Source organism: Ambystoma mexicanum, chromosome 4q (genome assembly GCF_040938575.1).
Source record: "Ambystoma mexicanum isolate Mex_15411 chromosome 4q, UKY_AmexF1_1, whole genome shotgun sequence".
In the NCBI taxonomy this organism is placed as follows: domain Eukaryota; kingdom Metazoa; phylum Chordata; class Amphibia; order Caudata; family Ambystomatidae; genus Ambystoma; species Ambystoma mexicanum.
The window spans coordinates 648,103,914-648,176,002 of NC_090928.1; the positions used below are offsets into that span (position 1 = coordinate 648,103,914).

Here is a 72,089-nt window from a genome sequence, read left to right on the forward strand (position 1 = left end):
AATGTTGCAGGTTGGAATGTGAGTTATTCCTGATTTGTTCACCAAATGTAACAGTTATCAACACGAAATTTCCTATACAGAGATCTGATTTATTAGGCCCTCATCTCCCAAAATCTCTGCTTTGTGACATTGTCTGTGGTGCTAGAAACACATTGTAGGGTGTAACTCCTGTCCCCAAGGTCAGATATTTATGACATTTAAATCGACAGGTGGGCCTTCTTATAACCTTTACAGCGATATGTGTCCCATTACGATGTGATGTATTGTTCCTGAGAAAATGAACACACTATGAACCCCCCCAGCCCCATCTATGGAAAGCTCTAAACATATATGCATATTTTGAATTCAATTGCACATAAGGTTTCACCACTGAACATGAGATCTGAACATATGCTTGCTTTGTTGGTTTTGCCAGCAAATAATTCATCAACATTCTTTCTCTCCGGGCTAAAGCATCATCTGCAGCTTCAACAGATATTTTAGATTGGTAGAAGATGGGGTGAAGGTCACTGTTTGAGTGTTCTGAACAGAAACTGGAGCCAATTCTCCTGAACGTAAGCTGATGCAATTTCTCCTAAACAGAAACTGATGCCATTTCTCCTGAACAGGGTGACTCTGAATCTATATACACCCACTGGACTCCTCTTTGAGTGACTTAAATTCAATTTATTTCATATAATACATCTGTAGAGTAGTCAGTGTTCATGTTTCCAAAACATAAACATTGTAACACAGGTATACAAAGTGCAATACATTACATGGGTGGTAGTTTTGAACTAAAACAAGGAGTAATCATCCACATCTCTAACCCTTATCACTGGACTGGGGCTAGCTAAATTTGCATACACGATTTACTAGCGTATTGGAGTAGTGTCACTATTGCACTACTAATATTTTGGTTTGTCGACACATCAGTGTTTCAGCCTCTACAACAATTGGCAAATGCTCTAGTTGTAACGGCCTTCATCAGGACACAAAAGTGATTTTTCCCCCCTTGGACTTGGAAAGGGTTCCTGTGTTTATAATTGGTGATCTAAATATACAAGTAAAAATGATAATTAAAAAGGGAGTGTATGATCAGATTTATTTTTCTATCAGTAAATGTTGAACATTTCTTTTTAATCCCACAATGGGACATATACCGTGCAGGTTCTCTGGACCTCATGCACGTCTGATTAGGCAGCAAGGGATCGATGTCTGTGCACAGTTCAGTAGTTTCTGTGAAGATTACATATGCAGTATGGGTGGCTCCTACTAACCTAAACCAACAATGTTTAATATTAGTTGTGATTTTTTTTTAATTGTATTATTTGTAGCAGGAAAATTCTTTACCTGCTGTGGCTTCTGTTACTATGAAGTTCACACATCGCAGTCAACTTGCATAATCCAGCGAGCTATATCTGTTGATTAATGACAAAGGGTAGTGTAGAGGAGGTCCCAGACATGACCTGCATCCCAGCCCCCCATTTCGAGGTACCAGGGACAAACTTGCCGAGATATGTGACAGACAAGGAACAAATGAACCAAGAGAGAGCAATTCTAGGCCTTTGCCCAGTGCCCATCAGAAATGCAATGCCCGTCAAAGTGCCTATAACCAGACAACCATGGGCTGCTCAGTACCCACTGAGACAACCGTACCAGCAGCTGACTCGAAGTGAAGACTGGCCATCCCTGAAGAGACCCAAAGAGCCCTAATGGATGGTAAATGGTGACGACATAAGAGCCCAGACAGACGTACAGATGAATATAAACGACGAACGAAAGATGACACACAAGGGTGAAATACAAAGAATAACGATGTAATGGACGTGTAAGAAGAAACAATGTTGATACATAAAGAGACATAAGGAAACGTAGCTGTGAAACAAGATGGAAGTCGTCAACTAGCTAACGCTTGTAAATAAGCTTGGAACGCACGAAGCTAAGAAAACGGAACTGCTTGCAATGCTTAGTAGAACAATAGAGCGGCAGGCGCCAATCATATATCTACCTCAATGAAGCACAGTATACACGTGCGACTCCATTTTGTAAAGCAGAATTAAGACCATGTTACAAAGGACTAACAAGGCCAAGATTCATATTCCAGCCAAAGCCAAAGGGAAGAGCAGAATCAAAACTTAGTAAGAAGCAGCTCAATGCATGGGAATTCGAGGTCAACATAAGGAAGGGAAGAGAGCTGCAGCCTCAGAGAATCGAAACTTCAGAGCTTACCAGCCAGCTAGTGAAGGTTGAGATAAAGAGGACCCAGGCAGGTGGCGATGCTATGGAAGAATCAAATACGCGAATAACAGGAAAATGAAGCAGATTCACAGTGAACAGACACGTGACCAGCCCAGGGCAAGAGGTACCAACGTCTGATGTCACCCAGAACTCGAGGATGCCATAACTTTCCCTGATAAGAAGCCACAGTTTCGAGGCCATCCTCAGCCAACTAATTGACACATAGCCCTAAAGTACTGATTGATGGAAGGGAGGCAGGGTGAATGTTGGGGCACAAGGCACCCGGGTGTCTGTTCTGCATGCTGCTAATTAAAGTGGAGATTTATGTCTAGGGGTGTAACCCACCCAATCACAATGCACCAAATCATTTTGGGTCCTATAGCTAGTATAACCAACAAGGCGTTGTGCTTGTAGTGATGTCTATCACGAGTGATTTAGGGGGATGGGCATAGACGCCCACCCAATAAGAGTTATCCAATCCTTACGCCTTGTTACCATATACAGATATAGCACCTATACTTAAGTTACCTTTTCCAACCAATAGAATTGCATGATAAACTTATGAGTGTTACAAGTCAATGATGATGAATTTTGGGTATAACTATTGCTATCTGAATGAAGAATTTGGAAGTTCAAGCGAGACAGACGATCACGTCACTGTTGATTACCATTTGTTTCCCTGTTTTTTGTAATTGTCATTATACTGACTTCCCTTTGCCAAATCGTTGATTTGTCCTCATTGATTGGTGATGGAGTAAGTGAATTCTGCACCCCATCCTCTTCATGGTGTGGCTATCTTGTTTAAAAGTGCCGGGGGGCAAGCTCTGAATCTCATGGGCCCATTCAGAGATCGCTTTGTCCTCCAGTACAGTGTCATTCGGATAATCACTTGGGTTAGTTTCAATAAGAAGAGCCTATGATTGCTCTTTCTAAAAACTGTGATGCTTACCATGTATTTTCTTGGCCTAGGGTAAAGTACCTCAAACTCCTGGACTGGTAGCCTGGGCTGTAAAGACATAACAGATATGGCTACCTTTGCCCCAGTTGTGGCAAGTCTTTTTATGGTACATTATGAGAGTGGCCATATATACACAGAGGCCAGTCCATTCAAACAATATACACACGTCTGGCGATGATACTTTGATGACGTGATTCTGATCTGGAGAAGTGACGTATTTACACATCTGTTTTTTGAATGGTTGAACTTGCGGAGTTTAAATATCAAATTCACCATGGAATCGGACCCTAATTCAATCAACTATCTAGATTTACATATATACAGGGAGGCTCAGGAATTGAAAACTGAGTTATACAGAAAAAAGACAGACAGGAATAGCCTGCTGCATTATACAAGTTTATACCCAAAAGGGTTGAAGGCCAACCTACCATACGGCCAGTTCATGTGTGTCCATCGGAACTGCACTGACAAAGTTAGTTTTACAAAACATGCAGAGGATCTACAAAAGAGACTAATCCAAAGAGGCTACACAAAGAAAATTGTGAAAATGAATAAGAAAAGGGCTTCAAACACATAAAGAGAAATGTGTCTAACGTCTAGAGATAAGGAACCCACAAACAGACTTGTACGTGTAACAACTTTTAGCCCAGTCAGCGACAAGCTCAAGACAATCATTAATAAAAACTGGAACTTGATTAAAAAAACACACAGATACCTTATCAAAGAAGCTTCTCTTTGCTTTCAAAAAGAATCACAATCTGAGGGAGAAGCTGATACATACCTCTGAACAACCCACAATACAAGAATCCATTGAAAATACTTGGGGCCTTCTCCCAGTAAAAGGTAATTACAAATGCGGGCAAAATGTTGCATGTGAATTCACAGAGACCAAGCATTGTTTTAAATATGGTACCATGAAATGGGTCTTAAACGCACACACCAATTGCAACAGCAAGGGCATTATAACCATCATAGAATGCCCCTACAAACGCCTATACATTGGGAAGACTATACATCCCATCAAACAACGCATCTCGAAGAACAAGTCATGCATAAGAAATAAAGTTGCAGATAACCCTCTATTTGTACATTACTTGCAGAGAAACCACACAGATAGACTTCTCTGTTGGTTTGTGCTGCAGATGGTTATTCCCAACAGAAGGGAGGGTGGGGGCGACATAGACAAAACCCTATGCAGATTAGAACAGCACTGGATATACGCCATCGATTCATCCAACAGAGGGTTACATTTCTCGGTTGACTGGAACACTTTGATTAATAAATGAGTCTGGGACAGTGATCTCACATATATGACTCCCAGTGTGAAGGCAAGGTTATATACCACCCACTGTACAATTAAATATACCATGAGAGATGCACCCACAGAAAGTTTAAAAACCAACAAGATACTCCCATATATCACTGTTTAGGACTATACCAGATGTAACAAGGTCTACTGAAATGATTTATGTTGACAAGTAGATAGCCTGGACGGTGTGCTTACCATTTACACAGTATAAGTCACATCTATATATATGCCCTGTAGATGGAGACACATACATACATACATGGAAGATGTGAAACAGCAACACGAGATTGTAATATATCAGAGGTCTGAAATAATATATGTCGCCAAATTGACAGAATAGCACCAGTAACTTAGAATTTGTAAATGATATGTAATACATTGATTGCAGGTGGCACGTTGTAGTGTCCAGATGGCTGCTCCTAATACATTTTTGGACAATAGGTAGAGCCAATAGACTATAGGGCTTCGCAATTTCGCCAATCCGACATAACCGTGGATCTCTGCTGCCTCTGAACATCTGTGTAGGTAATCAATAGGACCCAGCCCCCCAGCATGAGCGAGTAGGACATTTGAGCTACATTACCAAATTATTGTTTGACAGAGGACCACGAGATAGGAAATAGTCTTGTTTTCGGTTTTTAACACTGCAATATATCACGTTTGGAGACACGGTCAGTTTCTGCCTCAGACCCTCCCTCATACCAGATCTGTAACTAGTTTTATATATATATATATACCACAATGTGACTGAAAAAAGTAAAATACTTCCAATGATTGATCAACACACTAGCATATATAACGAAAAGGTGCTTGGAATGACTTTGCAAGTCCACTAGTATAAGATGGCTGCCACAGCGTCTTGTATCCGCTCGGTTATGGCTGCTAAATAACCAGCATAAATAGCAAACGTACACGCGCGCCGGACCACAATGAGACTGGTCCAGTGGCGTGGCTTTTTTTTCACCAAGATGAGCACTGGGTGACTATATTGTTAGATGACAGACACAGATTAGCATGACTGTTAAACATAACTGAGAAGCGCATAGCAAAACCCTTTTACACTGCACAAGACCACAAGGTGTTTTTTTTCCTGTACCTCGCTCGGCTGCGGCAAATTAATAAATTCTTTCTTAACAAGAGAATGCTCACACACTTCACATAGTTACTGCCTCACTGGCCATGACTGATCAATGGGCCGACATGATTCTGTCATAAACATAAAACATAAACATTAAACGTCACGCATCTCCTGAGGATTTTTGTGGAACCAACCACCAAGCAAATAACAACTACTGCTGACAAAAAGATGGTTATTAGTTCCCCATACCTGTTATGTCTCTACAGCCCAGGTTACGAGTCCAGGAGTTTGAGCTTGTTTCCGATATGCCAAAATAATTTGATCATACACACCCTTTTTAATTATAGTTTTTAATTTTATATTTAGATCACAGATTATGAACACAGAAACCCTTGCCAAGGGAAAAGCAACACTTTTGCATCCTATGAGGGCCGTTACCAGAGCATGTGTCAATCGCTACAGAGGCTGAAACACTGATGTGTCGACAAACCAAAATATTAGAAGTGCAATAGTGACACTACTCCAATAGCCTAGTTAATCAGGCATACAAATTTAGCCAGCCCCAGTCCAATGACAAGGGGTAGAAATGTGGATGACTACTCCATCTTTTTAGTTAAAAACTACCACACATCTAATGTATTGCACTTTGTATACCTGTGTTACAATGTTTATGTTGTTGTGTGGATTGTATCACTTTGCAAACATGAACACTGACTTCTCTACAGATGTATTGTATGAAATAAATTGAATAAAAGTCACTCAAAGAGGAGTCCAGTGGGTGTATATAGAGTTGCCCTGTTCAATCACATATCTATATTGTATTGATACCTGGAGTGAACAGGGAAAAGCCATGTTCCCTTTAGCAAAAGACACATTTCTCCTGAACAGAAACTGATGCCTTTACATGTTACAATTTCTTTTAGACATGAGACTTTTTAATACTTGACCTCAAACCATATGCAGATTTCTCCTGCCCCATTCCATCAATGTTAATCTTTAAATTATACTTTATTTTAAACTGAAACAGGCACTGGAGTTTCAATGATAAACAGTTCCTTTTAATGCCAGATGCAAATGTCTTTATTTTTCCATGTTGCTCTCTTTTTGTGATCAGAGCCTTTCATTGTTCATACTGTAGTGAAGGATAAGCCTGTGATTTTAGCTCTTTGTCATTCACACATATGGCTCACTTACCTTTAGTGTTCCTCCTTGCAGTTTCTTTCAAAACAGTTGTGACAGCCCCCCATTCCCTTAATATATATATATATATATATATATATATATATATATATATATATATATATATATATGTATATATATATATATATATTTACTTCTGCAGTGTTGTTTCATTTTCAAAGATCCTCGTTTCAAGCTACAGAATGCACACAGTTTCCATGGTCTCTCTGTTTTATCAAATTAATCAGTTTTCTCCTGTTTTGCAGGTACAAATAAATTGCTGGCCTTTCAGTCTGCCAGCCAAATTTGTGTTTTCACATTTCTAAAACAGAGTGCCTGCAATTTTAGGCCCATTTAATTTTATTTCTCTGGAAACAGCATTTCGATGTGGCAGTTGCGAATGAAAGGCTGTGCTTTCAATTTGGCAATCATCTCTGTATGTTTTCAATGCTCTGCATTTTAGACTGGACGTAGCCAAATGCAGTTTCCTTTTTGTCTGGGTCTGCCTTTGAACCCCACAAGACCCCGCCATCCTTTTCTCTCACAACATAGCGGGTGTGAAAGGGCAGGGGAGAGTGGGAGTTTTCTCTCGAGTCAAATTATTTGATGGAGCATGTACCACTCGCTTTTCTTCTTAAGGGGTGGTCTATACTGCTCCCCCTTCTAATTACACTGTTCCTTCCAGGGTCCCTGAAGTTCTCCCAATGCTCCACATCTTCTGGTCCCCAGGTTGGAAGGCAGGATGTAAATAATTCTAAAGAGTGGAGTAAAAAGAGTTAAGTATTTTTGATTAGAAATTATTTCCCCAGACAATATTACATGTAAATTGCGACACATTGATTGGATTTCACATTTCCATAAACACTCTTCATTTTCTATCAAATTAATTGAAATAATATGCATATTTAAATGAATTACTCACATGTTATATATTTTTATTTTCCATCCGGGGTTCTGATCTTACCTTCATTTCTCAGATGGTTCCTCGGCTCTAACTTCAGTGGCTCAGCAATCACGCTTAAAGCTAGTCTGAGATGGCTGCTTTTCAAGTGATTGATATGTACCCATTTCTCTTCCGTCTGTTTATCCATTTGGGATTCGGATCATATAGGCAACAGGTGATATTTTGACCACTATTTCAAAACTACCATGTCAAGACGGAAGACATTTCCATTCCTTCGCCAGCAGATGCTTAGTTAACACCATTTTTTATCTGGTCATAAGCTAAAATGGAGATATTTTAGTTGCAGAAGATGGTGTTTACCTAATAGCCTTCAGGACAAGTGGTAATCAAATATTCCATCTGGGCCCAGAGTAAGCCACAAACTTCTTCAGTATGCTAACAATTGTTTTATTGTATCTCTCAACCCCTCTGCTCGCTGCCAGGGCGGTAGGTGATGTGGAGTTTTCAATTACCCCTAGAATCTCCCGCATCTTGGTCATCACTTTACTGGTAAAATGACTTCCTCGGTCTGACTCAATGTTATGTTATAGTTTTATTAAGCGCACAGTTGCCAAAAGGCATCATGGCGCTAAAGATCCCACGAGATACAGAAAGAACCAGCTAGAACAGATGGGTTTTCATACGTTTCTGGAATTTGAGATGATTTTCAGTAGCCCGAAGGGCAAACCGAAGTGTGTTCCAGGCTCTGGCTGCCACGGTGTCCAGTCATTTGGTCGAAAATAAAAGATCGAATGACCATTTGGTCCAATACCAATTGGTGGAAAAAAAAAGCTCGAATTTTTTTATTTATTTATTTATATATATTTTTTGTTTTGGCTGGTAAAAAAAAAAAGAAAGAAAAAGGGGGTTTGGTGGGGACCCCCCCCCCCCCCATTAAAAAAAAAATAAATTCGACCATTTTTTCGACCATTTGGCATTCGACCAAATGGCATTCGATCATTTGGTTTTCGACCAAATGACTGGTAACCGGCTGCCACCACAGAAAAAAAGCAACCACCCATGCGCGCAAGGCGAAAGCGAGGGATCACAAGCAGGCAGGCTTCACTGGATCAGAGAGAACAGATCGGAACATAGGGGTGACATTTCTCCTGTAGGTATTCAGCTCCCTGGCCATAAAATGCCTGGAGGACAATACACAGGGGCTTAAAAAGAATCAGTTTTTGAACCGGCAACCAGTGAAGAGTCTGCAGAACCAGAGTAATGTGGGCCCCATAATGAGTATTTGTGGCCAAACGAGCCACAGAGTTTTGCAAGAATTGAAGAAAGTGTAGGAGATAGATAGGTTGAGCCAGCAGAAGTGAGTTGCAGTAATATAGGTCACTTAGGATAAGCGTAGATACCACCAGCGGGCGGAGGTTCTGCGGGAGGAGGGGAAGAACCTTCCGGGGCACTCTCAGTTGAAAATAGCCTTCTTTACAGATGGCAGCGACCTGGAGTGAAGCTGATAGAGATTCAAAGAAGATACACCCCAAGTCCCTAGCCTAAGGCGCAGGTAATGGACAAGGACCCAATCCCACCGGCCACCAGGCCGTTGACCAGAAAAGGAGACCCAGTGGGGGACCAGACGTGCAGAAATAGGGGAGACCCACCACCAGGACCTTCATATTGTCTCTGTTTAATTTCAGCCAATTCTTGCCCATCCAACTACCCACAGTCGCTAAGCAACTCCTAAGCCATGCTGCAGAATCCGACTGGGTAAGATCCAGCCGGACAATGATTTGGGTATCTTCTGCGTAGGAGTAGCAGCGAACCCTGAAGGGGTGGATGAGCACCAAAAGAGGCTAAATGTAGATGTTAAAAGGGCCGGAGACGAGGCGGGGCCCTGTGGAACACTGTGAAGAAGAGAAGTAGCGCGAGAGAGAGAAAGGAGGAAAGGGACAGAATCTGAGATCTCAATCGTTTGCGGGAGGCCGAAACGAGAGAAGATGTGGTTGATCATTAGCATGGCAGCTGTCTCCACCTTGCAATTGGTGCAGGAAGACATTCTATCCACTTTGTAAACAAGCATGTTACAGTCAACATGTACTTGTTTCCTCTAAGGGAGTAAATTACTGTCCCAATAAAATTGACTTGTAGATCGGACCAATGCAGTGTCATTCCCCTTTTTTGTAGGGGAGCTCTGTGCGTAAGTGAATTTGGATGAAATTGTGCACACACAAGACACCCCTTTAGATATATGTTGAGGGCAGTATGCAACCTCATGCAAGATTTCCAATGTCATGTGAAAACCTCTATGACCGGCAGTGCCCGCATCATGGGGTGATTCAACATCAGGCTCCAGAAATGAGTTAGGGACCACCAACTGGTTGCATCCAGATAGGGATTTCTGTACAAACAAGTTGACTAGGATTCTAAAAAAAAAATGTAAAATGTCATCACCACCCAAAGATCCTCTTTACCGGCATAATATGATTCTGTTAGAGGAAAACTCACAGGGCCTCATTACGACCCTGGCGGAAGACCATGGTGCTATTAGAACCATGGTCGATGCCGGTAAGTTACCGACTCCGCCATGGAGAACGGGGGAATTACCACCCCATTACAAGGTTAGCGCGGCGGTAATTCCCCCTTCCTCCATGGCCCTTCCTCATTCCCATTTTTGCCCCATAGGGCTCAATTGGAATGGGGAAGGCGCTAAGTATGGTGCCGCAATTTGCGTAATTAGCACCAAGGTCCCTTTGCGGGTCCCTACTTTAACAGCTGCTCTACACCAGCCGTTAATGTCGGGTCCCGCAAAGGGACCTCGTAATTAGGCACTAATAGGTTAATGGCGCCGCAGCCTTTTGCGGCGCCGCTAATCCATTAGCGCCTGGGTCGTAATGAGGCCCACAGAGTCTTCAAAGTGTCGATAGAATTTTCAAATAATAGGATCCTCGTTTTGTGAAGTGACCAAATCTGCATTGGTAGGAATCTTTACTGCACTGAGCTGTTGAGGGTTCACTTTTGGCACGCGTTTGAGACCTGGTGACAGCTGTAACTTGGTTTCACCTAGCAGGGATTCTGTATCTATGATATTCCCCTGCAGAGCTCTGGTTTTAGCCAGCTCATCAGTCAGGTCATTTCCAGTCTTATCCGAACACTATATATTGGAATGACCTTGTATCTTTTCCCAATATATGATAATCCCTTTAAAGGCCACCAGACCATCAATTCCTGACATAAGCCTCTATCACAAGTCGGGCAGTATCCCAACGGTAAATCCATTACTGCAACTCAGTTTGTTGCTAATAGCGCCGGATCCCGAGTTGCGGGGGGGATAAGTCCCCATTTCCATTGGGTCCATTGCACCCAATGGGGCATTCTGGGTGCTATAATTGCTGCGGTAATAGCACCGATAATGGGTGGAAAGTGGAAAGATTTACCTCCCGTTAAAAGCTGTAGGTCGATCTCCAACTTTCCACCCAAACTTGGGATTGGGCAGAGCGGTAATGCGCCATGGATAGCATTACCGCTTTTTCACCACTCCGCCCAAACCCAGTTCTTTGACTTGGTGGTTTACTGCAGTGAGGATGGCTTGATGTACGGTCATCAACTTTGCCACCTGGCTTCTTTGGGGTTACATTTTGTCACCAGCAGAGGGCTCTGAGCATCATTCACCCAGACATTCCCAATGCCAGCCACTAGCTCTTTCCCTCATTATTGTCAATATGGTAGGAGCACCCATTCACATAAACTGTGGGTATTCCCTGACAAGTGTCTTATATATAAAGCTTGTGTGGGGATGTTAGGTACGCCTTCGTATTGTCTTCGGTCAGTAGACTTTCAGCTGCGAAACAGTTTTCTTGAGCACAATCATGCAAGTCAGCCAATCCTTGCGCTAGAGGACTCTTCTTATTTTACCTGACCTCCACCGGAAACCCTTGCATGGACAGAATCCAGGAAGGAATTACTCACCTTCCCCACCCGTATCCTGTCACTTTGTAATTACTGCAAGGTTTGGTGAGGAGTCTCTATGATGATGTGCTTCCCCTGAATAAACTTATTGTAGTTTTTCAATGCCCATATCGTTGCCAGGAGCACCTTTGCATAGTCATTGCATTTTTCTTCCACATAGGACAATGTTGTGCTAGCGTACAAGATAACTTTGTTAACCATGTCATGCTTTTGGTATAATACTGCTGTTAGGCAGGTATCTGAAATTAATAACTCCTTATCCTTGATGGGGGAAGCCAAACAACCAGCTTGGGAAAGGCTTCTTTTCAGTTAACTGCCTCGGATAGTACCAGACCCCACTCCCACTTGACTCTGGCCTTTAATAAATTGTCCAACGTTTGAGTGACCACCGCGTAGTCTTCAATGAACTTTCGACTATAGTTAGTGAGTCCATAAGGCTTCTCAATACTCATACAGTAGTAGGGTCTTTTCATTTCAATAAGGCTTCCACTTTCTTCGCCTGAGGGTTTACGCCCTCAGGGGTGATTTCGTGCCATAGGAAGTTCACTCGGGTCTTTCACCACTCTGCCTTATGAAAGGACAGTTTTGCTCAGGCTTTCTTCAACTGGGACATAACATAGCACATTTCTGCAATATATTCTTCCACCATTGAGCTCTTCATCAATACATCATCTACATAGGCCAGGTTTCTCCTTTCGCCCAAGTCGGGCATGGCCTTATGCAGGAAGATATTGAACTCATTTCTGGAGTTTATGTATCCAAAGGGTGTTTGGATCCATGTGCATTGCTGCCCCCCAAAGGTAAAGGCAAGCTTGTATTGGTCTTCCCTCGTGACGGGTACCATCCAGTAACCATTGGTCAAATCAATTGCTGTGTACACTTTTGAACCTTGGATCTGTGCCAGCCCTTGATCGATGTAGAAAAGTGGCCATCTTGACATGTGGACCCATTTGTTTAACTCACTTAGGTCTGCACAAAGTCTCCATTGATCATGTGGTTTTAGTATCCCCAGTTCCGGGTTGTTAAAGGTACGGTGGACTGGATGAATTATCCCACAGGACTCCAAATTCTTAATAATCTCAGTGGGTGACTCCATGGACGTGAGAGGTAACCGGTATTGTTTAACAAATACTGGATCCATCTCTAGGTTTGCGGGTACGGTGGTTAAATGGATAGATGTACGTTCAGAGTCATATGAGTCTACTGAAAAGATAACCTGGAAGTATAGGGATACCCGTTTCAGTTTGTGTCTTTGTTCCTCAGTCTCACAGGCATCAGCAAGATTTATACATTGCTCGACCACCTGCCTGAAACCTGGAAAGACTTCAGGTTTGGCAATTTCAGCAGTGCCCTCCAGTTGGATGGAGAGATCTCTTTTTATGGTGTTCACCTGGACATGAGTTTACATGGATTCGAGGTAGTTGCTGTTAACTCTAAATACCACCTTGTCCTTTGTGATGTCACAGGTTACCTCTTCCACCCCATAAGGGCATAAAGAGTACACCAAGAAATTCCCCCCATGACGGGTACAAAATATTCTCTGGAGGAATACCATTATTGACATTGAAAGAGTAGTGCGGAATCGGCCCAATTATCTCATTAGCTAAATCAACAGAATAGTGTTGGGCATCAACCACCATTCCGATAGAGGTGTCCGCGCCCAAAGTGATACTTTGAGGGTCACTGTTATCCACCACTATTCCAATGGTGTTGTCTTCTTGAACCATTAAAGGGGTTGGATGCAAATATAAACATTGTTGTTTGAGGTAAGACTTCAAATTGATGTATGCGTCCTTATATTTGAGGTTCTGTGCTCCCTTAATTTTGAGGGGAATGGTGAATTGCCGCCCTTGTCTTGGGATAGTAACCTCTTCCCCCAATTGAAATTCAACCGCATAAGGCAGCAATTGAGCTGACCGGAATGCTCTTTCAGCTTTGTCAAAGCCCAAAGGTGTTAACCCCCAGTCATGACCATACTTTGTTGTTGATTAAATCCAGACTTATTGTCACCTTCCAATGTGGAATGCCACTTGCAACTGGGAGGAAGGTTGATTTTCAAGAGTTCCCATCACCAGTTTGTTCTCCTACAGAGATGATGGTGATTTTTGGGAATTGATTGTTCTGAAAGTGAAATTCCAATTGATCTGTATGCCGGTCAATAATATGGCAGGTATCGTTCAGGCTCACATATTCTGTATTTTACTTTAGTTTGATGGGCCATTAAGCCTGGGTCTAGAAGACCTGGTTCATGCAAACGATTAGAGGTGATAACCTCCGAAGGAAATTGTTCCCCATTACACAAGGAGTGCCCTCTGGAGTCACGACTATCAATGGGTGTTTTAAACAATGTCACACAATTTTTATCTCTAGATCTGCAGTCCTTTCGGCAGAAATATCATTCCCATTGAAATTTTGAAGTGGTCCGGGAAGAGGTATGATGGGAATTTAGTTACTCTCCCCCTTTCCTAAATTCAGTTGGTCAAAAGCCTTTTTGGACAGGAGACTAGCTTGGGATCCAGTATCCACCAGAGCCGATAATTCACACTTTCACACTGACCGTGTACTCTGACCAGGGCATAAAATCTGCCCTATTTTTTCCTCAACAATACAAAGCAATAATTTTCTTGATATTGAAGTCCGTCACTGTGTGATCTTGGGGAGATTTTCTGTGTGGAGATCGGAACTCTGTAGGAATGAAATGACATTTTGAGATTGTGGGTATAATTGTAATTGTAATTGTTTATTTGTATAGTGCTTTTACACAAGTGAAGTACTTCAAAGCGCTTCATGGCAGGAAGGGAACAGGGGAATACAGAGTAATTCTTCGGCCTTGAAGTTTCTGAATGATCTAACATAAAATGACTATCATACTAGGCCTGACGGCATAACTACTAGTGAAATGCATGACAGGAAGGAAGGTGAATGGGGGAGGAGAGGGAGAAGACAAACAATCCATAGACTACCATACTAGGCCAGCAACGTTTCAGATAGTACAAGTGCATGGCAAAGAGTGAGGTGATACGGAAGGGGAGGAGAAGGAGAAGAACATACAGAAACAAAAACTACTGTACTTAAAGGGGTGAACTAGGACTAGTGCATTCTAGTAAGTGCACAGACAGGGAGCGAAAGGGAGGGGGAGGGGAACAAGTGCGCACAGTCATGCAGTGCCCCGGGTTAAGTGCAGAGAGGTTACCCTTCTCATGGAATGAATTCCAGAAGTGCAGTAGTGAGGAGCAGAGTGCAGAGGCCCAGGGGCAAGTGCAAAGACTGGCGGGGGAGCCTTGGACCTGTGAGGTTCTGTAGGTGCGCCAGGTGACGACTCAGCAAAATGGAGCAGAGTTAACAAAAGAGGGGGAGGGAATAGAGAGGAGGTTAGCAAGGGAGAGGGACAGATAAAGAGAAAGAGAAGAGGAAGGTCTTAAGGAGTTTCCTGAACTTAAGGAGATCAGGCTCAAGACGGAGAGGGGCAGGGAGGTTGTTCCAGAGGGATGCACCTGCAGAGGATAAAGATCTATCCTCAAATCTCTGTTTGGAAAAACAGCTCACCGGCAGAGAGTTGGAAGAGGACCAGCAGAGGGCTCTAGAAGGAGAGGATTTAGGGAGAGAGAGTTGTAGGTAGTGTGGTCCCCGGCCCCAGAAAGCCTTGTGGACTAGTATTGAGATCCTGTTTCTCCCCAGATTCTTGGCTGTCCCAGGGTATTTGAAGATAGTCCTCTGAACCCATTTGTAGGGAGGATACTACTAGGCCCTTTGTAGGATCTGGCTTGCATGGTTGGGGGTCTAGGCATTTCTTGATCTGGATCGGTCTCCATACCTATCCTGTTAAATTCAGGGTCTTTTTGGACCCATATTTCTTTGGGAGAATCCCCTCCTTCCTGAAACAGAGATTTCCTTACCTCAATCCTCCTGGGATCCATCTCTTTCAAAGGGTATTATTTTATTCTATTTCTCTACAAAGTGTTTTTTTTTTACCTCTTCTACTTATCCTTTGCTCTTTGGGTTCTAACTACCCAGGGGTAGAAGAGTCACTTTCAGGCTGCGAGGTTTGTAGGGGTTCTGTTCTGGTGAGAAAGGAAGTTTCCTCTAGGGCTTGGCATCTCCCCTTCAACCCAGGCCCCATCCTCAGGAACCTGTTTATTGTTGAGCCTTTCCTTCAGTCATTTCCCCCTGGGCATCAGAAACAGGTGTTGTGGTGTTCTGGGAAACAGGGTTAGGTTGAGGGATTGACTGAGCCCTCAGCATGTGCCCCAGGTAGTCAGTCAATTGTTGGACCTGTCGCTCCAGATGAGTAACTTTCTCTGGGTTTTAGGAAGGTCTCTACTCATACCTCTGCTGCTCCCTAAAAGGGTAACTGTCCCATCTAGTGAAGTAGCTCAGTTATTGGAAATTTCCCCCATGATTTTCAGTGCCGATTCTCCCTTCCCCTTGGTTCAGGAATCTATTGTCCTGTAACCGAGGAGAATTGTTTTCGAATTTTGGCTTTTGAGGGTACCTCTTGAAGAAATTCAGGTTTGGAGGTGACAGGGTACTTCTCTCCTGTGGGAAATGTTGAGGGAATTTTCCCAGGGAAGTACTGAACTGCTCTGACCCCCTAGCCCCTTTTTTCCAGGGGAGTGTATACATACTCCAGGATTGGTGTTATACCCTTGTATCGCTATCTCATATAGGTAGCAGGGACAGAGGGGTCATTACGCTGATACCCTGCCTGGCTACCATTTGACTTGGCCTGGGTGGAGGGTCTCCTGTGCCTCTAAATTGGCTTATTAGATGGAGGAGTATTTTTGGGCCCCCCCTGTCTCCAGATCCAAAGGAGGGGTAGTTTTCACCTCAGCCACCTGGGCAGCAGCAGGTGTGGTAGATTGCTTTTTTTACTTTAGGTTTGTTTTTACTATCAGTGGGTTTCTGGGCCTAATATATCCTTGTGGCTTGTTCCATTACCCGATCCAGTGTCCTACGCTCATGAAAATCGTGAACTAGTTTGATAATTATATATTTAGGAAAGGGGTGGCAGTGGTTACAAATTCTCTGCTATTCATATTCACCCACCTGGAAGTCTGCACTAATGCACGTTTTAACTCTTGTGCAAACTCCCTAGGTGCCTAATCTTCTCCACATTGTAAATTATATGCAGCCTTGCATGCCTTTTGTGGGTTCCTGTGAGCACGTCAGTGTTTTAAAATGGCCACCTTGTAAGTGGACCATTTGCATTGATCCTGGTCTTCCAGTCTAGCGAAGCAACTGGCATACTCCGGGAAAAACGTCCATTTCACAAACTCCATGCAGTTTACAATTATAATTTCAAATTATGACATAATATGTTCATAGAGTTCTAAGTGTGCCCACACCAAATCCTTTGCATTCTTGTGGTACGGGGTAATGAAGCTCTTTATACCCGTAATCTGCCTGATTGGGTCTTTAAAAACACCCTTTCTTAGTTTGATATTCCTTTTATGCCCCTACACCTGAGTCCATTCACATTCAGACTCAGTGCTGCTACTTGAACTCCAGGCCCTGTCTCCTAAGTGCTCCCTATGTCTCTGAGATTGTGAATGCCTTGAAGAATCATAGGCTTTGGACTCTTCCTTTTGCCTTTGTCGCCATGAACTCTCAGGGTCACTTTCCCTGTTGTCACCATTTGGCGCAGGATAGAACACAGTCTCTTCCTCATGTTTCCCTGTTCTCTATAAGTGGTGTGCATGAAGTCAGTTCTAGTCTGTACCTGGGAGTTTGTAGATAACTGGCGTGAGGTCACTGATGGGAGGGGCATCTCTACCTGGTTATAGGGCCCTAACCGATACCCTGGTTGGTCAGGGTGTCTTAGTGCCCGTTTATTTTTTCAGATTTCAGCGTTTAATTTTTCACACATGTTTGTCTCTGCCAGGATTTCTTGCTTATATTCAGAGAGCTGAATTTTTAACTCAAAGGCATGGCTAGCTTCAAGCACACTGTTCCAAGCCACCAATCGATCCTTTATTTTCTGTAATTCGTCCTGAAGCATTTCATATTCCCTTTGATATTTTTGTGTTATGTGGGCATGTTCATGGCACTTTACTTTTAACATGACACGTTCTCTATGCTGAGTGTCTCTATTATGCACTGCCTGTAACAGGTCAGCGTCTGCTTGTCTCAAATGCTCCATAAAATATATATTTTCTTCCCTAATTCTAGGCAGCTCCTGAGAAACAGGCTGACCCTTTACTACATCCATTGTCATCTGATTCACTTTTTGTAACATGACACTGTTATCCCGGTGTACAATGTATTTTTCCTTAATAAGTTGCACTTTCTGTTGTTTCAGAATATTTAAATCCTGGTGCACCTGATCAAAATTGTTTTTGGAGTCAATCCCGTTTATAATAAACTGACTTTTTTTTTGTTTAAGCTCTTCATAGACTGTTTGGTGGTCACAATTTCATCCAATAACATTCAATTGCTTCAAGTCTGGTCATTCAATTTGTGTTGAAGGTGTCTTATGGTTTCTGCACTCTCTTTATATTTTGTATCTTGCAGTGCAACAAACTCCCTTTTTTGCTCTGCACTGGCATGTTAGTTGGTTTTGACCTCATTTTGCAGTTGCTCAGTGAGGTTTTCATGTTTTAATTCTAAAATTTGGCTGTTTTGTACTTTATCTTCCCATTGCACAAGTGATTGCTGGGACTTTTCCAGGTCTCCAGTCTGACTCAGTATACAGGGCTTTTTATTTTGTAACTGCTCTTAAATTAATTGGAAATGAAAATATAACTGAGCTGTGAGTTGGGCCATTTTAGTATGTTCCTCATGTGCATTTTGAGTCATGTAAAACTCCCCCAGAGCTTGATGTAACTTCCCACCATTAGGTTAAATGTCAGTGCCTACTGATGTAATGTCTTGGCCATTCTAGTCTGCCAGCACCCAGCGTCCTGCTCATCCCAGTTTCCTCAAATGAACTGTTTGACTAGGAGATTTTTCCTGGCCCCTTGCATTTCATTGGCACTCATTTTAAAATGGCTTTTTACAACCGTATAATCTCTCTCTACCCAGGAACAAAAACATTGCACTTTATTCCCACTAGATTTCAACAATCAATGATAAATTAGATTACTTTTGCATTACTCTGCACAATCGTATTCCTCTGTACAACTCCCTGACTCTCAGGGTTCAAGCCAACAGTGATATTGTAACAATGCATGAACAATTGCCATGCACCCTACTGACTTTGCACTAGACTGAATAGCCTGTTAAACAATTAGCTTTCCATGGATCAAAAACAGAAAACTAGTTCCCAGCCACAAGCCCCATTTATGTTAGGAGATATTTATGGGGCAACAATTAATGCAGAGAGTTCCTTCCCTTCCCAATCAAAAGCGCCACACCAATAATGCTTTTTAAGTTTCATCTAGACCTGTCTGGCATTCAAATAGTGCCACGTAGATCCCTCGCCTCTTAACAATAGGTAAGCCAAGAACCAGGCCGGCGTATAGAAAGATTATATATTTATTAATGAATAGGAAAATGTATATTTGGACAAAATCACAACTCTCGCCACCTCACTCTGGGCCCAAATGCTTTTCTTTCCTAACATTTTTTTCTTTTCACACAAATTGAAAACACTAGTTTGTTCACAATAATATGGATCACAAACTGTTTAACCCCACCAGATGTACAGTCAAAACACTTTGCATGGGGTTTACATTTTATAATATGTAGCACCTTCAACCATGACATGATCATAACACTTGCCATGTTCTTAAGATGAAGTTTAATGTAAATAATATGCAACATTTTTCTATTTGTAAAAACAATTTCACACATGCAGCGCTCTGTATTTTTGTAATTTCCCTACGCACTAGGCAATGCGAGCTGTGATGGTGCACAACAGATGTTTAAAAACAAAACACTTTCTAGATATATAGAAATCTTCTTCCATCACCAGAACGCAATGAAGACTCTCACTTATCAGGAGTCACTTTCTCACTCTCTGTAGAGAGCGTCATTTTCAAATCAGGGACTTCACTTTACTTAATATTGGCAAGACACTTTCCTGTCCCAGCACAGAAACCCAGATATTCAGTTTACATTCAGCACCCCTCAGCTTTAAGGCAGGGTCTGAGAAATGGTGAACAGTTGGGAATTTTGTTTTTAGGCGGCTATCCCTTTATGGAATTTTAGGATTGGCGATCATTAATAGGAGTACCCAATTACTTTACAGACTATGGGCCTCATACTAAGTGTGCCGGCCCAGAAACAACAGTGCCGGTAAACCTACCGGCCCTGTTGTTTCCGGACCGGCACACTACAACTATGCGGGCGGGTGCCGTCCTGCACGGTAGGTCAGACCTGCCCGGCGGGACAGCGTACGCCCGCAGAGTTTTCACGGAAGTACAGGCACCGTTATTAACAGTGTCAGTGCTTCCGTGGTCCCAACTCCCATAGAGCCATATCGGACTCTATGGGAATGGTGACTTACAATTTACGGGCTCCTGACTTTTCTGGGCCGCCGGGGTTGTAATCCCTCAGTGGAAGCGGGAAGTCAGGTGCCGGTAAATCATTACGGTCCGGTGGCAACCCGCCGGTATCACTGGCACGATTTCTGCCAGACCCGTAATGAGGCCCTGTACTTTTATTCACACTGGAAGCAATGTTGTTGAGTTCAAATTTCTAAATTCTAAAAAAATCACCCCACATTAGTTGGCTATAGGGGAGTTAATTTATTATTTACTAAAAATACTGAGTATGTAATTTGGTTTGACCACCCAAACAATACAGGGTCAAATTACATCACCCAGATCCCCAAACGATTTGTTTTTTTTAGCACATTAACTTACATAAATGTCTCTGTGTTTCAGGGAAATGTCCTCGAGGCTTCTGAATACTCAGGGGAAACATCAGGACTGGCTTAGAGGCCTCTGCAGGTTCAGTTAAGAATGTCCCCCAACTTTAATCCCTATATCTGTTTCCCCTTGTGTAGATCCCAGCCATATGTAAGTCCCTCCCTGGTCTCCTCCAACAATTTGGTCAGCAGTAGTCCCACTCAGATGATATCAGGCAGTTCTCCCTGATTCCCATTGTGCAACATCTTATAAATCCAGAATCAGACACCCAATTATTAAAATTATGATCTGCCAGCTTATTGCCTCTTACTTGGGATTGGACCAGTATTCTCCATCCCCTTATCCCAGGTCTAGCCCCTTTTTATTTTGATTAGTCCCCTCATTTACCAAGCCCACATTCACAGACGTTGAATGTCAAAAACACTGCCAATCCTGATTAATGTAGTGAGATCAATTTGCAAAGGAACCCCAAAAAAAACAAACTTCAATTTCAACAGTACTTCAGAGCTCTTAATTAATGTTATGTCTATATTAAAAGCCCACTATCTACACTGCAGGGCCTACCTCCAGTGGTGGGTCATCATCCCTGTGGTAACTGTGCTGTGTGCACCTTCACAAATAAAACGTTGACCGTTGATATAGGTCAAGAAAGAGATTGGAGGATAACTGAACATACCAATTGTAACACAGAAAATGTCATATACTTCATTAACTGCCCTTGTAGCCGTCATTACATTGAGACGACCATTAGAAAATGTAAGACTCGACTCATCTAGCATAGAAACGGAATTAAAAACAGAATTGAACAGGCTCCAATGATGAAACACTACATGGAATTTGGACACTCTTTCATAGATCTAAAATTGGTGATATTGAAAAAAATTGACAGGTAACTCCCAAAAGGAGCATAAAAGGAAACAATTACATTTGGAGCAAAAACTAATATTTCGGACCCATAGCCATATAGTGGGGCTTTAGAAAAAGGTGGAATGGCATAATGTCAATGCTGATGTGTCAGTGATCCATGCGACTACTATCATTGGGACTAATTGTACAGAACAAACTCAGTTATATGAATATGGAGTTGGGAATCCGATGGAATGTATTACATATTTAGAATGGGCTAATTTCATCATGGTGATATTTAAATTACAATGTTGCACTGTATAACATCTCTGTAAGAGTACTGGATTAGTTACAAGATTACACTTTTATCTCAGGGCAAAGGTCACAACCATGTTTAAGTCCAACATTACTAGAACAAACTGTGTAGGAATAACTTTGAGCAGAGTGTTGACTCTGGGTAGGTACAACTGTCCAATGTGAATAAGAATGAAATTCCCATCACAACTCCAATGTGTTTAACATTGAGAATGGGCAAGTAGGGATCTGACTCTGTGTATGTTAATTTGTTCAATCAGAATTAGAATGGAACATCCATCTCAATTTTGGTGTGCTAATATTAAGGTTGAGTGAGTCCCAGTATTGATATGTTTAAACTGCAGTATTGCCCTGTATTACACCATTGCAAGAATATCAGTGCACACTATTCTCCCACTTACAACACAAGGATCAGGGTTTGAGCGTTGGACCTGGAGTCATTATGGTAATACCCATACTATGAGTGGATCTGATTAACTATTTGGCAAGTTATGAATTAACTTGAGTATTTAATCTACAATCCTTAAGTGTAGTATTTTAACTAGTGTTGGCCCGTGGATCCCCTGCAATATGGGGAGTAATGATAGTTTATAAGTGTACTATTGAACATCGGCAGAGTTACTGCTTGAGATACGTGACATTGTGTTCACTATGCAATGACATCACAGTGCGTGACGCATATAGTGGCGGCCATTTTAGAAGTGCTGTGTTCAGGATGCCACTGGAAATTGCTGTATAGTCAGTGAATGTGGCTAGAAGTAAGTAAGAGCTGACAAAAACGAGTGAAGTAATACCACTTATTGAAGGATTAAATATACTGATGAGGGTTCCCCCTTTGTGTCGCCATTTTTAAGTGACTAGTGAAAGTTAGGAGGATTTGATTGAACCACTATTGAGCTCTTGCAGCACGCCATATGACCAGTATATGATCTGAATTTGGGTCCAGATCCCTGCACACCCAGCTGCATATCCGCACTGCCTCCTGGCAACCCGTGCACCTGGGTCTGTATCTGCCACCCTACAGTCCTCTTACTTGCAATTATTAGACACCCGCTGTCTGCGCTTAATTCATGCACTTGCCACCTGCTAGCCGCACTACCTGTTACTGCTTTGATCATGTGTTCAGCACTTTCCACTCCTCCATGCCCCTTGCACTTTCCCCCTTCCCTCAGCCCTGCACTTGCGTGTTCTCAATGTCACTGGGCCAGTTAAATCGTTGTTTTGTCCTCCCTTGTACCACTCTGTTGCCTCGTCGCACCTTGAAAAACTTGTGGGCGCGCTATAAATAAAATATCATATCATATCATAGAGCTAAGCAAGATGGTCTTTTCATGTATACATAAATTCAATCAAGTACTGTTGAAATTGAAGTCTGGTTCTTTTTGGGTTCCTTTGCAGATTGATCTCTGGATGATTCATTCATCCACACCACATTAATCAGGATTGGTGGTGTTTTTGACATTCAAAGTCTGTGGTGTCCATGGGAAATTGATCCAGGTAGACCTACTAAATTTAACGAAGTAGTGTGGGGTGTTATTTTTGTCATTCAATAGACCCAAACTAGTCTAAGAATGTCACTCTTTACATCCACAGATAACCCTGGAACGAGTTTGGAAAAGCACATATTTTCCAGCACATATGTTGAAGTATCCTACGCAACCAGTTCTATACACGTCTTTTTAGAGAAATATTTCCCCTGAGGAATGTCCAGCTGATTAAGGCTGAGGGACAGAAACATGTACATGTAGGTCATGGTTGGGAGTGTTTAAAGGGGTATTGGTACTCCTCTATGTCCATGGCCCAAGATCTTTGGTGGATATAATTTATGATCTTGTGCAGATTTGTATACGTATTCTCTACACAACAGTTGTTAATGTGTGCACCTAAAAATGTGTATTGTGCTATAATATTTTATCAAGGGTGATTAAGTTTTATTTGTTTATCCAATAAAGTTTTTTTATTTTTGTACTCAATTGTTACTGTGAAGGTCCATTATTTCAGGACACTTTCTCAATATTTTGCCACCAGGGCTATAAGAGTGACTAGCGTACAACCTTTCTTTTTGATATTGTATTAATCCTTATTGCCAGCAGGTAGAAAGGCCAAAATACTCCCCGATTTACTGCGTTTACTGTATTTGAATCAGATATACAATGCAGTGACATTTACCTGAGAAGATACGGGATCTATAGGACCCAAAGAAAAGAATGTAGAACCAGTAGGCATCCAGGGGAAATGATTAAACCCCTAGAAACCTGAGACTTTTACCTGGTAGAATATTTCTTTTATCTTTTGGACGACCCAAGACATTGGGAACTTTTCTGTTGGCAAGAGTTATCACGAACCCTTTACTTTGGAAGAAACCAACCCTACACAGTTGATTTAGGTGATTAGTGCTAGGGACACAAGTAGGATTTTGGGACACAAGAGTAATAGACATTTTGTTTTGACATCCTGACGTATTCCTTAGTTTCCTTGGAGGCAGGGAAACGCCTCCTAGTATTTAGGGATGTAGAGGCATTTTTCCAACCTTTTTATTGTTTAATAAATATTTATAGCCCAAAATATGCCACTTTTGTGTCCGAGTCTTCCTTCTGCACCCTTTCAACATTCAATAAACCTGTTGACAGTGAGTTACATAAGACACCTTAAGGTGGTCCTGTACATTTTGTTCGGTTTTATTGGTTCTGTGTTAAAAGCTTGGCAGCGCTACAATGAAGACAAAAGGCTTAAACATATGATGACGGAAGTAGCGCATGGATTAGCCCGCAGGAAAAGAAAATGTAAATGCTGATTGCATCCATCGACATTTACAAAGCAAGTTAACTGACCAAGTAGCTTACAGAGAATAATTTGTCAGAGAGCTGGATACTTTTTTGGTAGAGAGAAAGACTGAGATGCTGGGCTTGGGTGTAAACAAAGTTTGACTCGTAAGAAGCCTGGTACTTCCGCAGACTGCTGAGGCAGACGTTTTTCAGGGATTAAAAAAACATTTTTGAGAATTGTTGTAGGACGGTTAGTTTCCTGATCTCAACTGAGTCAATTTCAGTCTTTCATCTGGTTCTCCTTAAACAGGAATATCCTGTCCTCGTGGGTTTTATCAAGATGTATGGCTTTCCCTAGGGAGCAGAGTCAGAACGATTCGAAATGTGGTGGTTTAGGTGCATTTTACTTAGCGCACATTTTTCACAGGTACATCTCTAGCAATAACACCCCCAAAAGAAAACGGAGAAAAAAAAAGATAGTGAAGTGGAATAGGTGAAGAAAAAAAGTGAAAGCAGAATGTCCTCCATTTAATGAAAAAGGACAAAGGTTAGATGCATAAGAAAAACTGCAGAGAAAAAATAATATGAGGATAAGCATAGTACCCTTTTGATGCAACAAGTATCACATATGCTTTTGCACAGTAGATATGTGCATTGAATAGGTGCTTCAATGTATGCTAACGCTTCCTGGGAAAATCTCTTACCGGTATTTCAAAATATCAAAAAGAAACTATTTTCCAAGAAAACAAAACAGATAGCTGGAATGTCAGAAGTCAAAATAGGCAAATTCCGAAAGTATTGGCATTACTACAACCCCTACATTAACATCGCTCCTGAACACCCCAGCCGGAAGGGGAATGAGTCAATGATAAATGGAGATTGAGCGAGTCAAATGCATGAACAGCCATCATTCGTAAATTAAATGGTTTACCAGAAACCTCTCACCACCCACTTGGCACCAGTACTCCTCCCAGCAGTCATGCGGTGCCATTTGCCACACCAATGACTTAATTGGCCAATATACTCTTTGTAAATATACCTTTTATCTGCAAAGATGTGCATGGGTGGCATGTTTTATGCCAGGGCTACAAAAATAATTCTCTAGGAGACTTGCAGTGAAGATCCAAGATAACGAGTAGTGGAGAAACCCATGGCTTGCAGTGCAGTTCTCAGGGAGGATATGCAGGTTTGAATCTTGCATGCAGCAAGGAGTTAAACAGAGCTAAAGTGAAGGTAGGTGGCTGATCACAAGCAATACATTTAAGTATTTTAAAATGTAGAGACACGCTTTTGAAGTGATTAAAAACCAGTGAGAACTCACAGTTGTCAGACACCCAATGATTGTACTCTAGAATCAGGAGAAAGGGTTTTCAACATGAAGGAAATCCTTTTTTGGAACGCCGGTTATTGACAAGCCTCAGTGAGTTATCGCAGGAAAGAATGTTTACCCCTATGGTAAAGAGAACTGGTATAGAAATAACGAAATCCAGGTAACTGACCTAGAGCTAGAACTTTAAAGGAGTTTGACTTTGAAATTATTACCATTGTGAGAAACCGGAGGGTATTCTCACTCCTACTCCCCTTCGATCCTCTACGCAGTTGCCGGGGAAAGGTCATCACTATTGGATCCTGATCCTGGGGGTGGACAAGCGAGAGAGGATCACCTAGGTGGAGAGTCCTTGGGGATTGGAGTGAGGTACCTTGAGGCGAGACATGGTATCCCATTATCCTTGTGATAACCAGACTAACCCTACCTCGAGCTTTATGGGTCATTGTAAAGAAGTTCCCCTTTATTCCCCTCTTGGGGAACCTTACAGTACTGAGACGAGGATGAAACAACTGAGAGTAATGAACATTACAGACTTTCCCCACTCTAGTATGGAGACGAGGAAGAAGCAACTGACTTCCTCTCACCGCTTTGGTACTGGGACGAAGAAGATGCATGGAGATCAGCCATGTCTTTGTAATCAGAGTCAGGCAGCATTGATTGATGGAATACACCTGAAGTCCATTGAAGGACCAGAGGTGTATAAAAGGTGGAATGCAGAAGCACATGAAAGTAGCAGGGGAAGAGGAAGTAGCAGCAGAAGGAGGAGAAACCTGAGAAACTTGGGCAGAGATCATATTTATACCCAGGGCCATGCTGGAAAGCGAGAAGCCGAGATGCTGACGAATATCCTGGGAGTCCTACCGGTGGAACGGTGCAAGGCGGGGACCCCTTGTAAGGTAAGGTGGGCAGCAGACACTGCCATGGAGCGAAGGCAGAGCTGAGTACAGATGCCAGCGTATGCTGAACACAGTACCCGACTAACAGGCTTTCCTGCTTGGGGAGATGCCGCCAAGAGGAGCTACTGTGTCCTGGTAAGTGTCAGGGTCACTGGGACCACCTGGGCGCTACAAGGGACCGTGAATATATTAACGGTCCATGAAAGTAAGAAACATTTGCATATATTGAATACCCAATTACATGAAACATGCAAAGTTGCTTTTATTGAATACTGAACAGAACGAAACAAGCAAAGCTACATTTATTGAATACTGAACTGAATGAAATAAGCAAAACTGCACTTATTGAATACCAAACTGAATGAAATAAGCAAAACTGCACATATTGAATACCAAATTGAAAGGAAAGGCAAAACTACTCATTTTTAATATCGAATTGCATGAAACAACACAACTACTAACATTGAATACCAAAATGAATGCAAACAACAAACCTGCTAATATTGAGCTATAAACTGAAAGAAATGGGAAACTAAGATGGATGAAGGACTCTGACTGCCGAGTGGAAGTCAAATCTGAGAAAGTGCTTGTTGTGGAGCTGCATTTGAGAACCCCCTTCTTTATTGAAGTTGTGGAGCTGCATTTCAGAAACCACTTGTTTTTTTTTAATACCACATTTTATTGGTTTTTTGGAAACATAAAACATACCGCCCCACACAGTGGGGTAAACAAAACCTCCCATACCCGCCCGCCAACGACTCCCCGCTGTGGTCCCTTACCAACGAGCTGTAAAACATGCCCCAACATTTGTCTCTTTCGCATTACACCCGCCAGTCCATCTGCAAGTCTCTGGATAGCGTAACGATACAATATTATAACTCACTTTTAGTGTGCCTCTTCCCAACTTCCCAATCTTTTGCGCTTTTTCTGGGCACCCCCTGGCAGTATAGACTCTCTTTTCCATCGCGATGCATATATCCACGTCTGTGATCCATTGTTCAAGGCTCGGTGGCCTCTCGGAGCCCCAAAGTAGTGCTATGTTCCTTTTAAGTATAGCGATGGTGGTAGATAAGAGCGCTCTCTCATACCTCGTTAGATCAGTGTCTCCTTCTATCCCCAGCAATAATTGCTTTGGATTTGCAAGTATCCTTTTGCCCATTACCCTTGACAGTTCTTCACAGCACTGTTGCCAGTATTGTTGAATGATGGCACAGTCCCACAGGATATGATAATAGGAGCCTTCCTCCCTCTTACATCGCAAACAGTATGGATTCGTAGCCTTTCACCACTTGAACAGTGCCACCCTCGGGTAATAAATCCTATGTAGTATCTTCAGTTGAATCAATCTAAGCCTGGAGGAGATAGTTGATTCTGTGGAGTACATCAGCGCAGACACCCATTCCTCTGGGAGTATATCACCCACCTCCCTCTCCCACTTGGGTTTCAGGTTCGACAGCTCTTTCGTAGCAAAGGAGTTAATAGCAGTGCACATAGTCGATGTGACCTTCTGTGTAAGCAATTCTGGGAATACATTGCTTTCTAGTGGAGAATAATCAGGTATGTCACTCAGTTCAGGGAGATGGGCCTGCAGCGCATGTTTGAGCTGGATATAGTCACTGGGGAGGAGTGCAAAGGTGGCAGCTAGATCCACAAATGCTATTATTACATTTTCTTTCATCACATCGCCAATTTTCGTAATACCTAGTTGGGCCCATGTTTGCCATTTAGGGAGTTTGTTCACCTCCGGGAGATGTCTGTTGTTCCAGATTGGTTGTGCTAGAGTTAGTTTTTTATCCCAACCTAGGTATTTATGTGTATCTGCCCAGACCAGGGTTATATGCGACAACATGGATGGGTCAGTGGGTTGCTCTTTTTTCCGGTAGAGGAGGCTCATGATGGGCCTTTCTTGTGCGTCGGTGTCTAATATTACATTATGCGGTAGAGTGGTATCCCCATGCAGTTTGCCATTCACTATTGCCATTTGACTGGCCCAGTAATATGTCTGTAGCCGGGGGAGCCCAATCCCACCCTCCCATATGGAACTTTGTAGGGTAGTAAGTGCCATTCGTGGGTGCCCCCCTTTCCATAACAACTTCCTAAGTGTTTGATCTATCTTATGGAACCCATTGGGTGCTATTGATAGTGGTGCATTTTGTAGCACGTAGAGAAAACGGGGGAGGGCCATCATTTTGAATGAGTGGTAGGGACATCCAGTGGCGAACATCATCCTTGAACATGGTCGCCACTGGATGTAAGTTTTTCCCCACATAGTCCGTTAGTTTGTGTGTGATTTATATACCGAGGTATCTGAATTGTTCCCTTTCAATACGGTAGGGGCACACATCTGGTACTGCAATGTCTATATGTTTCACCGGGAATAGTATGGACTTTGACCAGTTGACGCGGAGTCCACTGAACGCGCCATATCTCTCTAGTAAATGCGATACAACGGGGCAGGAAACTCGCGGGTCCGCCAGATAATTTAACAGATCATACGCGTATAAAGACACTCTGGGCCTCATTACGAGGTATGCCGGTAGCCATGCCGCTATTGGCCGCATGGCTGCCGGCAAAACCGCATCCGTGTCCTCGGAATGAGGACTTACCGGACCATTCCGAGTTCGGATGGCCCGGTAATTCCTCACTCGAGGACACGGACACGGTTCATCCCCATTCCCATTTCAGCCCCCATAGGGCTGAATGGGAATGGGAGAGGTAGCAAACAATGGGCCATAACGAGATGGCCCGTTGTTTGCTCCCTCTTCCCCTCGCTGGACCCGGTATGCACGCTTGGTTTTCCCAGGCGTGCTTAACGTGTCCCGCGAGAGGACCTCGTAATGTGGCGGAACAGGTTGAACGGCGCCGCAGCCTTTTACGGCGCCGTTTAACCCGTTCCGCCAGGGTCGTAATGAGGCCCTCTGTCTTCCCAGCCGTCGGCCCACCTGAAGCCACTCTGTGTGGATCTTAACAGGATTGCTAAAGGTTCGATTGCTAACGCAAACATCAAAGCTGACAGGGGGCAGCCTTGTCGTGTGCCCCTATCTAGCGGGAAGCGTTCTGGAGGTATACCCATTCACTCTTGTTGCTGCCACTGGAAGGTGGTATAATAGTTTAACCCAACTCATGAAGTAAGGGCCTATGCCCATACATCGCATAATTTCCCAAATTGCCTCCCAGTGCACAGAGTCGAAAGCCTTCTCGAAATCTATGGACAGTAGGGCTAGGGGGTTTGGTAGCTTAGGTGTTTTTTCTAGTGCTGTGTGTAATCTATATATATTTTGCCTGGTGGATCTTTGTGGCATAAAGCCGCATTGGTCCGGGTGCACTAGTGTGTGTACGACGCGCTGCAGCCGATTGGCCAGTACTTTCGCCAGTATTTTGGCCTCGCAGTTTATAAGAGAGATGGGCCTATAGGAACTGCACTTGTCGGGTGGCTTATCTGCTTTGGGCAAAACTATTATTGTAGCTTTTCTGAGGTCTGGGGGGAGGCAACCCTGCGAGCGTGAGTGTTGAAAGAGGCGCAGTAGTTGTGGAGAGATTACATTTGCGCCTATTTTCTTCCATATTTCGACAGGGAAACCGTTCGGGCCTGGGGTCTTCCCTGACTGAAGTTCTGACATTGCACAGGTTACTTCTTCCTCTGTAATTTCTTGTTCTAGTAGGGCCGCCTGTTGTTCGTCTAGGGTAGGAAGGGTGATTTCTTCTAATATAGCGGTCGGTGGCAGTGCAAGTGGAGCATTGTACAGTTCAGCGTAATATTTAGCAAATCCCTCCGCTATGTCCTGGTCTGTTACTAGTGGGTCTGGCTCTTCTGTCATTAGTTTCCTAACTTGAGTGAGGCCTAAGTCCCTGTGCTCCAACCACGCTAGAATTTTCCCCACCTTGTCCCCAGTTTCATATATTTTCGCTCGCATTGCTGCATGCGCTTGTTTTGCATTGTCCAAGGCTATATGCTGTAGCTGTTTCTGTGCTAACTGCAGTGCGCGTTGTGTCTCGGGAAGGTCATGGACCAGGTGAGCAGATTCTGCATTCCGTACCTTGGCTTCAGCTGTACGTATCGCTTCAAGGTGTTTTTTCTTGTGGGCTGCAGTCCAGGCTATGATTTCACCCCTCAATACTGCTTTTAGTGCCTCCCATAGCGTTGTTGGGCTGTCCACAGAGTCAGTATTTATTTCAAAGTATGTTTCAGTAACTTTTTGTATGTGTTCCACCAGTTCAGGAAACCCCAGTTAATAACCATTCAGTCTCCAACTGGGCGGGGGGAGTGGTCTGCTGGTTTTAATCGTTAACATGAGTGGGGAATGATCTGAAATACCTCTGGGGCGCAATTGTGCGTTACACGCCTCATAAATGTTACACATTGGTAAGAAGAAGTAATCCAACCTGGATAACGAAGCATGTGCAACGGAGTGGTACGAGCATTCTCTTGTATTGGGATGTAGGGATCTTCATGCATCATTTAACCCCAGTGCATTGGTAAATGTGGCAAGTTTAGTGCATATATCTGGGTTTCTGGATCGTACATGTGTCCTATCCATCTCCGTGTTCATGACTTTGTTAAAGTCACCTCCAATCAACGTGAGGCCTTCAGTGTTGTCAACAATTAGGGGTGTAATATCGTTAGTCAGGGGGGTTAGGAGGTTAGGCAGTGCATATACAGCGATCATAGAGATGGTGCGCTCCCACAGGGTTCCTATTGTGTGTACATATCTACCTCCCTGGTCCTGGGTGACTGCAGTGGGGCTATAGGGGAGTCTTTTATGTACTAGGATCAATACCCCACGTGATCCCATGGTGAATCCGGCATGAAAGGCTTGTCGGTATTTTGTGCGACTAAACAGTGTGCATCTTGTGCCCGCCAGATGTGTCTCTGTTAAGAAGGCCACATCCGGTGAGTGACGGTTCAGTGCTTGCAGGACTAGGCGTCTATTAATTCTATTTCGGAGCCCGTTAACGTTCCATGTCATCACCCGGATGGCTCTGCTTTTATCTACGTTGGTGTTCTGCGCCATGTGACTTGTGCATGTGTGGTGTCAGTGTATTGTATATCTAAGAGCGTTACATGATCCACCAACCCGGATCGGGATTGAGCTGGATTGTGCATCTGTTGGTTCAGTGTCGGGACTCGTTTGCTCTTTCGTTCCATGCGGGTCAAACGCGAGGGAGTTATTGGCATGTACTTCTTGAACTTGGTGTAACTTTTAACACAACAACTCACATCCTTCCACCCCCACCCTATACTCCACCCAACCTGAAGCATCTGTCGCCCCATACAACAATCAAATACCCTGTCAAACGGACAGGTAACTCATTAACTAATAACCATTACCCAAGTCTCTGTGCTTCTGCTTCAACCAATCTCCAACTTTCTTACTTTGGTTGTTCTGTTGCCAAACTGACTGTTCGTGGTCACAGTCTAAATATAAATTCAAGTACCTGGGAGGTGGCCTCGGGCGGCCGCCGTTGCTATGTTTTTTCCGTAATGTTATTTGTGGTTCGGAGTAAGAGTGCATCATCCTGGTTGGTGCTCAGCGGGTTCCACTGCTTGTTCTAGAGCCACTGGTTCCATGTTCACCAGGGGTCTCCCCCGGGGGGCCCGGTCCAGACGAGGCCGGCGTCTATCTTCTTGTCTTGTTGGTCGTGCCGACCAGTCGCCCTCAATGTGGGTCTCCGCCCATTTCCAGGCCTCCTGAGGTTCAGTGAAATGTGTGGACGTACCTTTATGATATATCTTGAGCTGAGCTGGAAATAGCAGTCCGAATTTCACTTTCATGAGAGACAGCTGCGGCTTCAGTGGTTCGAATGATTGTCTTGCACGTTGCACTTCTTTCGTGTGATCAGGGAATAAGGCTATCCGAGAGCCATTATAAGTGATCGTTCTCTTCGCACGGGCCACCTGGAGCAGCGCATCCCTATCACGATAGTTAAGGAGCTTAGCAATTACAGTCCTGGGTGGCATTCCTGGGATGTGCTTGCCAGAAGGTATCCTGTGAGCGCATTCTATTGAGAAAAATTTGGAAAAGGAATGAGGGTCATAGAGTTCTGCTAGCCACTGTTCCAAGAACAGTTCCATGCTCGGTCCCTCAGTTCCTTCCGGAATTCCGAGGATACGCACGTTGTTGCGGCGAGACCTGCCCTCGCCTTCATCCACTCTGGCCTCCAGGGTCTTCAACCGGCGCAGTGTCTGTGACAATTGTTGGTTGATATTGCTAATGTTGTCCTCTGTACCTGAGATGCGTTGTTCCGCTTCCCCCATGCGAGAAGTGAGTTTTTGCAAGCTGTCCACTTTCATTTCCATGGAGGTGCAGGAACTCGCAATGGCCGCCATTACATCTTTCAGGGAAAGGGTGTCCTCTGCGTCTGGAGAGTTTGCCAGTGGTGCTTGATCCATCGGTTGAGATGTCGTGGCGAAAGGATATTGGTTCATTCTGCTTTGTACGCATGATTTCCGCGGTTTGTCTTTCCCCATTCTGTAGCGTGGAAGATGGCGGTTGTAACTGCTGGGGTAGGAGTTGTGTTTAAGTGCTTTCAGGAGTGTCCCTGCAGGCGCAGGTTCTGGATCTATTGTTGCCTCTCTGCCCAGTCCGTGGAAAGCGGATTTCCTCCAGTTCTCCCCACGGGGGCGGGAGGTGAGGATAGGATCAGTCGTGGGCCGCAAACCCTGTGCCACTCACGGGGGAGGCCGCTTCACGCCAACTTGAGTTTCTTGCCCCGTCCCCAGAGCGAAGTCCTAGCCGCACCACCAATCCAACAGCGATCTGTTACTCCAACGAGGGAGGGATCCGTCCGCTCCCCCTCAGAACAGCATTCCTTCCTACCTTCTTTCCGGGGGAAACACGCAGCACTGTGCCGTCCGCTCCGCGTATCACCTGCCACTTCCGCTGCTCCCTGTGTCTCTCCCTCCGTCCTGCACCATAGCTCTGCACACATTGCCTGTCGGTGTTGGGCAGCCTAACCGGGCGACAACACAGCCACGTTCCCAGCCCTTTCATGGACGCCATAGCTCTCTCCCGTGGCTCCACTAAGTCGCGGTGGCCATCTTGGTTTCACGCCTTTGCGCCCGATCAGGTTTCGTTATCGTTGAATATCTCGGTAAAAGGCTGGCTTTCTGCTATCCAACTCCGTATGCCTGTGCCGCACCTTATCCTCTTCACCACAGATGCGTTTGGAGCCAGAATTGTTCCATCGAAAAGGATGTTTAAACAGGATTTTGTCGGCGGCCGCTGGAGCTCCACGAACTCATGTCCTGCCCGCTTGCATGCTGGCCACGCCCCTCTGAGAAACCACTTGTTTAGCTGAATATAAAACTACTCAAAGAGAACTTGAAGTTCCTGGTTGTGTGACCTATAATGGGTGGATCCTGCGATCCAATAACTGTGCTGAGACCAGAGAACCCCTATATGCTAACAAGGAAGCTTGCTATTGTGTCAAAAGGAAAACTACCATTGGCGCATATAAGACGTGGGGAAGGGAACCCTGAGCTGTAAAGAATTGTTGAAACTCAGTCTAAAGACAAAGCTTCAAGATACTTCTTTTTGTGACATCTTTTGATATTGAACTTGGGGAAAGGAACCCTGACACGTGCTGCCCTGTAACTATATTGAACTTCGGGAAGGGCATCTTGACATTTACAAAGATGTGGAACTTTATTATTTCAAGTCCAAAAGAAGGTAAATTGAACATTGTGGTGAACTTATTGACATTTGGGGAAAAGAGGCTGAAGAGTAAGCCCAAGCAGGAAATAGCTCAGAACTTTACTTTTGGAACACTGTCTAGTTTATGGTTGACATCCCTACACATTGTTTTATCTTAGTTGTGAGGGTAAGCATAGGTTTTGGACACAGACAAACTTTTCAGTTGAACCTACTGACAGAGACTATCCTTAGTTTCTTTAGATAGGGAAATCTCGCCTTCTCACAGGGCAAGTAAGGCCTTACACCATCCTGACATTTTTTTTAATAAAAGCATGTTGTTATACATTGAATTTGTTGTCTGTGTCTCATTCCATGATGCCAACCTCACACCATACGGATTTGTTGGGGGTGTTGCCAACATGACGTTTTTGAAATAAAATATTATCTTTGCACAGGGAGTCTTGTGTGAAAAGGAGTTTGATAAAAACTACAAGGGCCGTTAAAGGAACCAAAAACCTATCATATATACATTTTCCGCAGACATATATCTGTAACTTTTTCCACTAGACTTTCCTTTATGCACCATGTTAGCGGTCAACCTTTCACCCCTCACTCTTCTAAAGTGGTCTGCTCCTTTAAACTTGGTGTTTCATTGTATTATCTGATCCTCTTTCCTCTTTTAGTAGGTCCATATATTCTCTCCTGTATCCCGCCTATTCTTTTTTTTATATACATATCTTTTACTAATACTTATGAACAATAAGATCTGTTACAGGTGAATGAAAGATAACATAATAAAATAGCAATATTTCAAAACAAGGTTACTTGACAACCATGGGTTTAACAACTAGTTTAAGTGATAACATAATTCAAAATTTAGTGATTCTCTTATGAGAACGGACAGGGTGGACAGACAAGACAAACAAGATGTTGAAGGGAAGCAAAGGTGACAAGATAAATAAGATTTATAGTAATTGGCAAAATAATTAACTGTGAAAGCTTTGATCTACTTTGGAGACAACAGGTAAATATATCCCATTTTCAAAAAATGTAACTGAATTATTATTAGAGTAAGTATGGCATTTTTCAATTCTATGAATAGAGCAAAAAGAATTTCACCATAAATTATAAGTAAGGTAGTCTAAATGTTTTCAATTAGATGAAATAAGATGAAAATCAATACAAATAAGGAGATTCAATAAATTCAGGGAGGATATTGTGCTCATATAGGGATTGGCAATGGTACCAATCATTAGATTACAAAGAGTTAGAGGTCCATTAAACTTAAAAATAATTTGCAAACAAATCCATACTTTCTTACAAAAAGTAATCACACAGGCTCTCCTATGGCCTTCTGGTATCAGTAGTTTCAATTAACACGAGATCAACCAGAGTTTCTCGGGTGAGCACCCACATGGTACCGGACCCCTGCAGCTGGTCTTTCCTAAACAATTACAGTTCTTTGAACTTTCCTCAATGTGCCACTTTGCGACTTTCATTCAACACAGTTCGGTTTCTTTATCGGTTTTCCCCTCGACTCACCTGCTGTGATGAACCACTTGGCTTTCTTTGTATCAGGAATCAAGGCCGGTACCATGGTAGCAGGCGTCTCCTTCGGTCCTGCTTATCAGCGTAGGCACGCTCCATGTGCCGTTGACATCTGCAGCAACACACGGGCTATTGTTTGAGGTCTTACAATTCCTTCCACGGAGGTCTCGCAGGTCTGGGTCGGAAAGGGCAAAGTTGCTTCTCTCTTGTCAGCCTTTCAGTTATCACTGTCTTTCTCCTCCTCTTCAACTGCCGTGCCTGGATAGCCGTCTTGTTGTGTGGTCTGCCTTGCTTGTCTTGTGCTCTCGTGCTTCACTTTTTTTATCCCTGTGGGGAAAGGAAAGGGCTGTCAGGTGTGAGTGATCCTGATCAATTGCCCAACTTTACCTGACCCTTGGGTTGGGACATGTCAGGTAAACAGTTTTATTAGTCCATTTTCCTTATTGTAGGGAGAAAGTGTTTGTGTCAGAAAAGGGGAGAGTGACATGAGGAATGTTATTCTTTGTCCTAGGTGGGATGGTAAATCCAGAAGGGTGAGATTGGTAGGGTTTGTAAAACAAACAGGAATAATCAGGATTATTATCATGAGATGAACCGGGGGGATTGTGGGAACAGTAGTGTTTTGCCTGAGAAGATTCGGGGTGTGGGAAATAACAATCAGAGGGATGGGAAAGAGAATAACTGGGAGTATTCGAGTAGGACATACGAAAGTAGGGATTCTGGGAGGGGTGGCTCCTGAATATAACTGGGTTTGGGATACGAGGAGATTTGTTATATTTGGGCAAGAGAGATGTGATGTGAGGAATGGAGGCAGATGTGGCACAGCCTACAAAAGCCGCTGGAATTCTGTCCTCCTCACCTTCCTCTTCGCTATAATACTGCACCTCACCTGGGTTATTTCCCAGAGCACAACCCCGGGCTCCCTCATCCAAGTGATCTTCTCTTGCTCGTCCGCTCCTAGGGTTGGGGTCTGAGAGTGTCAGCCCTTCCCAGGCTACCTGAATAAGGACTTCCCGAGGTCTGCTTGGGAGAATACCCTCAGGTTTCTCACACGGACCTACTAGGCCTTGTGAGCATTCAGAACGTGCAAGTGCAGAGAACGTGTTTGTGCAGTGAAGTATCTTCCGGGGTATTATTAAGAAAGAATTCCACAATAAAGTTGTCAATTTTTTCAATAAAGGTGTTGAATTCAAAAGAAATGAGTTAAATCTCCATCTAGATAGATTATTGTGTTGGGGTTCCCATTCAATGGAAGTAAGGACTGGAGCATGATCCGAAACGTTTATGGGTCCTATTACACAATACTGAACAGCAGAGACTAATGAGGAATTAACAAAAATATAGTCAAGCCTAGACAAACATTTGTGTGGTGGGGAGAAGAACGTAAATTCTTTCAAGTCTGGATGGCAAAACGTCAAGAGTCAAAAATATTTAAGAAATCTTTAAAGTTAAAGAAACTCTTGTGGGATTTGGATCACAAATTTAACTTCGAATTTACAAGCCATTATATAATCACAAGAACTTTTTTGGTTTTGCTTGCACCTGTCTTTGCGCCAGTATTTCCTGTCTTCACATATATGACTTATGCTATTCCCAACGAATAAATGAACGCATTCAAGTCCTCCTGTCGAAAGAGAAAGTATATCGTGCCTCCTATTTCAATAAATATATTAATATTGGCCTACGCCAAGCTGCTCGAAAGTCGCTTGCAAAAGAAATCCGTATTGCAAGGTCCTGACCTTAAATCCATGTAAGCCGCCATTTTAGGTCAAGCTGCCATTTTAGGATTCAGTGTGTAAAAGTCACCCTGTGAGTTAAAAATTAAAAATTGACCTCTGTACATAGCTAATATGTAACTTGCCTGCAGGCCACTTGTTGGGGTCGTGAACTGAGACCTTGTCCTTTGTTGACCTATGTGTAGAAGGATTACTCGTGCAATGAAACTAATCCACGACCATATGTTGAGACAATGTATTCAAATACTGAACGAAGAACATCTGTTTAACTACATTATATTAATGTTTAGGAAGGCCTGCATGGAAAATCTTAGAATACACAGTTATTGCAAAGGTTTGTTGATACATGTATTAAAGGCAAACCAGTTGTATGCGGTTGTTTGAGACTTGGCACGAACCCTAGATCGGTGATGTATTAAATGGAATATTAACCCGAAGTGGGGCTGGACATCCCGCCCACCAAGTGTATAAAAAGCGAATGCACTCTAATGTACAGCGTCTCTCACTGAACACATTGAACCACGCTGGAGTTCGTTGTGTTGTACTGAGGGCCGATAGCTATCTGATTTTGCTCTGTTTTTGTAACTGGATTCAGTATAAAATAAAGTACTTTGTATGTTCCTTTGTAACCCGTGTTCGGTGTATTTCCTTTTGGGGTACTCAGCCTTGAAATTTGTATTCTGTTTTCACAGTTGGCGCCCGAATAGGGACCCTCAAGATTGATGCCGGATTGTTGAAGGTTGACGCACGCTATCGGACCGGGATCGGATTGTGTGACATAAGGGGCCCCCTGAACGAGACGCGACACCTCAGCAGCGCTGCACGACCCGATCCTTGGACGATAAGCGTGTGGTCCGAGACGGCATCTTGACGAGGGTCCACTTATCGAGGCGGGCAGATTTGCCGAAATCACCATACACAAGGTAAGATTAGTTAGGTAAGATTCTTAGAAATCCGATCGGACCGCCTTAGGTTTGGTCAGCTGAGTCGTGCCCGATTCTTAATTTAACCCTGACAATTTGAATTTTGGCGCATTGTATCTGCAGACACAATTATTGACCAGGTAACACCAAGAATTTGAGATATGCCTGGGAAATTGTCTACCTGCTTTAGGGCATTATTCCGCAGTGATAGACAATCTTTGGAAATTAGCCGTCCCGCACCACAGGAGGGGTCGCCGGCATGTACTATGTACTGTAAGCATGGCATTGGAAGTATAGTATTTAATGACATTTGGCACAGACAAACCAGACATGCCTCCTAACTTCAGTAGCCAATCAATGGTAGTCTTAAAATCCCTCGTATTGAGTATTTAGAGTCAATTTTATTAAAGAAAAAGGCTAGACCTGCAGCATTTGATGTTTTGCAGAATTGGAAAAAAGAAGCGTTTCAACAACTTAAAAGTAGAGAGAAACATGCACGCCGTCATAAAACGAACGCTGAAAAAGCATTGTTATATGATCAGGACAAACAGTCTGAGGCGACTAAAAATATGGATAGGGCTTTTTCACTCGGTATTCAGAAAATCTATCCTTCTAAAGATCTTCATGTTTCTGATGAGTTTATTGACAAAATATTAAATGAACTAAGGCCTGGTGCCTCTGCGCCACCTCCGTATGTTCCTCTTCCTGCTGCTTTGCCTCTTCCACCTGTTATTCCTCCTCGGCCTGTTGTTGTTCCCGTTGTTCTTGCTCAGCCTAATGTTCCCCTTCCTCCAGCTCCCCCACCTCTTTTTATCGCACCGGTTATAGTACCTCCATCAAATATGCCTGCTCCCTCTCTTCCAAGTGGTCCTGAGCTGCTTGTAATCGATCGAGGTACAGGAACAAAGGTTGTTACTCGCAATACCGTACCACCGGAGAAGAAACGTGAGTTAATTGCATGGGCTAAGCATTGTATGGAGAAGGATGATCAAGCTAGCGTTTTTGCCACACTTTGTAATACGGATAATTTTCCTGAGAAAAATGTTTTTATTGAAGGTTTAGGGATTCAGTTATGTATAATGTGGGGAAGATTAAATAATGCGGATTTTCCGCAAGTGTTAAGGGATCTAAATACTCTAGCGCTTTCTAGAGACACTGTGGAGAAGGTAAATGAGCATGTAGAGAGGTTGTTTGGGTATAGAAAGGAGTTAGAAAAGTTATAGAATGAGGATGACGAAGAGGAAAATATGTATGTACAGAAATGGTTCCTTCCGTGTCGTAAACCGATATCGGAGGAAATACAAATTTGTAAGAAAGACGCGATTAGATGGATTTCAGACATATCGATAACTCCAGTTGAGGTATATGACACATATAGTCAATATACGCCAGAAATACAGAGGAAAGTGATACAGTTAATGGTAGAGTACCTACAGGATGAATGTGTAAAGAGAAAGATTAGTTGTCCCACAAAGTTACTGGGTATTTATAAGAGGGCTTTTTCACTTGACACTTCTTCTACTGCTTTAGCGCTCGATTTAGATCTGTTGCTTAGTAAGCGTTCAGAGTTCCCTACATCTCAGTTGCCTATTAGAGAGGTTCCTCCGACATTTGTCCCAAAGGTTGAGATTGCGGCCAATGTTGCACAGGGTATAGTCGCTGTGGACATTCCCGCACATTATCTATCGCGGTTCGTTCACGTCCCGTTCTCAAGACAGGAAGTGAATACTATTAGGCAATCTATTCCTGATATTAGGAAAAACCTGACAGGGCTCTATAAAGAGATAGAATCCGTTTTGCAGTCCTCAGTGTTCACCTTAGGTGACATTGATTTGTTGTTTCCTGTACTCCTGCCCGTAGATTTATGGAAACAAGTTAGAACTATTGACGACGTACCCGGGTTGGGAGATACATGATGGGGAAAGGCCAGCTGGCAAAAGACCACCTCAGGTGATATTAACTCTGTCTGATAGAATCTTTGCTAAATTAAAAACCATAATTCCCGAAAAGAGAATTATTTGGGACAAGCTTACGGCCTGTGTCCAAGGAAAGTCTGAGGGTGCTACTGAGTTCTTTAATCGGTTCGAACAGGTATTCTCGGATTTCAGTGGACAAGACTTAGGCACAGAGTCTGGGAAAAGATTATTTGTGGACAAATTTGTACGTGGATTGCTGCCTGACATCCAGTCACAAATTATGTCTTCTAAGAGCGCTTGGCAGGCGAAATCACAATCTGAAGTACTGCACATGGCTCAGTACTATGAGAACCGTGTCAATAATGAAAAAGAGAGGATTGAAAAACGGAAAGGCGATTTAAAAACTAAAGTGTTATTGCAGCAAATTGTTAGGGGCCCTAGAGGGGGTAGTTCTCAGGTTAGAGGTCAGTATGTCCCACAGGGGAATGTGCCCTTGGGTCCTGCGAACATTAACCACTGCGCTTATTGTCGTCGAGAGGGTCATTGGCGAGCACAATGCCCCGTCCTTCAACAAAGGTCGAATAATACATTTGGTAATATGGGTAGGCGATCCAGAGGTCGCCCGGGCGTAGGGGGCCCTGGTAGAGGTCAGTTTACACAGGACCCTCAGCAACCTTTTTGGCAGGACAATCAGACTCCGAGTGTGGACACCAGGAACATATTTGATCATCCTTCCGCTGCCTATTTATCTGAAGAACTTCCTTTTGATGATATTCTGTTTCGTTAGGATTGCCGAAGCAGGGTTTGGAACTTACACCTATTCCCGCCAATCAGAAAGGTCCCTACATTGAAATGGTGGTGGGAAATAGGAAACATCCGTTTTTGATAGACACTGGAGCACAGAAGTATTCCATTGATCATTCACGGGTTCCAAACATTCCACTATCAGGGCAAACCAATGTTTCTGTAGGGTTTTCTGGTACACCAGTTGTTTGTCCGGTTTCTATGCCGGTACCTATTTCTTTGGGTCCCTTTACAGACCATTGTCCATTTCCGTTGACTTCGGATTGCGGAGAGAACTTGCTGGGGTTGAATCTGTTAAAAGAATTAAATGCAGTGATTTATTGTTCTTCTGATGGAGTGCACTTGACGATTTCACCACAGCAATTTTCTTCCTCACAATTCTTGACTAGACCTTTGCCTCCAGAATTCATTGATGTACCAGAGAGTTTGTGGGCTGTCGGCGACAATGATGGCGGTGTTTTACAGATTGAGCCTGTCAAAATAGTTTTGAAACATGGAATTGAGCTGCCACTCATTCCCCAGTATAAGATTTCGGTTGAGGGCGAGCAAGCTTTGAAATGTATTGTTTCCGATTTGAAGTTGATTGAAGAAATTTCAGGAAGTTTGTGTAACAGTCCGATTTTACCTGTCTACAAGAAAGGCGATAATGTAATTCCATTCCGTTTCATTATTGATTTACGTGCCATTAATAAAGTCGTGGCACCACAATTTACAATTGTGCCTGATGTAACGACAATCCTAACCATGATTCCAGCTACAGCTACTTACTTTAGTGTTGTTGACTTAAAGAATGCGTTCTTTAGTATTCCTATACACAAGGGTAGTAGATATTTGTTCGCGTTCACCTTAGGGGGACACTCGTTTACATTTACTCGTGCACATCAAGGGTACACAGAGAGTCCTAGCATTTATAGTAGGGCTTTGAAAGAACAACTTGATACCCTTGAGTTGCCCTCTACCTGTACTTTGCTTCAGTACGTTGACGATTTACTTCTAGCTGCTGACTCTGAGAGTGCCTGTAAGGAGGGCACTGTGTCATTACTTATTCATCTAGCTAAGCATGGTCACAAAGCTTTGCTTAAAAAAATTCAATATTGTTGTCAGGAGGTCGCCTATTTAGCCTATCTCCTGTCAAGGAGGGAAGAAGATTGACACCTGAAAGAATAAAACACATTTCTTGTATGTCTGTCCCAAACACACAGAAGGAAGTTAGAGCCTTGATAGGTATGGCTTCTTTCTGTAGGTTGTGGAACCCGAATTTCTCACTAGTGATCAAACCGATGTTGGCTTTGACGAAGAAGGGTATTTCTTCGCCATTTCCATGGAATGCGGTACACCAGCAGTCGTTTGACTTGCTTAAGACTGCATTATGCGCTCTGCACCAGTTTTGGGCACACCAAACTATGAAAAGACCTTTGTGTTGTTTGTGCATGAATGTGATGGATGTGCTTTGGCTGTATTAATGCAGGAACTTGGAGGGAAGAATAGGCCGTGCGGTTACTTTTCTTCCGCCCTTGATCTTGTAGCATGCGCTTTGCCAAGATGTTTGTGCGCTGTCGCTGCTGCTGCCGCGTCTGTAAAACAGAGTGAGGGAATGGTCCTAGGCCATGATCTAACCCTGATGGTGCCTCACTCTGTAGATGTTCTACTGAACCAAACTCAAATGCGACACCTCACTTCTGCATGGTTGACAAGACATGAATTGATCTTGTTTGCTCCTCACATTCAAATTAGGAGGTGTTGTGTCCTTAATCCGGCTGAACTCCAACCTCTGCCGCAAGATACTACTTGCGGCGATGAAGTGCCACATGATTGTTTATATATGACTGAACAAGGGTAGAATTGATTTGAAAGATACTCCCTTGGATAATCCGCAAGGAGAGCTGTTTTGTGACGGCTCCTGCTTCAAACTTCCGGATGGTACATCCACAGCTGCTTGAGCACGGTTGTGGAAACGAAGAGAATCATGCATAATTCTGTGCAGGCCGCAGAGATTATAGCATTGACCCAAGCTTGTGAACTTTCCGAAGGGCTTGCAGTAAATATATATACTGATAGTCAGTATGCTTTTGGGGTGGTCCACAACTTTGGGAGACTTTTGTCAGAGAGAGGGTTCCTAACTTCGCATGGCACCAAAATTCAACATGTGCTCCCTAATAGTGCAACTACTCTCAGCGCTTGCGCTTCTACTCAGTTAGCAGTTATGAAATGTGCAGCAGATCGAAAGATTAGAGATGATATAGGGAAAGGGAATGCTTTCGCTGATCAGATAGCTAGGCAAACTGCTACCGATCTCCTTACGGAGATGTATGTTTCAAGGGAATCTGTAGATGCTTATACAATAGATGAGGCGGTTGTGTCTGTATGGGATATCCAATCTGATGCCACATTAGAAGAATCCAAAAGGTGGGCTGAAGGCTTGGATAAACTTGATGATGATGGGTGGTGGGTGGACATAGTAGAAGGGAAATGGCTACTCCCTGACGCGTACGTCATGATGATGGTCATCATGGCCCATGGTCCTACGCATGTATGTTCTCAGCAAATGACAAAAATGTTAGAGAAGGTTTGGGTAAATGACAACATTTCAAAAATTGCCCAGCACTACGTCCCGGAGTGCATGATTTGCCTGCAACACAACATGGGAAAGGGGACAGTAGCTCCAAGGGGTAGTTTTGGGCCACACTCTGCCCCCTTTGAAGTGATCCACTTTCATTTAAATGGAACGATGCGATAATAACAAATATGTACTGGTGGTTATCTGTGCTTTTAGTAAATGGGTTGAGGCTTTCCCTGTTAAAGATGCTACAGCTATGACTACTGCAAAAATCATGTTAAAAGAATACTTTCCACGGTTCTGTTTGCCAAGAGTTATCTGGTCGGACAATGGTCCGCTGTAATTCTACAGATTTGTACAGCATTACGAATTGACAAACGGTTCCATTCGGCCAGACATGCTCAAAGCGCCGGACTAGTGGAAAGACACAACGGTATTATCAAGAACAAGCTCGCTAAGATGTGTGCCGGCACCAAACTAAAATGGCCGGACGTCTTACCGATCGTGTTATTGTCTATGCGCACAATCCCTCAAACTAAGACTGGGCTCTCTCCATTTGAGGTGGTAATGGGGAGACCTGCCAATATTTGCAACCTTCCTAAATGTAACTCGTTAAGAAATGTTGAAAATGTACTACTTTCAGATTATTGTAGCCAACTGACTAAAAACCTGTATTTGATTTATCACCAGGTACGAGAAGCTTTACCTGTGCGATACGAGGGCCTGGGCCACGGCATACGGCCTGGGAGTTGGGTGCTCATCAAATCGTTTGAGCGCACCTCCTGCCTCGCGTCTCGCTGGCGTGGCCAATTCCAGGTCCTGTTGGTCACCCAGACAGCAGTGCGGGTCGCTGGCCGATAGAATTGGATCCACGCGTCCCACATCAAGAAACTTCCTCACCCTGTGCCGCACGTTACAGAAGAAACAGAATCCCTTGTTCACACTGCAACCAATGATCCCAAAGCAGTAAGCAGCACTGAGAGTGTGTCGGAGAGTATTTCTGAGCCCAGGAGGCTTGGGGAAGCTGCCATTTTGTCTCTGCACTCTCCACAAATTTTGCACCCGGGAACGGCTGTTTCGAATTCAGCCCCTTCACTTGCCTCCGGCACGTTGCTTCCAGCAGGAAGTGACGACATATTGTTTCCGGATCAATCAGTACCAGGAAAAGTACGATATAATCTACGACCACGAAGATAGACTTACGGCACGGTTTTGCTGTGCATCTGATAGACTTACGGCACGGTTTTGCTGTGCATTTGATAGACTTACGGCACGGTTCGGCTGTGCATTCGGAGAAGGAAAAGAGTCATCGAGGGCTTGCTTTTTGCCCAAATTTGAGAAAGGGGATTCTGTTGGCTATGGTTGTGGAAGGACTAAGAAGTCGCTCGACCAGGAGGCCGCCAGCAACAAACTTTGGAGTGTCCGTTTGAAGACTACGATGCCCGCCACCGCTACCGCTCGTATGGGACTTGTAAATAAGGGGGTGACCAACCGGGACAATGGACAAAATCTCTGGGCCCCGAAAATGTATTGCTGTATTCTTATAATGTTATTTTGTTTAATAGTCACTGCCTTAGGATTGTGGTACCTCGAGGAAACTCACTCTTTAGAAATGTTGTTGCCTACTGAAAGTGTGCCCATTGTTCCTACTCCCTTTGTACATTTGCATACTTTATCCCCTTGGGATTCTCAGCACAGACAAAGGTACCACAATAACACTTAACTGCTTATCATGAATGCTACACATGCCATTTTAAATATATCTAACTGTTGGGTCTGCTCACATTTACCGCAACACGGGAATAAGCGGCTAGGTTGGTATATTCATCCTTTACCGTTGACAACTGCTTACTATGCTTCTCTTAGCGCACTGTTTTTTGGCCGATGGAATGATAGCATCTCAGGGAACTTTGATGGCACCAATTTGAATAATTGAGAAATGTGTTTTGACTCCCCTGGGATGCTCGCTTTTTGCAAATAGGAGTAAACCGAATGTTGCTTCTATTTAGGCCTTCTGATAAACTGTCTCGTCCTTTCCAATCTTTGATTTCCTTTAAAATGGCTCCAATAGGCAATAAGGACGCCATGCCTCCTTCTTACACTGTCAACCATAGCCCTGATGCAGTTTCTTTTTGCATACAGAGGAATGGAACTCAGTCAATGGGAAATTTTCTAGGTTGTGCCAACGTTGCAAATTTGACTGGGGAGAACAGACCTTTGTATATAGGCGAACCTGTCTACTTTGTCTGCGGTAATGTAGCATTCCCATGGTTGCCTAGGGATTGGCAGGCAACCTGTTATTTAGGGATCCTGTTACCTGGGGTGTTTATAGCTAGTACAAAAGAAGTTTTAAAGGCTCGTCCATGTCGGGATGAGAATGGTGACACCCCACCACAAATCTTGGGAGATATAGCTAAATCAGTTGCGCCATTTTGGGGGCAGATAGCGAATTCAGAAGATATCAGAAAACTAGCGAGGCTACTGGAGAGAACCATCAACCGGACCACGGACATACTCTATAATATGACGTTAGAACAAAAGGCGATAAGATTATTAGCACTTCAAAATCGAATGGCATTAGATGTAATTTTAGCTGAGCGTGGTGGAGTGTGCAAATTAGTGGGGTCCGATTGCTGTGTTTTCGTACCAGATTCCTCCCCAACTATCTTCAAGGCAATACAGAATCTGAACGTCCTTAGTTCCGAAGTGCATGTTCCCGAGGGAAACTGGGATCTAAGCGCTTGGTTCTGGGACTTCTTGTGATCTTGGGGTTGGAAGGTACTTTCGGTTTTATTAATTATTTTGGGAATCCTGTTGTTTCTTTGTTGCTGTATTCAGTGTCTACCTGGTATGTGTTCGATGCTAGGGGGATGTTGCGCACAAGCGATAGGTTTGATAGGACATAAAGTGTATGCCCCAGATAAGACTTCCAAAGAATATGTGTTGAAGGATATTTTTGCAAATGACCTAATGGCAATAGATATTTCCGACAGTGATTCAGGGTGCATGGACGATGATGCATGGAGTTATTTGCAAGGAGACCCAAAGTAGTTTTTAGCACTTGACATAGGCCAAAAGGAGGGTTAGTGAAAAGAGAAAGTATATCGTGCCTCCTATTTCAATAAATATATTAATATTCGCCTAGGCCAAGCTGCTCGAAAGTCACTTTCGAAAGAAATCCGTATTGCAAGGTCCTGACCTTAAATCCATGTAAGCCGCCATTTTAGGTCAAGCCGCCATTTTAGGATTCATTGTGTAAAAGTCACCCTGTGAGTTAAAATGGTGGACGATGTCATTCCAGAATACAACATGGCCGTCTTGACCTCTGTAGATAGCTAATGTGCAAATTGCCTGCAGGCCACTTGTTGAGGTCGTGACCTGAGACCTTGTCCTTTGTTGACCTATGTGTAGAAGGATTAGTCGTGCAATGAAACTAATCCACGAGCATATGTTGAGATAATGTATTCAAATACTGAATGAAGAACATCTGTTTAACTACATTGTATTAATGTTTAAGAAGGCCTTATTGGAAAATCTTAGAATACACAGTTATTGCATAGGCTTGTTGATACATGTATTAAAGGCAAACCAGTTATATGTGGTTTTTGAGACTTGGCACGAAACCTAGATCGGTGATGTATTAAATGGAATATTAACCCGAAGTGGGGCTGGACATCGCGTCCACCAGGTGTATAAAAAGCGAATGCATTCTAATGTACAGCATCTCTCACTGAAACATTGAACCATGCTGGTGTTCGTTGTGTTGTATTGAGGGCCAATAGCTATCTGATTTGGGTCTATTTTTGTAACTGGATTCAGTATAAAATAAAGTACTTTGTATGTTCCTTTGTAACCCGTGTTCGGTGTATTTCCTTTTGGGGTACTCAGCCTCGAAATTTTGATTCTGTTTTCACACTCCAAGCGTTGAGTCAGTTAGGCTGCAATAGTCTAACTGACTCAACGCTTGGAGCACGAATTGGACTTTTTTTAGCAGATGGGATTTGACCCCAATTACTAAGTGGACTGCAATAAAGCAGACTATTGGGGCCGCGATACTTTAGGAAATGCCCGGATTTGAGAAAGGCAAAGTGTAATGCCGAAACACATGTCATCCAAAAGGGCCTAGAATTATCACAAAAATAAAAAAAATCTACACGCAGACGGACTTGAATGCTATCATTTATTCGTTGTGAATAGCATAAGTCATATATGTGAAGACAGGAATACAAAGAAAGGTGCAAGCAAAACCAAAAAGGTTTTCTATTTTTACTAACAGAGTTGAGGAGCTCATTGGGCCTCATTAGGACCCAGGCGGTAAGGGGTTTACGGCGGCGTAAACAGCGCCGACCCTTACCGCCTGATTCCGAGGTCCCTTAGCGCCATGGAGGTTTTAACACCTGCTCTTAGCAGGTGTTAAAATCCATGGCGCTAAGGGACCTTGTTGTTAATTACGCCACCGTAATTTACGGTGGCGTAATTAACGCCTTCCCCACTCCCATTATGCCCTATGGGGCAAAAATGGGAATGGGGAAGGGTAAATGGGTTAATGGGGACTTACCGCCCCACTCACCTCGGAATGGGGCGGTAAATCCGCCAACCACCATGGCGTAAACATAGTTTACGCCATGGTGGTAAAGGTACGACCCAGGTGGTAACTTACCGCCTGGGTCGTAATGAGGCCCATTGTCTCTGTGTTTGCATACACCTGTGCGACAAACTGAAGGTTAACAAAACAGAATCTCCAATTCAGAAATTCCAATTTCCAAATAGATTTTGAGCATAAGTATTGGTCGCGAGAGTACAAATATAAGGGTATCACCAAAAAGCACCTCAAATTGAACCATTATATAACCACATACCTGATTAACATAACTACAAATGATTAAACAATCAGATCTGTTCTCGATTAATCTTTTTTAAGATTATTACAAGGTTATTTCAAAAGCAAGGATTAGGAGCTGTGGTCCCATAAATATTTACAATAGTAGGTGATAAATTATTAATGATAGTATCTATAACAATCGAGCAACCCTCAGTATCCCTCTCCATTAATTAGTTGAATCTTTGTTTTTTTTATTCATAGGAATCGAAAGGCACTAGAGAAAGACATTTCCCATCCAAAGGTTTTTAAGTTCGTAATATTTACTTTCAGAGTCTAACTGGGTTTCTTGGATGCAGGCAATGTTCATCTTAAACTTGGATAATTGTGATAAAATTTGTTGATGCGTGACGGGATGATTGAGTCCCTTAACATCGCATGTCACAACTTTAATACTCATGAAGTGATAGAACGCAGATGGTCTAAATCTGAGGAGTAGAAGGCAAGTATAGAAATAAGAGAGCCTGTTGCATGGCATCCTTCTGAAGCTGATTACTAAGTGTTCTTCAGATGCACTTAAATCACAGGGCTAAATCCCTTATAGAGTCCACATCATGACCGTCAACGCTGTCATGATGTGGACTCGGTAAGGGATTTAACCCAGTGATTTGAGTGGATCTGAAGAACACTTAGTGATCAATTAAGAATATTGTGGGTATTATTCAGACCCCTACACAATCAATCAACTTCAATTAAAGCCCAGTTTTGAGAAAGGCCTAAGGGCCGAAACACGTGTCACCCAATAAGGGCAGAACTAATCAATAAGGGCATAATGAAACAAGTTTGGAATAAGACAATTTCAACTGTGTTATTGATGATTGATGCAACCAAAGGATGCAACCATATACAATTTTAAAGACTTCTATACCGCATTGTATATGCAGCAGAACACATACCCCAGTGTTGATACTGATGGGTTTCTGGAGAGCCTACCCCTGACACAATATTGGAGGACACCAAGGTACTTCCGGACTCACCAATAACCATTGAAGAAATGGATAAAGCTATTTACAATCACCCCTCTGGTAAAACTCCAGGGTCGGATGGGCTTACTGAATAATTTTATGAACACCATTAGGCCCTTCTCAGTAAGAATTTATTAGAGGTTTGTGAGATGGTCACTCCCGGCTACAATGAGAGATGCGGTCATCACAGTACTTTTGAAACCTGGCAAGCCTGTTGGTGAGGTTGGGTCCTAGAGCTCTATCACTGATAAATTCCTATGTCATGATCTTTGCTAAGGATCTTGGCGAATAGACTTATGCCACTGATGGAATATATAATACATCCTTATCAATCTGGGTTTATAACTGGTAGATCTACTAGTTTGAATATATGCAGTGTGTTCACAAATGTGGAGCACATTGACCCTACCATACAGGCAGTTCTGACCACCTTAGATGCTCAGAAATCGTTTCAGTGTCTTGGAAATATATGTATAGGGTGCTGGCACATTGTGGGTTTGGTCCCCGATTTATCTCTTATAGTCACCTGTTGTATATGTCCCCTACAGCAAGGATCTGCACTAATGGCAAATTATCTGATTCCATGAATATAGTTAGGGGCACTGACATGGAAGTCCATTTTCCCTGTTACTATTTGCAATTATTATTGAGATGCCTGCAGACATGGCAAGACAAACATTCATGCAGGGGTCTCAAGATTGGTGTGATAAACAATTTCTTTAAATGTAGACTATGTGCTGCTGTCAAATCAGAACCCGCAGAACAATCTGGGGCCCATTATGTCTGATGTGGCTACATTTGGGCTCCTCTCTGGCTTATGCATAAGCCGGTCCAAATCCGTGCTGTTCCTGCTCACAATGGAAACAGCAAAACCTTTAGAGGTTAATGACTTTACTTGCGCCCCATCGGGTATAACATACTTGGGAATTAGAAGTTCTAGCACCTGGGATTCACTGTATAAAGATAACCCTCATATCTACTTGGATGCATTAGCTATTAAATTGCACAGGTGACATTGTTTGCCACTCACAATAGCGTGCCAAGTCTAGTTGTTCAAAATGGTAGTCCTCCCGCAATGTTTATATTTTTACCAGAACATACCCTTTTAGTCTGGACACTCCATCAATGAACTGGCTTCGCTAATATTAAAGTTCATGTGGCACCCCAGCCCAGTATGCATGAAGTGGTCTTGGATATCTTAACCATGTGATAAGGGGCACTTTAACTATATATTGCTTAGTGGCACAGGCTCAATATGAATTCTACTGGTTCAAGTCAGACGTCAATACTCCACATTTTTGTATTGAAAGGAATATCGTCAGACCATACAAGATTAGATCCTTGTTGCTAAATTTCAAGTATGCTGCAAGGAAGGCATGGCATCAACAGTAAGACAGACACAAGTGACCACAATTCAAGGGTGTTTATTGAACTTCAAATAAGGGTGTGATAAACGCCTCTCTAATCCTAAATCTACAGATGGGAGCAAGCTACGACCATCAAAAAATTATGACGCAGTCCTAGTGTGTACTTTCAAAATATAAGGCCTATACTAAAAAAACTATTGCCAATTCTTACCTATAAATACAAATAGTGTGGGAAACAGGGTTATGGAAAAGAAAGAAATGTTCAAAATTACATGTCAGGATATTCAGGCCGTTGGCCTCCCTTCCCCACGTTTTCAGCACGGACAAGGCAGTTCACTCAAGCATAGCACAATCTCTAGCTTCTTTAGAATGAGGAAACAGTTCAAGCAATAGAATCAGGGCCTCGACGCACAAGTCTCCTCGTTCTTAAAGTCTCTTCACATCAAGGGCCTGATGTGTCCAAATAAACAAGTTCCTCTCTTCCTCAGATTCTCACAAGTATTCACTTTCAGTAATTCACTATTCACCCTGGATCCCCCTCAGCCGGGCTCAGTTCCCGTTAGCACAATGTTTGTCACTTTGGACCCCCCTCATCAGGGCTCAGATCCTTTCTATACAATGTTCTTAGGATATTCCTCTTTCAGGTGACTCACAGTTCATCCGGATCCCCCTCAGCTGGCACTCATACCCTTTAACACAATGTCAATTTAACATCAAGTATCGAAGACTTTTGAATGTGCACAGGGTTTGGCTTGACCCGTTGCACGACCGCTTCGATTTCACAATTACTTTTCTTTTAACGTTCGTTACCTTTCAGTTGTATACCTAACAGAGACTTTTGAATGAACACCCATATGATGCCAGACCACTTTGTCTATGGTATCTAATCTTTAGCTTCAAAGTTCAGTCGCTCTTCTGCTAGTTTAATTCTATTTACAATGTTTGCCACGTATACTTCATACTTTGTTCTCTTCACTTTTCTTTATACAATGTTGCCGCTTGCAACCTTGGTTTCCACACAGACCGGTCTGGTATCAGTCTCCCCAACTCAACGGCTGTGCCGACTTCACTGGTGCTGCTTTGTTGTAGGAGCCAAGGATAGTACCACGGCGGCAAACGCTGCTTCCCGCCTTGACTATCGACGCAGGAGAGTCCCTGGTACCTCCGACAAATGATGCAGGATTCTTCAGCTTTAATTCCAGGTCTTATGTTTCTTATTTTCGATGGCTCATGAAAGATATGGGGCCTCATTACAGGTCGGGGCGGTCCGGAATTAACAGTGCGGTAAACCCGCCACCACTGTTAATTCCAGACCGCCCGATCCCGAATCCTGCAGGCGGGAGGTGATCTTCCCTCCAGGTCTGACCTGGCGGGTTGAACACCTCCCGCCTGCAGCCGGACGTGGAAACACCAGCACCATCACGAGATGGTGCTGGTGTTTCCACTTCCCCATTCCCATTGAGTCCTATAGGACTCAATGGGAATGGGGATTTACACCATTCCGCCTCCGGGATTCCCAGGACACCAGGGTCATAATGCCCTGGTATTTCCGGGAGTCACAGAGGCGGAATGGTAATACGAGTCTGGCGGTAACCAGGCGGTTTTACCACCGCAGTTACCGCCGGACTCGTAATGAGGCCCATGGTCTTTCGGTGAAAAGGTCAAGGGCACTTCCCTCCATGCAATCCTCTTCAGTCTCGCCGTCTTCCGCCTCATTTTAAACTGCCATCTTGGAACTGCTGCTTCCACGCTTAGAGTGTGCTTTTGTGCTTTGCCTTTTATCCGTGTGGAGAAGTGTGATGGGAGATAGGCGTGTGTAATGATCAGTAATTGCCTGACCCTGCCTGACCATTGTAGTGGGACATGTCAGGTACACGGCTCGGGTGTTTGTCCATTTTCCCTCACAGTGAGCTGTCTGTGAGAAAGTGTTTGTGTCGGAAAAGGAGGGGGGGTTGAGTCCCTGCATATCCTACCTGGCAGGATGGGGTAAAGGTGTTATAGAGAAGAGGATACTGTATCTCTCCATCCGGTGTACCACTTCCATTCCCTAAAGACCACCCACCCAGGTGATCCTCCCACACTGTTCCAACCCCAGCTACTTGATCAAAAAGCGATGGCTGTGTCCTGGCGACCTGGATGACAGATACCGGGGGACTAGTGGATGAGACACCTTCAGGGTCCTCACATGTACAGACGCATGCCTGTTTGATCCAATGAGGGCTACAACCATAGCCTGGAAGAAAATATTTCAATTTACGAAGGTGGCCGACACCCATTACAGGGAAATTCCCTTATGGAATTGTCAAGCTCTTCCACCTACTCTTGCCGAAGGTCTGTCCAGAGCTTGGGAACGATTACAATACACAAAGCTGGAAGACATGTATACCCAAGGGCAATTGATTACCATCTCGCGCCTTGGAATCACATTCGATTATACAGACTGTAGGCATCATTTCAGTCTGCATGGGAAAACATTCCGGATGAACTACTAAATACTCTTGTCTTTCAGATATTGCATGTGAGAAGAATTGCAGCTACCATGTGTCTGCGCTCTATAAATTGATCTTGAGCCTAGCCTCTACTGGTATGTCCAACATCCGAAATAAATGGGCCAGAGATTTTGATGTCAATATTACGGATATGTGGAGGGACATGTGAACCCTTACACAGGAGGTATTGTTGAACTCGATATTTTGGCTTGTCCAACTCAAAATATTGAACAGAAGCCACTACACACCTGCTAAGATGCGCTTCTTTAGACTGGACTATGTGGGTATATGTCCCAGATGTGGTTTTGCTAAGGTGACTTATGCTATGGTCCTGTCCCAACTTATCAGAAATCTGGGGTGAGGTGAACGCAACTCTAGGCAAGGGACTCTGTCTGCAGCCTACCCTGCTTATGTGTTTGTTTGGTCAGTATGCAGAAACCCCCAAATCTTCACGCAAATTGATTCATTTGGGATTTCTTCTCACTAAGAGATGCATTTTATTGCAGTGGACACATAAAAGAGCCCCTACAAGGGGACAGTGGATGATGGATGTCGTTTGGTCCAATAATACGGAAGAGGTGTGAATGTCCTTGTCACCCGTATCCATTTGATCCACGAATATCAAATTTTTCACTGTATTTGTTGAATAATGCCCCTTTGTCTGAGCAGATCTGTGAAGACTAACGTGTGGATTCCCACCATGTATCTGTACTGATCTACCCCTTATCATTGGCATGGTGAGAGATCATTACTTGATGTATGATTTTCTGCACTTCAATAGTTGTATTGATTTCTTAAAGTCTGTGAAATGAGCAATAAAAAATATATAGAAATAAAAGGAGATTTATAATATTCGCCACATAAATTCCAAAGTGTGTATAGTATACAAAGCTTCCAGAACAAATTGTAAAAACATACAAACAATTAAAGGAAGAACAGAAGGAAGGGGCAACATATTGAATGAGAAGATGAGGAATACTGTACCCTTACAATTGATTAGAAAAGGAAATGAAGACAGCATAATAAAATGAAGAAGTGAGTAATAGTTTAAGGCTATAAAAGTTAAGAAAAATGAATAAGCTGAGAAAAAGGTAAAATAAAAAGAGATGTTAGCATTTCTTGGGGTTACCAGTAGAAGGACAGCGAGTAACCACACAGGAGATCAATCAAACCCTATCGGAGAGAGGATCAAGCTAGAGTAGGAACATGAGAATTATTGTTAATACTTACAAGGGTCAAAAACATCACTAAGTAGGAATATATCATCAGAGTAGATTTGATTGAATTAGAAATAGAGAAACAAAGATTTCAGAAAAGCGAACATGAAGGTTAAGGTTACTCCTGTAAAGAGGCAAAAGTCAAGTCTCCTGTTTTTGATTGGATAACTCGATTTGTCTCTTGATCTGTCTTTGTAATGTGATGAGTTGGAAGAAGCCAAAGTTTCAGTTCTGTTCAGAGATGTAATGTAATTATCAAGCTTATTTTTAAGACATTTTGATGTAGCGTGCATAAAATCTTAACCGGATCTAGAAAATTTAGTGGAATAGTTTTTAGAAGATGTTATGTTATGTTGATTTATACCACGCACTGCTACCATTTGCATGGTCTCCAGTCACGCGTGTTTCCAGGGATGTAAACTCAAGTGATTTTATGAAGGTATACAGGTTGTCAGGCTCCAAAAATACTTTGGTGGGTCCGTCTAAATTATGTTAATCATTTCAGCGGGTTGAAGCAAGCCATATCTTATTACAAGCTTCTTCAAGGCTGGTCGCATTTCTAGGAACCTCTTGCTCTTCCCATGTGCAGCTTTAGAAAAGTCTGGTGATATGTATATTTTATGCCCAGGAAGAATTAATGGCATATGTTTTTTACCAGCCACTAAGACTTGATTTGCTTGTTGGTGCAGTAGGAAGTAAGCAATGAATGGTCTAGGAAGAGAGTTATTGGTGCTAGATAGTGGGCTCTCTAAAGTGTAACTAGAGCTGAGAAGTAAATGCTAAGGGCTTTTGGAATCCAGTTTTCCATACATTAATCGAGTTCAGATTCTTCTGGTATTCAATAAAAACAAACACTGCCCCTTCTATTTCTATCCTCCAATTCAATAACCCCTGTTTTCTAGTTGAAAGACTCTTTGTTGTAGATTCTCCATACCTTCCATTCTATCTTCAACACTGGATATGCTCTCCCCCGCATCACCCAATCTTTCTGAGAAGAATTTAATTTAATATTTAAAGGCATGAAAATCTTCTTGTATAGGTGAGCGAGTATCCAACATAGACACCGATGAGCGAAAATTTGCTCAGAATTGTATCCATTCCCAGACTTAAGGAAGTGAATTCAAAGGAAACCACTTTGCTTGCTTCAATTTTAGTGTTAGCCATAATGAATAAAAGGCAAGATGTTTAAATATGAACTTATGACCTTAAGTGATAAGCAGATATCACTTTAGATGGAAGAACTACACAGCACATTATTTACTGTGAACATTAGGTGTCATCAATGAGCAGGCCCAAAGGGAAGAGTCAAGCCGGCAAAGCTTGACAAGCTGTGTCTGTCACGTTACCTCAGGAGTTGGGCATGTGATTTCTGAGACTGCACTTGAGCATAAGGAGGAAGCACATCCCACTTTCCTGAAGAGCTCCCAACCTCGGTTGCTGCGCGTGGTGCCAAATGAATGAAGCAAATATCCATGAATTGTGCTCAGACCTCCGTTACCTCCTGAAGTATGTGGGAATGTCGTCTCACTGTGGTGTGGGACCCGGGTCAAGCTTCAGAGCAGCGCTACCGTACTCCACATCACTGCCATCCATCAAAAAACGGTAGGAACAATCCGCTCTGCATGAATTGGTCAAAACAATCTGACAAGTGTGCAATGAAGCAACATTTTAACAACTTCACGTTAAAAATACTCATTTGGTAGCAGCAGAGTCAGTCATCCACCTCGCAGGCTGCTGGCCAAGCCCCCCCATCTGCACTTCTGATCTTTCTAATCTCAATTACTGTTCCATGGGCTGGTGAATCCTCATTCTCTTTACCAAGACTTCGCCCCTTTACTCTTTCCCCTTTGTAGCAGTCCTCCATAGACTATTATTTAGTAATTCGACTTTCATTTGCATGTGATGACTCTAATCTCCCTCACCCCCATTTCTGATCAACTGCATTCTTTTACTGTATGTTGACTCATGCCTGTCATCTCAATCCTTTGAAACCAGATATCCTCTTTTTCTGCTTCTGCCCCTTAACATGTTTCCACGTTATTTCTATCCTGACTCAATCTGATCATCTGCTCGTTACCTTTGTGTAACTTTCCTTTTCTTCTTACCTTTTCTTATCATGTGTCGACTCTTGCCTGCTCCTGTCATTTTCAATTGTATAATATTCGTAACATCTACCCATTTCACACTTTTTTTCTGCCGCTAAAACATTCATGACCTGATTGCTCTCTTCTTGTGAGACTTCTTGCGGACGCTCCTGCTCCTCTGCAGTCTATTTTTGAGTCTGCTGTTTCTAACTGAGAAAGAGCACTCAGTCAATTGGCTATCTGGGATAGCTGGACGAATCTATCTGCCAGGAACCACCCATGCTCTCCCAGCCACACACCCCTTTCCCTCGGTACCCCCATTCCCCACACCTCTATCCACACTGACCTACTTGCTGGTGTGGGGTTTCTGTGTTCCATGGCCGTCCCACCATAGAAAAGGGACTTATTCCATTTTCTATAGCAGCAGAATTTTTATTTATTTTTTGTGAGGAGCTTTGGCACACATAATATGACTAAAGCCAGACTCAAGTTATTAAAATTAAAATTAAAATCACTTCACATACCGGAGGAAGCCCCATGCTGCGATTAGCTATTACCCCAGTATTTGTTTGGGGAAGATCAGTACACACTCAAACATGGGGGCGGGGGGGGGGGGCGGTGATAGTTATATGCACCTTCTCCGACTACATGGCCAGCACTTCCATATTTCTCCATCACTCACTGGCTTTCTTTTCCTGCCTAGCTACAGTTGTTCTCATACATTGTTTTGAATTACGTCCATGGTCTTGCCCCTTAGAACCTTTCCTCACTGGGGGTCTATCCTCACACTCCATTCTTCTTTCTCTTGGCTGTTGTGACAAATTGCAAAGACCCAGAAGCCTTTTCAGAGGGGCACAGAAGTCATAGTAACAGGCAGGCATTTTCCGCAAGTACAATACAGGAGGGATCAGAGGAAGAACTTTCAGTAGGCACAGCCAACTTCGAAGAAAATAAAACACAAGTCAATACGCTTTAGACTTAAAGTAAACCTGTCATCTGCACATGATTCCATCTTTGAACTCAGTCCAGAGCTTCATGAGATTCTAGGTTCTGTAGGTAACATTATTATTTGTAAAGTCTAGAACAGAATCAGCCAGTTTGGTGAACCAGGCTCGCAAATACAATTGCATCTCTAGATAAATGTATATGGGGAAACCCGCATAGCCTTAACATTTTCCTAACTCAATGTTAATTGGCTTTTCCGAACCATGTTGAAATGTGCAACTTTTTACCTGGAGAGGGACTTTAGTTTCCTCTTCTGATACTTGCTCACGATCTTCAGTCTAGCCACATGAAAGCGACCACGTAGGTGGAACAATGGAGTCAACACCTTCTGACTAAATCTGGGGTCAGTGTGTAACCATTCAATAAGTGCAGCTTCTTAGGTTTTGGAACTCTTTCTGGAAAATCAAGAGCTTGCCAATCCAAGGGTTTGCCACAAAGTCCCGGGGTGGAAATAGGATTCTCAAATCTGCACAAGTTAAAGCAGGGGTATTAGAATATGTATAACATTTTTGTTTATTTGCGCAAATTATTGTGCACGAGGGATGTCTTAGAAGACAAGGCTAGGGCCTTTTATAGATGCTAAACCTTTTTCATTATGATATGATATTTTATTTGTATCGCGCTCATACACAAGTGTTTCAGAGCATGACAAGGCAAGGGAGGGGAACAGGGCAGAACACAACAACGATCTTAACTAGGCCCAGTGAAATTGAGAACGCGCAAGTGTACGGAAAAGGGAAAGGGGAAAAGTGCATGGAAGTGGGAGAGTGGAGAGTGCAGAGCAGAACAGATAAATAATAATAATACATACAAATAAATAGATAATAGAAGCAATCAACAGTGGTAGTGCAGCCAGCAAGTGACAAGTGCTGTGTTTACGGCAGCAGACTGGGTAAGTCTGATAAGTGCAGAAAAAGAAGAAAATGGGGTGTGTGGGGCATGTAAGGGTACAGATAAAGTCCCCAGAGCAAGGGGTGGCCAGGAGGCAGTGCAGGAGGGTGGCAGGGTGAGCAGGTACCTGGGCCCATGGGACAGAGGGTGGCCAGGTGCACAGTGCCAAGAGAAAGCATATCAGCAGGGGAGACGGAGAGCGAAGGCAGAAGCAAAGAGGAAGGTCTTGAGGTGCTTCCGGAACTGGAGATGGTTCTCCTCAAGTTTTAGAGTGGCAGGGAGGCTGTTCCAGAGTGAGGCCCCAGCCGGACACAGAGATCTACCCCCAGCTTGTTTCTTTGAAAACGACTGATCCTGAGGGAGTTAGAGGTAAAGGAGCGAAGAGCTCGAGAGGGGAGGTATTTGCGGAGGGATAGCTGAAGGTATTTTGGACCCAGGCCCCAGAAAGCCTTGCCGACAATGCAGAGGGTTTTGAATTTAATCCTTGCATCCACTTGGAGCCAATGGAGACAGGGCTTGAGGACAAGGACAAGTCTCCCAGTCCTGTTCTGGATTAGTTGCAGAGGGCGGAGAGTAGAGGCAGGTAGGTTTAGAAAGAGGCTGTTACAATAGTCCAACCTAGAGAGAACCAGAGCTTGGGAGACAGTGAGCTTCTGGGGGAAGGAGAGGAAAGAAAGAGTACCTCTCAGAGGTGCAGTAGGAGGTTTGACTTTTTAGAGACCTCAGAGATTTGGGCAGAGAAGGAAAGGTTCTTAGCCTCGCAGGTGGGGCTAGGAGGAGGGCGAAAAGAAGTGGCTGGACAGAGAGTGAGGGGAAATGATGGTGAAGGTGTGCTGATGAGGAGGATCTCTGTCTTGCTGGCGTTCAGACAAAGATCATTGACGGCACACCAATCTTGAATGGCAGTTAGGCAATCAGAGAGGGAGAGGAGGTGGCCGAGGGCAGCCTGAAAATGAGTTGAGTGTCATCAGCGTAGCACTGGACATTTGGGCAGAAATTGGCAATGCAGTGAGCAAGAGTTGCCAGGTATTGATTGAAAAGCCAGGGCATAGGTTAGACCCCTGGGGAACATCACAGGTAGAGAGGAAGATAAACCGTACTACAGAACTAGTAGTATATTTATTGATAGAAGCAAAAACCAGCTAGATTGGTCCATTTCAACCTCAGAGGGACACAACCTAAAGGTCTTCTAGGTTTCCCCCACTTGGCAACTCCTCCACAAGTAGAGGATCTTAAAACATAGACCAGGTTTCCATCCAAGGCACAGAAACCTCTGTCACGGTTGTTCAACTTTCAAAGGTTGGCAGACCATGCCTTTACTGCACTAAACCTCCAACAGCTCTAGATATCAACAAGCATTCAGAATCATGCCTACAACCCCACTTCCATTAAACAAGAACCAATTCACCTTTCAGAAACACTCTTCGCTGAGCTCTGGGTCCCTTCAAATAGGAGAAAAGACCAGACCACACACTTCCTAAGAAGTCAGCATGGAAGTTATTGAACACTCGCCATAGCTTTTCCTTTAGGAATGAAAGTTCTCAAACTACTTACAGAAGCAGGCCATCACATGGTCCAACTAGTCAATGGCATAATTGAAAAGGAAAGGCCATAACTTGGAAAAGCACTGGGAAAATGAAAAAACTAAATGCAACAGAGGAAATATTTTGCAAAATTGTTACTCACTATGCTCAGACCCTGTTGTGATGGCGATTGCTGGCCCAGCAACAGTAAAGACCTGCACGAGATAGTGGGCAAGTGGGGTAATCACCCATTGAGTAGAAATCTATTTCCATCTGCATGCTAATGACATACCCTTACTATTTGCATGAATTAGGTCGTGTAACTTTGCAACCTGATTTTTGTTCCACTGTTCATGTACTAACTGGTTATGTATTCAGCGCCTTGATGCCTCCAGGCTTAGTGCGCTCTATAAGTGTAAAAATAAATAAATATTATCCATTGCAAGGAAGAGGCATTGTCAGGGGTGCCACTCCATGACACAAAAATCAATGAAATTCTCATGGGTACTACAGCCCAAGTCAAAAATACTTATGCAGCTCTGCAGAAGCGCTGCACAAGGTAAATGATTGGATGTCTATGGCTAGAGGCATAGCAAGGAGGACTACCCTCACCAAGGGGATTTCCCCACCCCATCCTCCCTCATATCCCCCAATCTAATACTCTTCTTTCTAATGCTCTCTTTGAAGCCTTGAATACAACTCATACCAAACCTAGCCCACTTTATCCAGATAGGCTTAGAATGTACGTCAATCGGTAGATCACCGTGGAAAGAGGAAGAAGCTTGCAGATACTGATTTGAACCAACATTTTTGCAGTGCTCCTCAAAAATGCAATATACTATTCACTGAGTAGAGCCCAAATTACTGGGTGAGAAGACGCTTTGTACGTTACGTAGCCCTATTTATTAGGCGGGTCTGGATACAAGCAGTCACAAGGATGTTATATGGAACGTGGGTGCTTGCAGCACAGTACAATACACCGAATAATGTAGAATTATAAATGATGGGATACTCATGATGGGTCGCCAGGGAGGAGTAACCTATGCCAGGACGCCATCACTTCTCAAAGGATTCCATTGAGCCAGGGCCTCATAACACAATGTCCATACCACGATTCTCAGTTGTAAGGGGACCAAAATCTCTCCCACCCTCCTCCAACACCGGTGCTGTTGGACTTACAGGATTCTGTGCAAAGGTGAGTTATTGTTTAAATCTAGATACTAAAGTGATTGATTCTCTGAAGGAGATGTATTGGAGTAGGAGCAGATCTGGGAATGGAACTCACACTAAACAAATGAAGTGGATACTGAACCCATCTGAAAATGAGTGCCTTTCAATGTAAGTTTATGCACAACTCTATACAGAATAGAATTGGGTGTAATGACCACGACAATGAAGCTCTATGCAAGCTATCTAATGCATACAGGAAAAGGAGTTGCACAACCGGTTGGCCTACTATTTGGACCAAGAATGAATATATCGCAAGTTGGGCACAGCCATGATGTTTTGTTGATTTGTCTCAAGTAACAGATGTGTACTGTACATACGTGGACAGTTGGCGTCAAGCTCTAGCCATGTTTAAATATTGGGACCAAGGCTACATAGCCCTGGCACCCATGCCAGTAAATCACGTGAACATTGACAGTTTAGGGAACAGCAGGAGTGACTGCCTAGAAATTCGCACTGGGAATGTTAAAAAGAAAGTGTGTCCTTGGTTACACTAAAACATGGTTTTGTAATTATATATTCCCTCACACATGGTATAATATATGCATGAGAACAGCATACCAAACTGCTTTTGGGAACACCTGGCTGCAGTATGGTTCAATCAAGTGTTTCCAGTTGAAGGCTACAAGCCAGCTATAAAAAGTCACTTGCCACCTCAATTCTACACATGCACCACCACTTCCTACTCACCAAGAGTCAATGATTGCTAGCCAATGGCTAGTGCAAAGTTGCATGATATAGTGAGTGATTCCCTTGGCTAATTGTGTTTACTATCCAGATTAACATAGTGACAATATAGATCACCTTGAAACGCTATAAACCAATTTTCTCCCCTACTTAATACACGTATTTGTTGCACTGCCTTCTGAGTGCACTTTTTCTAACTCTTTCTATATTCTTATTTCATCAAGGAGGAATCATATTTAGGATTTCTCTTGCCAAACTATGTTTTCTGTTGAGAATTTATTGATATACAAATACATTGCAGCAATAAAACCTATTTTGAGATTTATTTTTTGTTGCAAATAACACTGGATAAAATAGGGCCATGCTAGCGGATCACACAGGGACAGGCAGGCTTCACTTCCAACAGACTGACATTCAACATTGATGGTCTAACAGGCACCGAGAGAATTATCAGTAAATCAAAACATATATGCCACCTCTTCCTCAGAGCCCATTGCATGGAATATATTCATAACCTTGCTTTGGATACCAGGTGATCCCATGAAGCCATAATCCAAAGAAAACATATACTTTGAAGGCTGCAATGGAATTTAAAAGCGAATTTCTTTCTGTTAGCCAGATGTATCAGACCTTTTGGGAAGGCTATTCCTTCCACAGTATTCTTTTTCATAGTATGCATTGGTTTATCATTACAAATGTTCACATTATACAGAGTACATAATACAAATGTTCCCAAAATTATGATAGAAGTTATAATTGTAAAAACAAAATACCCCGAATACGTTGGACTACCATCGTATTAGAAAATGTATCAAATAACACATACCTTCTCACAGTTATTAAACCTATATTCTAAAATATCTTACCCACACTAATTCTTTCATCCATTTAAAAGTAATACTTTTTCAGTGAGTGCCAGAATATCGCCCATAAAAAACTTTTGAAATGTGATCATAGCTATTGTCAATGACAGACTTTCTCCTACATAATGTTCAGCCAAATACTGTCTCCTATGACAGCATGCACCGAATAACAAACTTTACAAAATACGCTTCTTAGTCATGAAAGGACATTAAATGCCTAAGCGTTTCCAGCTGCTCTAATTTACAGAGTCTAATTGTTCTTTTCTCTAGAGGTAGGCTAATGCGCTGTCCCAGGACCTCAAGTGTAAGTGAGCACTTAAGCCTAAACTTTAAGAACCAATTTCGCAGTTCTCTTGACAGCAGTTCTACAAGATAGGGTAAAGTGCACAATAGCCTACTGAAATACTTTAGAATTCTCTATACATTTTCAAAATATGTAAATGTTCCCAATTCTCAAGCGTGCCCCATTCATTTAATTTCCTTTTCATAGTTACCTTCTCTAAGCCAGGGTCAATCGCAGCCTCTGATGAAAATTCTTCACATTTATTCTTAAAATCCCTCAATGTAGGATTTGAGTCCTCTTGATACATTACCAAGCTTATAAAACAGGTTTTGTTTTTGGACTTCCGTAATTAAAAAAATATAACCCTAGCTTATTACTTTCATATGTGTGCCATAGGGACTTACTTCTCAAATCTAATCGTATGGATCCCATTGGGGCAGACAGAGGAAGGCCAAGAACAGTTCGCCATGTTCTGCCTTGAATAATTCCCAACCATTTCTTTATCCTTGGGGGGGGGAAGAATCCAAACCATACATTAATATGCACATTACTTTCAATGAGTAAAATGCAATTAGACGCAAAACAGAGAACATACAATATTTAGTATGGATAATTTTTATTTTTAGAGCAAGTACATATATTCAAAATTGTAGAGCAAGTACATCAACCTTTTGATGCAATCTTTTTTTTATCATTGCTAGATTCTTCTTCGAAGCAAAGATAAATCCCAGGTATAGCATAGCTTGGACATTCTCTATTAGTTTTCGTTAATACTCCAGACACTCCCTTTAAACTTGGCTTTCTTTTTATATATTAAAATCTGTGATTTCTCTGGTTTAAACAATATATTATTTTCTTTAGAATACTGCCCAACAGCATTTAGGGCCTTTTGTTGTACAAATGGTGTCAGATGAAGTAACACCAAATCATCAAAATATGCTAACCACCCTATATCCATACAGCCCAGTCTGTGAGGAAAGGTATTAACTTTCAATAGGGCTTTCGGGAGGTCTGATATGTAGATAATGAAAAGGATTGGTGCGAAGACACACCCTTGCCTTAAGTCTGAATCAACATTTAACTTTCTTGATAACATCCCTCAGTATTTAGCCAAATTCTTGCTTCATTATTAGAGTAAAACAACAGTATGATGTTTATAAGACCTGTGGGAATGTCCCACTTGACTCATTTATGCCACAGATGTCCTCTACCCACTCTGTCGAACACTGCGGTTATATCTAAACTAGCAATATACAATGATCTATTTCTATCCTGGTTAGCCTTGTTCTGGCATTGGGGAAAAGTCCAACCATTTAGGGTAGTTCCCATACCCTTTGTAAATCCTGTTAGAACTAAGAACCAAGAGACTCACCATCTTTCAATCAATCCACGCCACTAGGGCCCTTTAGAGTGAAGCCGTCCAGAATTGTACTCATTAAGTCACTCAGAGAAATCGGATAACTCTTGGGATCTTGTCTCGCATCCTTCTTATAAATAAGGACAATTATTGATATGTACCATGACTGAGGTAGAATTGGCATCTAGTCAATTTGGCCAAATAAGCTCCAGAGCATGGTCGCCCATATGGGGATATTTTGTTTTAAGACTTGTTTAGAGACCACATCCAGGCCACTTGCCCTGGACTTATTTCATTTTCCTATCGCTGCTTCCATTTTTTCATATCAGCTTTAAATTCCTGTGCTACTCGTTGGTGCCTTACATTTTTCCTTCCTCTTTATAGGAGTTATCAAACAATTTTGTATAGTGAGCCACCCACTGTTGTTCACTTACACATGAAGTTTGTGTCATCCCCTGATGTGACTCTTGCCCAGTAAGTATTCTCCACATCAAGCGATTGTCTTTTTCCACTAGAAATTCAATCATATTATGATTATTTTGCATACGTTTTTGTATTTTATATGATTTGTGCCCATTTTTAAATGTAACTTAATTCTCCTACTGTCACGACCCGTGACTGAGAACCCCACTGGCATGGTCACATGCCAGGTAGGGTCAGGACTCAGGGTTCATTTGGGGCCCCAAGGGCCTTGCATTATCATCATAGACTCTCCTGGAGTCAGTCCTGTCGCCTTTGGCGCCAGGCTCATGTTCAGATTGGGACTTTACCTTGAAGGGACTTGAAGGGACTACTTTACCTGTGAAGGCCTGCAGCCAACACCGAGGCACCCATACAGTCTATTTCCTAGGAACCAGACTGTGCGGTGCAGTGTTTTAGGGTGTGGTAGCCAGTGCTACTTTACCTGGACTACTTCACAGAGGGCTATATAAACCGCACCCAAGCTACAGAACGTGCTTCGCGTTATTCTGCAGCCAGCAGCGTGACGCTCACCGTGTGAGACCAGCACCCGGCGATCCTTGAATAGCGGACCTGCAGAGGAGACAAAAGAACATCATTAGCAGTCTCTGCTACCTGCAACTTTCCATCCGTCGATTCCTGCTGCTCGCGGTCTTCCATCCAGTTGGCAGCATCATCAGGACACCACGCTTGCACTGGAACGAAGCACCTGAAAGGAGAGAGAAAGGAGGACAACGTTAAACAGGTTACTCACGGCATTCACAGCAGTAATAACAAAATCCTCACCTGGCTGGGCATTTTTTGACTGGTTCCGCTCCAGAAATCTTCACACGCCCAGAAAGACCATTGCAACCTGAAAAGGAATAAAGAATACAGGTTAGAAAGAAAAGACAAAACCGCGCTGCACCTCACGCTTAACCTACCATCCATCATACGCTGCTGCGTCCATCATCCTGGCAGGCGCCTGATCTAGATAGCGCACCCACCAAACCTCCATGCCCCTAAGGGGAAACAAACAAGAAAAGACAATATTAGCAAGAAAGGAAAGCAAGGACATTTAAAGACTGCTATAACCAGACTTACCTCCTTAAAGATACTTGAATGGGTTAGCACCAGTGAAGTTAACTCGGTCGCTTCAACCCGCAGAAGACTATGCTCCCCTGCACAGAAGGCAGGACGGAGAGCACGCCAGACATCTTAACAAGGTGAAGAGTGGGCCATTAGGTCGAGTCCAGGGGGCTGGTGGGAGGAAACGAAGTCTGTTCCTAAGTCCAGTCCTCCTGTGTTTTCAGGCCCGACCGTCACAGAAGGCATCGTTCATAATTGGGAACGTCCAGGGTGAATCCGGCAACCAGGGCATAAGGGCATCCCCGTGGATACCAGGTGAGCGTAACACCTACTTTCCCTTCCAGTTTCTTCTCCATTTAAATTAGTATCCTTTACAATTTTCCTAATATCCATTTGCATCTGTCGCTTTCTATCCCTTACTTTTTTATCAAATGCATACTTGTTTGCAAAATGTATAGGAAATTGGCACCAGGTCTTCTCTCTAATCCTAGTATACCAACCCAATTACTAGGGTTATGCAAAAAAGAGTGAGGATTACTAATCTCACGATTTTTCCCTCCTGTCTTAGCTTTCCATTCATCTTGGACTACCTTGTTAAACTTCTCTCTCTTTTGACCCACTTGAGCTACCCTCGTACCCTTATTTCTTACCACTACGTATTTACACATCGAAGGGATTATTATTATTATTATAGTATTTATTGAGCAGAGACCTAGTTTAGGGAAGCGACAGAGACCTTTCCAATCATAGATGGAAGAACGCACTGAGGGAAGCAGAGAATAAAGGAACGGGTACCTAAGATGGGAGGGTGGGCAATTGGCAGCAATGGGGGGGAGGTGGAGTACAGGAGGGAGCAGAACACAGAGTCACAGGTAAGGTGGGGAGTGCGGGTTTAGGTGTTAAGGATGAACCCTTCCTTGAAGAGAAAGGCCTTCAGCTCTTTCCAGAACTGTAGAAGAGATGGGGAAGTCTGATGGTGCTTTCCTTCCTGCAGTGTTGTAATTCAAGTCTGCCCATTCCCTTACTTCTGGTGGATCACAGGCCTCTGGAGATGCTGAGTTTCTCAGTGAGGTAGCTTGGGAACTTCAGTATGACAACCTTCTAGATGATGCAACAGGATTTGAAGAAGATACAAGCTTGCAGTGGGAGCCAGTGCAGTTAGATGAAGGTCGGGGTAATGTGGTCAAATTTGCACAGTCCTTTAATGAGTTTTGCTGTACAGGGGACCGGATGGATCCTTGCGGGACTCAGAGGTGATGGGTAGAGTTGGTGATCTGAAAGAATCCATTTGTACAAACTGTTAGCGGTTCGCAAGGTAGGATTTGAACAAGCCGGGGATGATCTCACTGATCCCCAAGCGGCGATGTAGATTGTTGGTGAGTGTCTGGTGGTCTACTGAGTCAAATGCTGCTGAGAAGTCAAGGAGAGCTAGGAGGCAAGGATGGTCACCATCAAGGATTTTAAGGGCATCGTCTATCACCTTGATGGTAGCCATTTATGTGCTGCATCTGGGTCTGAAACCAGATTGGCAGGAGTGAAGGAGGTTATCGGCTTCAATGTGTTGAAGGAGATGTGTGGCTACTGCTTTCTCAAGGAACTTACCTAGAAAGCAAAGATGGGTAATGGGGCGGTAGTTGCTGAGATCGTCAGGGTCCAGTGTCGGTTTCTTAAGATGTGGGAGGATTTGTCTGGTCTTGAGTTTCGAAGGGACGATGCCTTGAATGAGGGAGCTGTTGATGATTGTCAGGTAAGGAAGGAGTGCTTCAGTCAGAAGGGTCTTTAGTAAGGAGGCAGGGAGGATGTCATCCACTTAAGATGTGGCCTTGAGGGATGCTAAGGTGGCAGTGAGGTCTTCTAAATGTATTGCCTTGAAAGTTGTTCAAGTAGTTGTGGTTTTTGCAAGAAGGGATGTGTATTGTGCTGTCAGTTGTGGCATTGGTGCCTGTGTGTTGGCAGATCATGTTGACCTTGTTCATGAAGAAAGAGTTGATGGCGGTGGATTTTTCGAAGGAGTGTGCCACGGGTTGGTCGGGCAGTGGGTTAATGCAGTGCTCAATGGCTTTGAAGAGGGCTCTGCTTTCATTGTTGGCTTTGGCTATGGTGTTATGGTAGTAGTTGGCCATGGAAGTGTTGATTGGTCACCTGCATGTAGCACTGAGTTCCTTGAGCAGGGCGAGGCATGATGCACTGCAGGATTTTCACCAATTCTTTTCTTGTTTTCTGATGGTTCATTTGTTGAGGTGAAGTTCTTGAGCGTATCAGGATGCTGAAGGTTTTGGGTGTGAGGGTGAGCCATTTCACTGGCCTATCGTTGATGTTATTTGTGAGGGTGGTGTTGAGTTGGAGAAGTGAGTTGTAGTCCCAACCATGCAGGTGTGGGTGTTGCCCTTATCTTCCCTGAGTGGATTCCTGCCACTGTCACTCCTACGTAGACCTACTCCTCTTTTGAATGTCTTGTCTGCCGACTCTCTCTCTCTCCTAGCCATTCCCTTACTGTGGCTACTATCTATCGGCCACCTGGTCAAATTTCCTCCTTCCTCTCTGAGTGGGCTGACCTCTCCTCCTCACTCCTGTCCTCAACCACTCAACTCCTCTTTCTTGGTGACTTCAACATCCACCTTGATGCCTCCTGTCCCCCCACTGGACTCTTTCGTGACCTCTGCGACTCTCTCTCACTCTCTATTCTCCGGTCTGGGCCTACTCATTCTGCAGGGCACGCTCTTGATGCTCTGATCTCTTCTGACCTTCCCCTCTCTGTCCCTCTCTCCACTCCTCTCTCCTGGAGTGATCACTTTCTCCTAACCTCCCACCTCACCCTCCCTACCCCACAGGCAAAGCCACCCTCATCATTGCCACCCACCTTCTCGGTCATCCGACCCATGAAGCGCGTGTCAGTTGAGGCTTTCGCTGCCACCTTCTCGCCCCCCTCTCCTCCTTCGGCTGACTCCCACCCTGACACAGCCCTCTCCATGCTCCACTCTGCTATATCTGATACTCTTGATATCCTTGCCCCTGTCATGAGAATCCGCCTGAAGCCCAAAGCCAAATGTAACTCCTGGTATGACTCGGATCTCGTCACCCTAAAACGCAAGTGCAGGGTGGCTGAGAGGAAATGGCGTGCTTCATGTTCATCCTCTGATAAACTGGTCTGCCGCCTGCTCCAAAGGCAATACCGTCTCTCCGTTCTCACCAAAAAGAGAGCCCTTATCCAAGCCTGCAACTCTGCGGCATCCAACAACTCGGCTGAACTCTTTAAAATCTGCAAGGAGCTTGCAAGCCCTGCTGCAGTCTCTACCTCTCCTGTCCCCTCCCAGGCCCTCTGCACTGCACTGGCCTCTCACTTCATCTCAAAAACTCAGGACATCCTGTCCTCACTCTCCTCCTATCACCCCCCTCCCTCTCTTCCCGGCTCTTCCTCTGGCCCTTCTGCAGCCACCCCTCCTCCCTCCTTCTCTGCCTTTCCACTTTTTTCTGCTGACGAGGTTTCCAGACAAGTCCAATCTATGAAAGTCTCATCTAAACAGGTTCACCCCTGTTCCTCCAAAACTATCAAGGACCACATCGACTCCCTGGCTCCTGCCCTGGCTGACTTTTGCAACCACTCCTTCGCCTCTGGAGTCTTCCCATCCCCCCTCAAGCACTCCCTTGTGCACCCTCTTCTTAAGAAACCCTCCTCCGACCCCTCCTGCCCGGCTAACTATCGCCCAATCTCCATCACTCCCTTCCTTGGCAAGCTCCTGGAGAAATTGGCCATCTCCCAGCTAAACCTCCATGCTGAAACTGTTGGTAGTCTCCATGACCATCAATCTGGCTTCAGAGCGGCCAGAAGCACGGAAACTGCTCTCCTGAACATCCGTGAGGGCCTGCTCTTGAACCTCGACTCCAACACTCTGTGTGTTCTCATTCTGCTCGATCTCTCCTCTGCCTTTGACACTGTCAACCATGCCATCCTGCTCAACCGTCTCCGTGATGACCTGGGTATCACTGGTCAGGCTCTGGCGTGACTGACCTCTTTCCTTTCCAATCGACCCTCCCAGGTCCAACTTGGGTCCTTCCTCTCTGACATCTTTTTCTCCACCTGTTGTGTTCCCCAGGGATCTAATCTCTCTCCCTGGCTTTTCAACCAGTATCTGGCACTCCTTGCCCACCGCATCGCCGCTCTCTGCCCCTACTTTCAGTGCTATGCGGACGACACCCAGCTCATTTTTAGGCTACCCTCGGCCTCCTCCTTTCCTTCCCTCATCTCTGACTGTCTGTCTGCCATCCAGGAATGGTGTGCCGCCAATGACCTCTGCCTTAATGCCAGTAAAACTGAGATTCTACTCAACGGCACACCCACTCCCTCCTTCCCTGTAGCTCTCTGGCCAGCCTCGCTTGGCCCTCCTCCTGCTCCTACCTGCAAGGCAAAAAACCTCGGGGTCATCCTCGACTCCACACTCTCCTTCTCTCTTCATATATCTGACGTCTCTAAGAAGTCACACTACCAGCTGCACCTCCTCAGAGGTATTCTTCCCTTCCTCTCCTTCCCCCAGAAGCTCACTGTCTCCCGAGCCCTAGTTCTCTCGAAGCTGGACTACTGTAACAGCCTCTATCTTAATCTGCCTGCCTCCACTCTCCGCCCCCTGCAACTCATCCAGAACAGAACTGCGAGACTTGTCCTTGGCCTCAAGCCCAGGGACCGTATCTCTCCAGGGCTGAAATCTCTACACTGGCTCCCAGTGGCTGCGAAAACCCTCTGCATTGTCCACAAGGCCTTCTGGGGCCTGGGGCCTAAATACCTTCAACTCTCTCTTCCTAAATATCTTCCTTCCCGAGCCCTTCGCTCATCCATCTCCAACTCCCTCAGGGTCAGCCGCTTCTCGAAGCAACGAGTTGGGGGTCGATCTCTCGCCGTGGCAGGCACCTCCCTCTGGAACAGCCTTCCTGCCTCTCTGAAACTTGAGGAGAACCATCTCCGGTTCCGGAAGCACCTCAAAACCTTCCTCTTTGCTTCTGCTTTCTCTCTCCCTCTCCCCTGCTAAATTCTCGACTGAATCTGCACCGAATCTGCAACTGGGCCACTCTCACCGACCTCGGTCCTGGGCCCAGCCACTCTCCTCTTGCACTGCCTCCCTGGCAACCCCTGCACTGAGGGACTGTCTCTGTATCCCTACAGCCCCCCCTTTCCCAGCACTTGTCTGCACTTACCTTGCACTTGCCACCTGCTGGCCCTATTTATTTACTTACTCTACTTACTTGTATTGCACTTCCCCCCTCCCCTTCCCCTTGCACTTTTCCCTTCCCCCTACCCCTGCACTTGCGCGGTCTGAATGACACCTGGCCTAGTAGGATCGTTGTCTGTCTTCCCCTTGTTCCCCCCTCCCTGCCTCGTCGCGCCTTGAAACACGGCGCGTTACAAATGCCATATCATATCATATCATATCATAGTCCCAGGTCATCAGAGGCACATAAGCCCATGTGAGGTGGACGTTGTTGAGGTCTTCTGTGAGATCCTACACTGGGAAGGTCTTGAAGTTTCTGAAGGCTTGATGGCTTGGTTAAAAAGGGGATTGCCAGATGCTCCAACCAGAATAGGAGATCTGTGATGAAGTGTGGGCAGTGTGGTGATAATGAGGTTGAGGAGATTACCTTTCCTGCTCCTTTTGTGTGCTGTGTGAGGTTCAGTGTGTCGAGTATGCAGTGGAGATTTGGTTGCTGGGTTTCCAGTGATGTTGAAGTCGCAGAGGAAGATGTTGGCATGCACTAGAGACATGGTGGTGACCAAGTCTGTGAAGTCTTTTATGAAGGAGGTATTGGGTTTGTGGGGTCTGTAGATGAGATGAAAAGTGAATATGTCCATTGGGTACAGCAGGAAGTGGCAGGATAGGTTTTCAAAAGAGCCAATGGCGGCGCCAGGATGCCTTGCGAATGATGGCAGGGCCTCCGCTGATCTTGTTTTGACTGTCTCATTGTAGAATTGTGTAGCCGTTGGGGGTGAGGGCATCCAGGATGTGGGTGGAGGTCGATGTCATCCAGGTCTCAGTAATGAAGATGGCATTCAATT

The 72,089-nt window shown here is 43.8% G+C and overlaps 1 long non-coding RNA gene across 1 annotated transcript; it reads right to left on the reverse strand.

Annotated features, from left to right (window-relative positions):
• Positions 1–6,278: 6,278 nt before the first annotated feature.
• LOC138467901 (uncharacterized) lies at positions 6,279–58,126 on the reverse strand. The gene is made up of 3 exons (XR_011268164.1): positions 57,916–58,126; positions 35,741–36,073; positions 6,279–7,498 (listed from the first exon to the last, which is right to left on the reverse strand). It is a non-coding gene; the product is annotated as an uncharacterized lncRNA (long non-coding RNA).
• Positions 58,127–72,089: the final 13,963 nt, after the last annotated feature.